The 61,049-nt window shown below is 31.7% G+C and overlaps 1 protein-coding gene and 2 long non-coding RNA genes across 5 annotated transcripts; all 3 read left to right on the top strand.

Moving 5' to 3' along the window:
• Window positions 1–1,037: 1,037 nt before the first annotated feature.
• LOC136275133 (CD209 antigen-like protein D) lies at window positions 1,038–9,913 on the top strand. 2 transcript variants are annotated; one of them, XM_066083460.1, is made up of 4 exons: window positions 1,038–1,351; window positions 4,809–5,084; window positions 6,266–6,457; window positions 9,507–9,913. In XM_066083460.1, exons 1-4 carry the CDS (start codon window positions 1,249–1,251, stop codon window positions 9,713–9,715), a joined length of 780 nt encoding a protein of 259 aa, XP_065939532.1. In that variant the 5' UTR covers window positions 1,038–1,248; the 3' UTR covers window positions 9,716–9,913. The 2 variants fall into 2 exon arrangements, with proteins under 2 accessions (XP_065939532.1, XP_065939533.1); XM_066083461.1 differs by lacking the exon at window positions 1,038–1,351 and adding an exon at window positions 4,110–4,438.
• Window positions 9,914–15,003: 5,090 nt separating this feature from the next.
• LOC136274279 (uncharacterized) lies at window positions 15,004–22,540 on the top strand. The gene is made up of 4 exons (XR_010712553.1): window positions 15,004–15,078; window positions 15,413–15,688; window positions 16,207–16,398; window positions 22,281–22,540. It is a non-coding gene; the product is annotated as an uncharacterized lncRNA (long non-coding RNA).
• A 23,911-nt stretch (window positions 22,541–46,451) lies between these two features.
• LOC105322447 (uncharacterized) lies at window positions 46,452–59,511 on the top strand. 2 transcript variants are annotated; one of them, XR_010713651.1, is made up of 4 exons: window positions 46,452–46,558; window positions 55,274–55,549; window positions 56,094–56,285; window positions 57,887–59,511. It is a non-coding gene; the product is annotated as an uncharacterized lncRNA (long non-coding RNA). The 2 variants fall into 2 exon arrangements; XR_010713650.1 differs by lacking the exon at window positions 46,452–46,558 and adding an exon at window positions 54,558–54,799 and having other exon boundaries at window positions 57,887–59,509.
• Window positions 59,512–61,049: the final 1,538 nt, after the last annotated feature.

The raw sequence follows: 61,049 nt of genomic DNA, 5'->3' as shown, positions 1-61,049 counted from the left end.
AAAATCTTGTTTATAAAAAAATGATAAATTTTCTCACTTATATTTTGAAAAAAAAGCAAAGTTCCTTAAGATGATATGTAACTTAATATAGAAGAAAATATTCTTCAATATTCTATAAAGTTTAATTTATAAAGTACATTTAACATATGTCAGATAAAACTATAGTTAAAGTATTATCCATATTTACCAGTACATGAAGATTATTATTCATTTGTCACTGCTTATACTACATGTATTATCATTAAAGTCATTGTTACTATTATAATTTGATAGATAAGATATTGTTTATAATAAAGGAATAAATAGAAAAAAAACAGGTCACTATAAACTCAAAAAAACATAACAGAAAAATATTTTTTTAAGTTGTAAACTCTCTGTTTTTTGTTTCCGTCCGGTGACGACCGATAGAAACAGCAGACATTTTTTTAAACCAGGTGCACAGGAAAAAAAAAAGCTTCCTTTAACATCCCTGAAAATTTCATCCCTTTATCTTTACTCGTGTTTTGAGATTGCGTTTTGTGCGCAGGAAATATTGACGTTTTAAAATAGTTTACGGACGATTACTTTCGATCGGAAGTTAAGATTAAAAAACCTGAAACGGCAATAACAACTCATCAACCTTGAAAATATGAAGTAAATCGAACGTGCCTTCGCCGAGAAATCGTCTAGATCAGAAAAAGAAGCGGCCCAGGAGCCACATCGCTCACCAAAATAACAATAGCCTTAACTCAAATTAGCATTACAGTATCAAAATCAAAATATCTTGACAACTAAGTACAGTAGATATCTTGCTAAAAAAAATTAAAATCTGCCAATTTTTTATTTGGTAAATACCAAGCCCCTTATGTTGTTGTACCTGTAAGAAGATTTTTCTAATATACCCCCTCCCCCCCCCCATTTTGTGGCCCCACTATAATCTAAACTTTAATCTGCACAACCTGTGCTTTCACACAAGTAACAGCTTTTTTGACTGAAAACTTTCCCAGAATATTTTTAAAGATGTTTTCTATATATTCCTTTGTAAAAATTCACCCCCTCTGTGGCCTAACCCTACTCCCGGGGACTATGAGAAGAACATTTTTGAAAAATACCAACACATTTTCAATAATTCTAAGTTATCTCCCCTTTAAAGAGGGCGTGGTGGCCCTTCATTTGAACAAACTTGAATCCCCTACAACCAGTGATGCTTTGTGGCAAGTTTGGTTAAAATCTGCCTTGTGGTTCTGGAGAAGAAGATGAAAATGTAAAATGTTTACAACACCAACGACAACGCCGCCAACGCCAAAGACAACGCCAACGCTAACACCAACGACGACAGACAACAGACAAAGCTCACTAGCTTTCAGCTCAGGTGAGCTAAAACATATATATTTAAAAGAAAAGTGAAAAAAAGATATAATAAAATAACAGATGAATCTTCTGCTGAAGACAGAAGACCCTAATAATAAGAAAATGAAAATGAAACAATAGAATGATAGAAGGGACTAACGCTAAAGACGGAATACCCTTTAAATTAGGGAAAAAGAAACAGAAAGAAACAATAAGGTCTTCTGTTGGAAACGGAATACTAACGGCTAGAAATTCTCGTTGCCGGCAACGAGTGGTCTTCTGTCCGATTTATGATAAGATGAGATGAGATAAATTCGTGTATCCAAGCTCATAACTGGAAGAAAAAATCAAAGTACTGAGAGTACTGAAATACGGGGTTTTGGAAGTTTGAATTTGTAATTGTCCTGGATTTCCTCGAATACTAGTATACTTCCAAAATTTATGCGTTTGAATTATTTAGTTGTTACAATCTATGTTAATTCGGCTTTTTTGCAATTGTCTGATACTTTGTCTAAATTTTACTCAATCCCGGCCTTTATAATTGTAGAAAATTGACACAACGGTATATTATGTAAAATAAGATCCCAAGGACATTTTTTTTAAAATTACTAACCGGGAAACTATATCAAAGTAGATAATTTTAATCATTAGATTTATTCAATTTTGTGATCCAAGGGAAAATCCACAAGTCGGACGTACGGTATCCGTAATAAAAGTTTTATGAAAACCCCGAAAACTCTAAAACTGCTGAATTAACAAACAAAGTGAACATTTGTATACCGATAACAAACACAGGCACCTGACGTTAGAAATATTTTTTTTAAAATAAGATTCCAAGAACTTTGACAATAAAAAGATTTGTCACGGTCACCATTTTGATTTTTAAGACCGACTTATCTGACACGATTTTTTTCATTTGCGATTCATGCAAAATTAATAGATAAAAATAAATCCGTTCGCCACTTACTAGTTTTTTGTGTAAACTCGCGCATCACCTACACGAATTACGATACAACCGTTCCTTTCATTAAAAATCATACTCCGAAAATCAGAGACACAAATAACAGAGATTGTCAACACCGCCATTAGCGTGTAAATGTTACGGGACCAACCTTACTTTGAGAACTACAAGTGCAACAGCAGTCTTGTATAAGTCATTAAATTTGAACCTGATAGTGAACATGAACATGAACCTGTAAATATCTTAAGCATGTTTTATTTATGAAATATTTACAAAAACTCTTTTAGTTTTTAAATGACTTTTTAAAACTAATTGACTTTTCACAAAGTATAGGTACTGCATTACTTTACTCATGTAATGGTAATGTAATGCATTACTTCAAGAAAATTAAGTAATGGTAATGGTAATTTAATGCGTTAATTTATGAAGTAATGGTAATGTAATGCATTATTTTACAATGTAATTCACCCCAAGCCTGATTCCAACTAAGCCGGAAAACATGAACATTAACATTTAACTTGGTTCTTCAATCGATAAGATTGTATATATTATATGTTACTATACTTTCATGCTAAATACTGAATTCTGATTGGTTTATCCGTTCTATTACCCTCAGCGTTAGCAACACACTTAGCAACGGGTAACACAACGAATTGTTACATGCGCGTAAATCATGCGCGTACGGTTCGGCGTAGAATTCAAGTCATTTCTATATAAAAGCAGTAAAAAAATTCTCTAAAATTAAGACATTCAGTATAATAAAATAAATAGTGCCTTTTTGGGAGGATAACAGTTGAAATTGACACCCCTCGCGTCGGTTGACAATGGTTTCCTCGGGGTGTCAATTTCAACTGTTACCCTCCCAAACAAGCACTATTTATATAATGTATAAGTCTTCCAAAATGTATAATCTATTATAGATTTTGCTTACAATGCATTGTTTAAGATTTAAATTCAGTTAAATCAACTAAAGAACCAACGAACGAGAAGGCAAATTCAGACTTGTTTTTATTTTCTTTGTACAACATTCCTTTAGAGACGAACAGCAGTCATACCGCAAGTAGACTGGAAGCCAATGAAACACCTATTTAATTTGTAAAACATATGTGTATAACCCGTCCCGATTTTAACTTCGGCTTGCGCATGAAGTTTGGTAGTATTAAGGTGAAAGATTGTCAAAATAAAATTCACAACTTTTCAAAAATGGCACATTGCGTTTGGGAACTTTAATTTCGATTCCACCATTAACCTCTTCTATTGATTAATGAGCTCGTACACAAACTGAATCGTCAACGACGCTCATTCTACATTTGAACCCGAGCAAGAATATTTTGATCAATAAAACTATTTGTTTATTTTCTAAATAGAATTTTGTTTATACACAGAGGACTTAAAAAGATTTAATGCGTGTTTTTATAATACATATTTACTGAAATGCATGAAACATTCTGCACTATTTTCTTACGCGTAGACTCAATTCATGTGTTCTACGCGTGCCTTCCGGTTTGAGAGTTCGGCTGACAGTAAACCAATAGACGGGGTCACGTGACCCCGTCTAAAAATTCTTCACTCGGGGATTGATCCAAAATCGCTCGGTCACATGTCTACGACTCTAACGAATGACCTAAGCAGACTCTCCTTTCGATACTTTGATGCCTAATATCTCAGGAATGCTTCGGTCGATTATAAAACAGATAGGGTATAAATTTCACTATCTACACTGTATTTCAATTTACATATGCTCAAAATATTGTATTTTAGCGTGTTAGAATATTCTTTTTATCTGGTTTACTGTAGTTAAAAAAACCGGAACCTTCTATGCTTGAATTAATCATCACATTGTCCTATGTTCCATTATAATTCCTTAAGATGAACTTAACATTTGGATTGCCGGTCTCCAGATAACTAAATAAACAGTTTTTGTTTGATTTCAAAGATAAAAATCAGGTTAGATTTACATAATTATATTGCTTGAAAAACTTTCGATCAGACGCATAATAAGCGCTTTAGGATGTGACGTATATGCAGCCTACTGGAATTGCATATTGAAATTTAAAACCACGACCTTTAGAGAAAGGATTATCGAATTATCATAGTTTTTCAAAATGTGCTGTTATGAAGTCGGAGGTGTTCTCTGTCGAGTTTTTGGTAAGTTTTGTAAATTTCACTAAAAATTAAAAAAAACAACAACATATATTTTCAGATGAATTATTCAAGTTTTTTCATCTTATTTGTGTTTTTCCATATCATGAATTTCAAGTAAGTGTTAAGTTTAAAATGTAAAAAGAAATGTATGTAGATGTTCTCATCTTTCCAGTTCAAAGCTACAAAATCAATCACAAATAATTTCAAAAACTGTTTTACGATGGTAACTATTCTTTTACCTGATTAGGATGCGCCAAAAGATTTAGGTATTTCGTAAGAAAATCAATCGCCACAACCACATTAAAAACTCGTGAACTGTATGCATCTATAGTTGTAAAAAACAAACTTGACTTTCCTCAATATTGTTTTACAGGGATGACCATCCTGTTGGCGGCGTCAGGTGCTCATGTTACCGAAAGATCATTCAAACAAGTTGAACACGCAGATTTGGAGGAACTGTATTCCAATGCACTCCAAAACGTTTCTGTACATTCTTTGGCAACCTGTTCAACTCTGTGTTCACAGAACGTGGATTGTAAGTCATATGCCTGGACGAAATACGCTTCCCAATGTTCCTTGCTTTCGAAGGACGTCAGAAGAAACTCCTTCAATCCTCTGATTTCCCCAGACATTGCAGTGTACACGACATGTAGGTATTGCTCAGACAATTTTAAAAAACATTATTTATCTATATTAATTAATTATTGTTAATTGACAATAAATTTCGTTATGTGCCAAATCATGCAACAATATTGTCATAAGCAAATCTTATTTAAAAAAGAAAAAGATTTCTTTGTTGTTTTATGCGAGATATCAAGGTACATGTAGCGACAATAAAAATAAATACAGTGCAAATATCCATAAAGTTTACAACTTAACCTATATCCTATCCTGTATTTAGCATCCAGTACATCATGCATTCATCACTGATAATCCTATCCATTCTCTCCTATCCATCATATACATGTACATACCGGTATTATACATTTCATAATATCAGATTAAAATTTAGGAATGATATGTTGAAAAAAGTGTTCAAAAATCTATTCAAACTTCTAAATACGGATTTGAAAAAAAATAATCTATTGCTTAATTTTAAAACATATATTTGCAAAAGTTGTTGTAAATAATTCATAGAAAATTTGAAAATTATGGTTAACATTAAACTTTCGTGTTGTGAAAAAGAATTCGAGAAAACCATTGATTTCATGCTCGATGTTGATTGCTTAATGGAAAGGATGGATAGATAGAGCTTTATTCTGTTATGTTCGGTATCATGCATCCTGCATTCTATAACCAGCATCCTATAGTATTCAGTGTATTTTAATGGATTGGGTACTGTAAACCGGGTAAGTTGTTTACTCGGAATTTTTTTTTGGCAGTGATCGCTACCTTCATAACCCGGATGAATCATTAACAAAGAAAGCATTTCATTGTTCATGTTTACACCTCCTTTTTAGAAATGAATTAATTGATTTTAAAAATGTAAGATACAGGAACTAATTTTTTAAATGTTCATCAGTATGTTATATACGAGAAATCACAAACTCGTCTAATTAAGAAGTTTGCATCTTATATCATCGTGATTGCATGCATTTCGTGCACTCCGTGATTTTTCTTAGATTCGACCGTTCGATAAACTGGTTGGAACTGGATCGTGTAGATACAGGTTTTGTCAGTTTCTATTATTTTTCTATGAATTACAATCACTGTTCATAAGAATTAGAGGGAATCATACATGTACGTAGCGAATGTAAATGTGATTAAATGAACAATAACAAAAATTTAATGCATTAAATTTTAATCTTTTTATTTTTCTTTAAACCACAGTTTACAGTGATTGCTCAGAGTTTGAATACGAAGCCATGGATGGTATAAGTGGACTTTGCTACAAAGCTTACACTGATTACCAATCGTATTCTGAAACACAGAGTATTTGTCAAAACGATGGCGGAAATCTTGTACGGATACGGACATTAATCAAACATGCAGCTATTTTACAGGTCATGAATCTTAAATCAAGTAAGTTGAGAGAAATTTCATTTTTCCACCATTTTTAAATTTGAATTTTTTAATTTTTTTTTCCTTTTAACATGTAGATATTTTTGCACAGCTGCGTCTGTTGATATTCTACTGATTCCGTAAAATTTAAGACGAAGACGTTTCCATTTCTTCAAAAGTTATTTTCATGAAAACCTTTTTCATTAAATTAATTCAGTTTAAAGTAATCTTTCTAGCAGCGCAATTTTCGAAAATAACGGCTGCCCAGTTCGTCATCTAAACATCAATTTTATATTTAAAATTACTATTGCATAAATTTTCATGAAGGAATACATGTAATATCTCAGTTAACTTATGTGGATATACATGTAATAATAAATTGGGAAAGCTTAGAGCCTTTTTTGTAAATAATTTTTCATTACAACCAATAGACTAACCAAGAGAAATCTGCTCTGATCAAACAATCGGTGTTATTCAGATTCAACATTTTGTTAATTACAGCTTTTGGTCAAAAGTGTCAACTTTGCGCTGCCTTTCAATATGACTGTACCAATTTTGATAAAAAAAAAGTATAAAAAGATGATGATATATGAATTTTAAGCTACTACATATATTTCTAATCAAAAATTTAAATTACATTAAATCAGATAATGTCAATGTTTGTACAGACCATTTCGAAAATTGCTTGCATTATTTCGTTTTACTGAATGATATGGGGAAAACGAAGGCAAATCCAAAAATCCGAAGACGTTTGCCCTAGCTGTTTTACTTGTTGCAATATCATTACTAAATGACATGGTTTAGCAACAGTTTTAAATAATTAAAGAAATGAGATAAATATAGTTATTTTTTCTAAGAAGTTTTTAAAATTTAAACCTTTAAAAACGAGGTCACGGTGCACGGTCAAAATGTGTGACTTGTTACATGTATGTCAAAAAATAACTGTATTATGTCAAAAGTTATATTTCTTTACATAATTAAGTATTGTCTTGATATTTTTTGTTCTGAATAATGACGGAATGTATTGTTTCGTTGAAAATAAATCAGAAACTAAAGACCGATAGTCCTCCTAAAAATTGACTGAAAACGTTGAAGTAGCTGGACAGTAACAAAAATGAAGACAATGAAGAACTAACTTTTGATTCTCGAAAAAAATGTGAGCAAATAAGATGGTGTAGCGCCGTTGTAAAGTGCAGGATGAAAGGCACACAATTACCTGATACCCTCGAACTTTGATATTTAAGAAGAAATTTTGAATTCATAATGTGTGAACATTCATTGACTATTCTAAAAGATGTCGAATTAAGATGCTGTTTAGTCATTATTTAGTCTTTATTTTCCTTCAACATTTCTTAGAAAGGGTAAGGCAAACTAAAAACCTTGAATTCCTGAAAGTCTATTCATGAATAATACGATAAATTCTAGACCGTATTTTACATAACTACACTTTTGAAATGCCATAGCACAATGTACTGATGAACGGGTGAATATTGTAAACATTTTTTTAACCAACTAATGTTTGAAAAACCCTTTTAAAAAAATGTGGTTTTAAATGGATATTGCAGGACGCATGTTTACCTTCGTCAATGAACAAATGTATTTGTTTCAATAATGGTCGATCGTTACCTGAAAACTTGCAGAAACCATCAAAAGAAGCATATACAATGCAACTTTTGTTTTTTACTTTATATCATGTTTTTCTAATAAAAAAATAAGCAAAAGTATTATAAATTCCTTATAACATTTATCAACATTATTTAATTGATTTTTTAGTAAAATATGACCCCGATTCTAAGTTTGTATTATGTAGTCCTATTCAGTATATGGGTTTTTAGTCGATATAATTATTTATGGTTTAAACGTATTTGCCAAGCTTTTAGTGATATTTTGCACCCGTTTTTTTATAATTATAAAAAATAACACATCACTTTAAAGACCATAGAATGTATCTTTAAAACATTCCATAGTCAAATGTAAAGTGAATCGTGAAATTGCTGACGGAAGTTTGCCTTTAAGCTATTGTATCATTCCCGTGCAAAAATAGTAGGTGCCCTTACATGTATGGTCCATTCTTATACGTATGCACCCTTTAACAGAGGTTTAAAGTAAAAATAACGTTAACACTACCTAACGTTATATTAAACATGTCAATGAAGGAGAACAATACATCATATTATAAAATGTGCATGTTTTTGTTTTTTCAATGAACGTTAATTTTATTTCTGATCTCGCAAATTCAGTTTTTCATTTGTTGGATTGAAATGAAAATATCAAAATGAACAAGTATCAGGATATTTGTTGAGCAAACTTTTTAAAGTCATTTAAATACATTTTTTCCGTTACCATGGTTATCAAATAATTGTTCACTAATAATTAATTCTTTTAGAGATATAAAATTTTAAACAAAATCTTAGCGACGGAGTAAGCCTCTTTTAAAAAATTGCAATATTCGAAGTTAGTTAACACTATATACGAGGATTTATAAAAAGGGAACGGTTTGAGTATTTTTCAAAACTTAATAGTTTCATAGGTAGTTTTACTTTGCATTGTATTCTTCATTTTAATTTTAAACTTTGAATTTTAAAAGAAAATTGTACATGTGGTTGATGTTTGCTTTTCTAGAACATGTTAAAAACAACATTCGCTAGTTTTTTTCTATTGCCATTTCTTCGACATCGGATTTTAATTAAGAACTTTAATTTTGCAAAATTCCTCACTGACCTTTCACATATCCATACTTCGTTTTGCAAATATGAGTATGTCTGTGAAAAAACCCTAATAAACATGTATGTATGGTGTATATATTTTAAAGGAATCAATGAGGAGTAAGAACATTACACATGTTGCATCTAATAAAAATAAACTATCTACATATTTCCACTTAGTTTTAAACGTGTTTTACTGTACAGAAACAATAACTACAAATACTAGGCATACTAGTTAAAATGATAATTAATATAATGATGAATAAAATATGATGATGATAATGATGATGATTATGATGAAGAGTTTTAAAATGTAGATGATATTATGATCTTGACTATGATTCTGTTTTTAATATTTTAAATAGGCAAGGAAATATACATTGATGGAACTAACATTCCTTACGGAAGTTGGCGTCTTTCTGATGGAAGCCCTATGTTTCTGAATTGGCGGTCAGGGGAACCAACAGGCGGTGGTGGCGAAAATTGTGTTATTATGTTTGATGACGGGACGTACAATGATGTGTTTTGCACTGCCTTGATTCCTTTCATATGCGAAAGACAACTTACTGTATAGGGTCCAAATATGAAAAGGCAAGGATGAAATCGATTCCTTGCAAAAGTAATCTTCTAAAATACAATTTCGTTGAATTTTACGAATAATATATAACAAGCTGATTACGTGCAATTTCAAAATAATCGATTACATTACTTTTATTTTCTTCATGTAATTATGATTACTTATGATTACTTTTAATTACACCATTTACTTTTGTTGTTTTCTTTCTTAAATGTTTAATGTTTTTCAAAAAATTGACGTGACATATGTAATATAAACTTTTAGATTTACTGGTTTCTTCATTACAATTTATTATAATCAGTATTATGGTCAGATAATACCTCTTACGGTTTCTCAATACACTGTGGCGCTTGATCTTCAGTAAACTCAAAAGCGATGCATGTGGATAGCTAACATGTTAATCCTAAGCGACCCTGTATTGATTTTTATAATTCAAGGCAGGCAAAAAAGCAACAATTTGAAATACTGGGAAATAACCCACAACTAAATAATCATATTCATTAGAGTGTAGACAGTTGTAAACCTTGTTATAAAGCTATAGTATTTAATCATTGGCTTTAACTGATTTAAACAGGTTTAAACTAGCCAGCAATTTTTTAGGAATCTACTTTATAATCATAATAATCAAAGTTTATTCTTACACCGGTCAATTGCGTTTTTATGCAAGTCAGGTAAAGGTACAATCTAAACAAACATCCTCTATTTGGTAGGAACTTTAGTGATGGCACAAGATTGAGTCTTTACTTTTCAGATAAAATTTGTTTTACAAAGTTTGCTTATTGTAATAGTAGTTTTCATTAGGTGTCTTTCAAAACAAACAGAAATATGATTTGATGTGTAAACGTCGATCATATAGAGATTGGATAATTATTTCCAGATTAACTCCAGCATACGACGTTCATATTTGGAAATATAAATCAATACGGCGGTATTGAATAGATTAAGGTTGGTTTAATAAAGTTTAGTTAGATGTTTTATCTTAAACTTATTTATTTATTTTATTTTAGCTGACATTCATAGAAAATAACTTCAGATTCTTTAAAGACAGTTATGAATATTAGTTTTCATACAAAGTTATGACTTAAAATATGAATTTAAAATAGAATTAAGTCGGCGCATTCATGGACTCTGACCCTTGGAAAATTTGTTTGTCTTAAGATTTGCCTTGTCTATAGCAAGGCACAAGCATTTCTTAATGTAATACTAGTATTTGCTTAATTAGTGCAATTTAGACAAGATGCCCATTTCAAGTTTTCCCGGTTTGCACCGATTCTTCACATGAGTGTAGTTAAGCATAGCACTTTCCGAATCTTGTATTTGTATTTTAATATTCTGTGAACGTTGAAATGATTAGAAAAGTCTGTTTGGTGTCAAAGGATAGTAGTACAAGTACTTTATAGATAAAATTACTGAATTTAGCAGTTTTGGTGGTAGTGGAAACCTGTACGGACGCCAGAGCAGCCTCCGGAAAACGCACCCTTGTCGAGTTCAAGGGGTATAATTCGACATTAGACCAATTGCCACAGGCAGTGCCAATAAAGTATTTACCACACAGTACAGGTTTATTTCTGGACTGAAATATAGAAATAGAATCTGTGTAATAAATGGTGGATACAGAAGCATATCGTAGGAGCACATCCATTCAAAGCATTTGCATTTTTTACCAAACTAAATTTGTCAGAAAATCAGTTTCAGACTTCGAAAAGTGTTTATATTATGACAGCCATAGGTGAATCTTCTCCATGTCTTGGTCATGACTTGGTCTGGACCAGGTCTTGCTCTTTCAGTTGTGTTAGACAAACAGAAAATTCTTCAGAATATTTGGGTTGCCGATATCCAAAATAAAGACATCATAGGTTTAGATTTATCGTCGTCTGAAAATAAAGTATAGCTACATAGATACATCAAGTCTAGAAAATAACAGTCTTTTAGTTCCTTTATCTTAAAAAAGAGAAAGGATGTAATTCAGAATGGTTTAAAGTCAAAGATGAATCTTTAGATAAAACAAATGTCAAATGCCTGATTACATGGCTCTAGTTTTGTTTTAGAGAAATGTCAAAAACATTCAAATAAACCTCAAATGAAAGAGATAAAAAGAGCCCGGTACGTTAGTTATAGCAAACCGGCCCTATTAAATGCTTCAAAAATAAAGTGAGATGATTTAAATAATTCATATATGGTTTTAAAGTTTATGATCCCAGGGACAAGTATGCGAAAATAGTAGATATGGGTTATCATCAATTTGTACCCAGGCTCATAACACAGAAACATTGATTGATAAGCAATTTATTTTGAAATGAATTTAATTGCTTTCAATATCAATACATTAACGATTTTCAATACTAAATGTATATTGAAACCTTTGTATGATATTTCAAAATTAAATCAATGAAAAAAAAATACTAAACCCAAGTGTGTATATAGCAGTGATCCACACAACAAAGTAAACAATGCATCATTCCGTACTTCTAAAGTCAATCCGGTTGTCTTTTTTATTCTTACTTTCAGATTCAAAATTTCAATTTAATTTAACCCATGCTGAGAGGATTGATCTAACATCACTTCGAACTCTTGATTTGTTTAAGTCTTTAAATAATGTATTTTTTCATACTTTTATAACAACTGAGGACGATTTTTTGTTTTGAGGTAAAATGAAAGACAGTAAAGAATATCAAGCATTCAGACACTAAGCTTTGCCTTTCTTTTATATTCTTAGTGTACTGCGTTTTTTCAAATTAACCAGTGATTCGTTACATCTTAGTACTGGAAACATGTTCATTTTGTATCTTGTAATGTTTTTACAAATCCCTCTACATGTGTTCGATATTGATTCAATGAGTCCTGTTTAATAAGCTTTTGTTCCTGCCGAGTAGCCGTTTGGGAAATAGCCAAGTTGTCATTAGAAGATTTATCTAAACAGTTTGTATGCTTACTTTCCCTTTCATTTCAACACATTGTCAAATACCATTTCTGTTTGATGTATTTATAGCTTACAAAAACAAATGTAAAGGTAATCTGATTTTTTTGTCTTTGTCAACCGAAAATACAAGCGTCAATATGGATCCGTTTGATGCTATCGGTTTTCACGTTGATCAGCTTCAAGATTCTTAAGCCGTTATAATAAGTGTTTCAGTTTGGATATCTTGGTTCTTCTTACAGTTACATTATTAACAATTGACACTGAGTCAAATGTTTGTCACCTATGCATAATCTAACGATGAAAATCATGATGAACACGAAACAGAATATCCACCCAGTAAACCCTAAAAATCTTCAGATACTAAAAATAAAAGAAGAAATTTTGAACCATAGCATGAACCATAGCATGACAAATGCATATTTATATACTTGTTACTATCATTTCATTTAAAATGTTATTGTACTTCTTTTTTCTTTATAAATTTCAATAAAGATAATTTTATCTGTAAAATAAAAAATAAAATAAATGATGTACATAACTGACGAAACGTTGTGTCCTTCTGCTGTTCAAGATTCAAGATGTACAGCTCGTCAATCAGCGGTGCCCAGACACAATTTCAGCCTCTCCCTTGAAGTGATATGATTTCAACTATAAGGGACAATGTAGCAAATACCAGTACCAATACAAACATGGGTGTATTTTGTGTACACTAAACTACCACTTTGGTAGGCACAATACATCCTAATGATCTTTTTTGAATTCTAGGTCTAGTGGTGGGATGACAACATGGCGACCTTAACTCCCCAGGAAGCCCTCAGCCCCAAGTGCAGCCAGTCGTGTCCCCTATACTGTACCCCGTCATTTAGATCTCATCACAATTGCTGCTAGCTATTCCAGTCATAGTTTCAAAATTACGGGAATATTTTGCTAATTTCCCACCGTTTGGTGGCATTAGAATCATTACAGGATTTTTCGTTTGGCTTTATGCTTTGCTGTGAGGGTCCACGAGTAGCCCTCAAATCCACGTCATGGTTAAAATAGGAAGCCTTTCAACTAGTATAACGGTAAATTTCATCAGGCAGCGTGAAAGTCCTTAATTTTAACAACCCCCTATGAAAAACCTCAGGTGTCACCAGTCGGCATTGTATCAAACATGGGAGGCTCTTATAAATTGTTACACCATCTTTCTCACCCCATCCCTGGAGCCAGTGTCAATGATTTTATGGACAAAAACTATTGCTTAGTTAGGTGCATGTACATGTATTTTTCCTTTGATGGGGCATTTAGCATGATCTCAAATCTATTTTCGGGGTGGCCATGGACAATAATGTTATTTTTATGTAATAATTATGTAACTGTTCATGTTGGAAAAACTGTTAGAGGATTATGGAATGTTTCTTCTCGGGTACATGAAAATTGATTATGGATTACTTCTGCTCTAACAATAGACGTAATCGAAAAATCTCGGAACATTAATAATTTCCTTTATGCAGTGCTTTGTTCATATGGATTTTGAATAGAACGAAATAATAGAATGTATACAAACAGGTTTAATATGTTCTAGCAAGTGGATTTGTCTTTTTTGTCTTTATCAATACAAGGAATTTTGGGTTATTTGTATCCTATACTATATTAAAAAAGGCTTAACAGCAAACAGAGGGACATATTAATTAACGAATTAATAGATAGATAAATAATTTGATAGATAGATAGATAGATAGATAGATAGATAGATAAATAGATAGATAGACAAACTGACAGAAAGATATATCATAGATAGATAGATAGATAGCTAGTTAGCTAGCTAGCTAAATAGCTAGATAGATAGATAGATAGGTAGATAGATAGATAGATAGATAGATAGATAGATAGATAGATAAATAGATAGATAGATAGATAGATAGATAGATAGATAGATACACAGATAGATACACAGATAGATAGACGGACAGATGATTCATAGATGAATGGATTAATGAATGGAAGACTAGATAGATACATGTAGATAGATAGATAGATAGATAGATAGATAGATAGATAGATAGATAGAATTTATTTTACCAGTTTTTTTTTATTTGTAAAGTTTTTGAATAATCATACTCTTAATGCTGTTTGACCGTGAAATAGTTTCCGGGTTATCTGTCCATGGTGTATAGTTATCGAAACTATTTATCCGCAGCATTCGACTTCCCTCGTGTTTAATCTCAGAACACCTGTGGTGTCATCCAAGTCGCTAAGTCTAACTATAATTCGTTGACAATCAAAAACATCAGCATCGCTCATACATTAAGTTTTCTTCGGTAATACAATGCAAACTCATATTGATTTTTCACGTTTAAAGACGGGGTTAATACCAGTTTAAAATAACAGTAAGGCCGAGATAGTTGCATAGCGTTAAATACGTTTCGAGGGAGTAAGATGTATTTTTATCCAGTTTTTGGTGAGTGATTAGAATTTCACTCAAAGTATTTATTTGTTTAAAAACTCAATTATTTTTTTAATTGAATGTTCTTTACAAAAGTTTTAGAGGTTATTGTTTTCATTATCAAAGCAAATGCAAAATGATGCAAAGTTAATTTAGAAAACTTCTAAACATAAAAGAACAATGCAGCTGATCTTGTTTTTATCATTTGAAAGAAGTGATTCAATTTTTTTTTCTTAAAACCGCAAGAATAAGAATTAGACTTAAATATGAGCTTTAAAGTGTTAATCAAGGATAATTTGTGATGAGTTTCGTATTTATAAAGAAATGATGATTAAATATTTTCCTCTAGGTATTTTCAGCTATATGGCACTCACGTATGCCAATGCTAACAATACAGAATTCACACGAATTGAAAATGGAATATTGGACGACCTCAATGTTCATTTACAACAATCTGTTTTGTTAAACAGCTTGGCATCATGCTCAGCTTATTGTTCTCAAAGTGTCGGTTGTAAGTCATATACTTGGAAGAATGCCACATCCAGCTGCATTTTGCTATCAATGGACATCGCAAGAAACTTTGTTGACCCTTCTATTCCTCAGGATATTGCAGTATACACTAAATGTAAGTATTCATTAGAATTAATGTAAAAAAAATTTCCAATAAGGTTAATTAAATTCATTTCATCCATGTTATGATATTTTGGTAAACAGCTTTACTAATCACCGACAGGAAACTAGATTGTGTCAAAATACTGTATATAAAGTTATTTTTGCAATTACTTTAACATCGCAAAAAAGTTTACACAGGAATTACATTTGGTATTGTTTTTTAAGAGAAAAACATTTTATTCCCAAAAATGACTGACGCAAGGAAAAACGTTACACATTATTTAATTTTTGCAAATTTTGTGATCTGCGAAAACCCCTAGATATTCTGTATCCCCTTTTTTTATATCACTTATACACATATTTTTTTAATAGTGTGATTTATAAATAACAATTTAATTTAAAATTTAGTTGTTTTGATTTAAAAACATAACAGGTACCAATCCAACTATACTTCGAGATCTTGACCTTTAAGCATATCATGATATAAACAATGACATTTATTGTGTAAATCAATTAATATTTTGAATACAGATTATCGCAGCTGCTCTGAGTTTGAATACGACAAAATCAGTGGTATTAGTGGATATTGTTTCAAATATTACGCGGTACGAAACCTATACTCTGAAGCACAAAACACATGTCAGAACGATGGAGGACATCTTGTACGAATATCAACATCGACCAAACATGGATACATTAAAGCGTTCATGAATCTGAAATCAAGTAAGTATTAACATAGTTTTGTCATTGTTTTAAAGGGACTTGGACACGATTTGAGATCAACAATATTATTTGTATTTTCTATGTATAAAATAGTTTACTGGTGCATTTTAAATGATTGACCAACATATTGAATGTTAAAGTCAAGTTATAAGCGAGATACAAAGGTAAGAATCGGTTGTTATGTAAACAAAGCTCGAGTCTTGTAGTTGTTTACAAAATATGTAATGCAAAGATTTACCATTTCTAAGACAAAATGGCATGTAAAAAACAATTTAAAATAACTCAATATCTTTATAATTACTAGTATCAATAAAAGGAAGAAACATTTGATTAACACTTACACCAGTACAACACATATGTACAAAATTACAATATTCGAGCTTTGTTTAAAAAACAAAGAATTATGAACTCTGTATCTTGCTTAAAACTTGATTTTTGACTTTCAAATTTTGACATAGAATTAAAAACGTCTATATTAATCAGTATAAACGTTGAAAATGAAAAATAAAATTTGAAAATTTTAAGTCAAATCATGTCCAAGTCCTCTTAAGCATGAAACTGTTTTTCCACTCATCGTAAGGTATATGGATACATGTACCTATTTTTTTATCAATGAATAAAGTCCTCCATCTTTGTGACTGAATTTCACGATTTAGATCGTGCAATTTCTAGTTTAAGCAAATATGTAACGCAGTAACTAAGGCTTATATAGACTTATGATAATCAACTACGTATTTTTCAACTACAGCAACAAATCATAGGATTCTAGCAGCACTTTTCAAGTATTTTAGGTCATATGGTTTTGATATTTGCCAAAGTCATCTGCCATAATATTCGGAGTAGTGTTACACTTTTGCCTTTTTTTGTACACACTGACAGAGGAAAGGCCGGTCAAGTCTAAATGTCTATCTGATTACCTTATCACACTCGCTGGTAAAACAAAATATCCATGCCTGTATTATCCTGATTATATCGTAACTGAAAATCACCTAAATCTTTGATAATTGCAATAACAAGTCTTATTTCTGCATTGTTTACACTGCATTCCGATGTTTTGTCTACCGACATTGGTCTTCTGTATTGAACATGTTTGTGACGTCATCAATGTTTATTATACGTAATACAAAGAAATTAAAAATATATTCATTTGGGAGAGTTTCTAGTTACATTTTACGTCTGCAATGTTTATAATTTGGACTAGAGATAAAGTTAAAATTGACATATTTCAGAGTAAAATATGACATGCTGCATATTGTGACGTCATATCGATCAGAGGAGTTTTTTCTCAATCGATCGCGGAGAGTTGCCTGATCATACCTGCAAAAATATTCCATTTATTTGGCGGATGTAATTTTGGTGAATACAATTCTCTTCATTAAAATTTTACTTTCCTTTTTTATTGTTAATAGTTGAGATGTTAATGTAGTTTATAAAAATCCCTGTCATAATTGCATATACAAGGTAGTAAATAGTTGATGTCCGATTCCGGCTTAACACACTTCAATACAATCAACAATCAAAGTACTGAGAGTACTGAAAGACGGGGTCTTGAAAGTTTGAATTTGTGATTGTCCTGAATTTCCTCGAATACGCTTTCAAAATTTTTGAGGTTGAATTAGTTGTTACAATCTATGTTCATTCGGCTTTTTTGCTATTGTTTGACACTTTGTCTAAATTTCACTCAATCCAGGCCTTCATAATTACAACGGTATATTATGTAAAATAAGACCCCAAGGAAAAATTGAAAAAATTACTACTAACCGGGAAAATCAAACAACTATATCAAAGTATATGATTTTAATCATTAGATTTATTCAATTTTGTGATCCAAGGGAAAATCCACAAGTCGGACAGTATCCGTAATAAAAGTTTTATGAAAACCCCGTAAACTCTAATTAAACCTGCTGAATTAACAAACAAAGTGAACATTTGTATACCGATAACAAACACAGGCACCTGACATTAGAAATATTTTTTTTTACAATAAGATTCCAAGAACTTTGACAATAAAAAGATTTGTCACGGTCGCCATTTTGATTTTTAAGTCCGACTTATCTGACACGATTTTCTTCATTTACGATTCATGCAAAATTAATAGGTAAAAATAAATTCGTTCGCCACTTACTACTTTTTTGTGTAAACTCGTGCATCACCTACACGAATTACGATACAACCGTTCCTTTCATTAAAAATCATACTCCGAAAATCAGAGACATAAATAACAACGATTGTCAACACCGCTATTAGCGTGTAAATGTTACGGGACCAACCTTACTTTGAGAACTACAAGCAATCTTGTATTAGTCATTAAATTTGAACCTGATAATGAACATGATCCTGTAAATATTTTAAGCATGTTTTATTTATGAAATATTTACAAAAACTCTTTATTTAGTTTTAAAATTACTTTTTTTTAAACTTATTGACTTTTCACAAAGTAATGGTAATGCATTACTTTACTCATGTAATGGTAATGTGATGCATAATTTCAAGAAAATTAAGTAATGGTAATGGTCATTGAATGCCCTTAGTCAGGAAGTAATGGTAATGTAATGCATTATTTTACAATGTAATTCACCCCAAGCCTGATTCCAACTAGGCCGAAAAACATGAACATGAACATTTAACTAGGTTCTTGAATCGATAAGATCGTATATATTATATGATGTATAAGTCTTCCAAAATGTATAATCTATTATAGATTTTGCTTACAATGCATTGTTTCAAATTTAAATTCAGTTTAATCAACTAAAGAGCCAACGAACGAGAAGGCAAATTCAGACTTGTTTTTATTTTCTTTGTACAAAATTCCTTTAGAGACGAACAGCAGTAATACCGCAAGTAGACTGGAAGCCAATGAAACACCCATTTAATTTGTAAAACATCTGTGTATAACCCGTCCCGATTTTAACTTCGGCTTGCGCATGAAGTTTGGTAGTATTATGGTGAAAGATTGTCAAAATAAAATCACAACTTTTCAAAAATGGCCCATTGCGTTTGGGAACTTTAATTTCGATTCCACCATCAACCTCTTCTATTGATTAATGAGCTCGTAACCAACCGAATCGTTAACGGCGCCGTGCATTCAGTTACGTAACTCATTCCACATTTGCATCCGAGCAAGCATATTTTGATCAATAAAACTATTTGTTTATTTTCTAAATAGAATTTTGTTATACACAGATGACTTAAAACGATTTAATGCGTCTTTTCATAATACATATTTACTGAAATGCATGAAAACTTTCTGCACTATTTTCCTACGCGTAGACTCAATTTATGTGTTCTACGCGTGCCTTCCGGTTTGAAACTTCGGCAGACAGTAAACCAATAGACGGGGTCACGTGACCCCGTCAAAAAATCACTAAATAGTGCTAGATAAAAGAATTAAAAAAATGTATTCCTTAATTATTTACAATTAATTTTAATTTCATTTCCCATAGTGAAGAGACCATTAACCAGAAATTTATCTGCACCCGAATCTCCTAAAACAACACAAGCTAACACCCATGTCACTAGAGTTAATTGTACAATTGAACTAGATAATGTGATATGGTGATTATTGAACAATTAACTTCTCATTTATAGCAACGTTTTCATTTATTTTCATGAATTTAGGTTTATATTGATCATGAGTAAATTTACATCTGTATCAGTAAAACTGTGTGCATGGAACAATTGTCCTTATTCATCAAGCTCACCGAAGTAAAGATTTAAAAAAATAAAAATCAACAAAATATACAAAAAGTGCTTAGATTCGGTGATTTTAGATTTGGTAAATTTTTAAGAAATCGCCGAAAGAGGCCAAAATTATATTCTGTACAAAATGACCAGCTATAAGGTATTTCAATAGGTAAGACTATGAGTATGCTTGACATATTTTCGTATTTAGAAAAAAAAGAAATAATAAACTAAAACCCTTAAGGTTTCAAACGGAAATTGGCTTATACACATTTTTTAAATTAGAAAACAAAAGTTTTTGCCAAGATGAACAAGCATATACAATAAAAGTAGAATAATTTTTAGTACATATTTCATTAAAATGTTCTCGTTTTGAAACACCTCTGCCTGTACAACTTTATAATTTAGTTATGGTAAATGAGAAATCACATATACTTAAATATATATTTACAGTAAATTGAGCAAACAATTAAAGCAGTGTATATAGTAGTGCTATAATTATTTTATTTTTGTGCACGTGTTTCTATCATGATACGAAAACAGCGATAAAACCTGTTTTGTTCTCTTAACAACGTTTAGCATAAACTAGTTTTCTAGATATCAATACATGTATATAGTTTAATAGTTGTTAAATCTGTTCACTGTGAAAAGATGAAAAAATCAATTACATCAAAGAGGTAAAAACAATCGACAACTAAATCAGAGAAGTAATTTTCTCTACTTCAGTTTTATCAAATGAATATCCGTTGAAAACCAATTTTCCTGGATTTCGTAGTTAAGTTGATCTACAAAATTTAATGTTCATTGAAGTACAATCTCTATTAACATTTTATTGATATGATTATTGACAACGAATTTATGCATCCTCGAAACTGTGATTTTCACTTTATCCACGAAAATTGATACCTTTGAATAATGATGAAACCACAGTATCCAATAGATATCGTTTTGTTAACAATTACAATCCTGTGTATATTTTGTAAGAATTTAAACGAATGACTCGACTCATTTATATAAACAACGTTTAGGCTAAGCCTGAAATAAAGTTTTAGCTATTTTTTAAATCAATAATGTACAGCCATCGACACTACTCAGCATTATAAATCGATACCCTTTAAGTTTTTTAATCTTTCTACTTTTCTGGTATTATCGGAGTTCCCACATTAAGTTAAAAGGACATGATCATAAATAAATTAGGTCTCAAATATTCAATATTATTTTTTCATCTTTGATGATAGTATTCGAATAAAATGCCATTGTGTAGTTTTAAAAATTAATCAAAATATAAGTTTCAGACGTCGAGTTAAAATCGGGATAAAGAGCTGCCAACAAAAGTTCAAACCATTTTATTGTTGACATGAAAATATCTGGATTTTTAAAGACATCATAATGGTATTTTGAGCTGTTTAAGGTTTCTTTTGACATGTGTTAAATACAAAAATAAATTTCAAAACATTACTGATCGTTTAATGCATAAAATATTCTCTGTTAAAGTACATGAAAAAAGAGAAAATTTTGAATAAGAGAAATACATACAATCCGCCCCTACATTGGAAAGGGAACTGTAATAGACGAAACTCAATGGATTTAAAAGTATTTTCTTTAATTCGGCTTTCCTTCGCCATCTATAAAATTAATCAACCCGATATATTTCTGTAGTCAGTCAGAAACAAGACTGATACATATTGTAGTGTCTTAATGTGTACTATGTATTTTCATATTGTAAAAAAAAAATGAAAATTAACAATTTCAAATAAAACATGATGAAAAAGGACAAGACAATTTGACAAAATTGACTAAAATAACAATTGCAAAAATCGAATATATATTCTTTAACCATACACCTATTAGCATCAATTAGCCATAATTGAAAACATCTAAGCACTTTATGGCTAGAGGAAATTTCCGTGCTTTTGAAAGGCGTCATTACACTAAAACACAAATGCAGTTTTCAAGAAAAAAATATTTACACGTAATTATTTTCATTGAAATCAAATTTGCGAAAATATGCAGTGCCTTAAATGAATATATGCTCGATACCATTGAAACACCATAATCTGGACAAACCCACTGAACAAGCATAATTATTCGAACACTTATGATATTCAACATTAAGCAATTGAAAAAAAAAATGACTTGATTTGCTTTTATTTATGTATCAGAGCTTTTCATAAAACTAAATGATGTATCTGTTTAAACAGTATCGGGGATGTACGTTGACGGTACTGATATTCCTGATGGAACATGGCGTCTTTCTGATGGGAGATCAATGTTTCTGAATTGGCGGCCGGATGAGCCATCCGGAAACGAACACTGTGTCATGATGTATGATGACGGGACAAACAACGATATACCGTGTACTTCGACGATGTACTTTATTTGTGAAAGACAACTCAATATATAGTTTGTAATTCAACAAACGTAAACGGCGTAAAACTATTTGTTTATTAATATACTTGTTTCTTATAGTAGTAATATTTTTCTAGAGAGATACAACAAATTATTATATAATTTGTTCCCACATATGATTAAATTAGTCTGTTCAAAAGGATGCAGTTAAACAGCGACAGTTCAGTGTTTCTAAACACTTTACAAGAAGTATACATCTTGTAGTGTTATTTGAAGAAGTAACCTCATTTTTTTTACTGATGCTAGGGGAATTGTTGTAACACTGTTTTGCAGAACAGCACAATTTTTATGCAAAGTTTAGCATGCGTACATACTTACGTGTACACGTGGCGATTTCTATCAGTTTTATGTAACTTTAAATTATGAAATATTTTAGAAATGTTCATTAATCAAGGTAAATTTATATTGTTATAGGTCCGACATGTAGTACATGTATTTACATTTATTTGTAAAAGATAAATTCATTTAATTGTTTAATGTGTTCATAACTTTTATTAAATAATGACTTTTAGAAAATATTCTGTAAACACAGCAATAATTCAGTGTGTAAAGACAACGCACAAGTATTCGTTTTGGTGCACGTATTTATCAGCATCGTTATTTGAATGTTGTTTAGCTGTGTGTGATTTCAAGTGATTACCTAATTTGTACTTAAGAGTGAGTGTTGTTACAATTTTTTATTCAACACAGCATGTTACACTTATCTGATGTTCGGTTTTTTTTATAGCATTGTTTCATTTTCACACGAGCCGAATCAGGTCGATTTTAAATAACTGTAAATTATGTATGCCTTTAACAACTATTTTTAGATTAAAATTTTTTGAAGATATCTTTTTGTTTAATGCTGCATTGATTCATTACTTTCCAATTAGTTCATTTCTTTATAGGAACAGAAATACATGAATAGGTTTATGAGAGAAAGATGATATTCCATTAACCTAAAATAGTCTGTTCAATCGGCTGAAAGTAGTCGTAATACACTTTCATTTCAAGTTTAGGCTTTATTGAATAAACTGTAAATTATGATTGCACATTTTGATATTTTGTAATTGCCTATTGAAACTAAGAAAACCTGTTTGATTTTAATTATGTACACTGTATGGGCCATAGCTAAAGAGTTTTTTTTCCGTTTTAGAGGGTAAATTAGGTAGTAAAATTTATATGTTTTAACACTGTTTGCAATTGAGCGTTTGAAACACCTAATATATTTTAAAATGAAATATAAACAGTTACCTTAAAAAAGAATTTTAAGATTTCTTGAAATAATTTATGCATTTTGAAATGTTTTCTTTTAGGTTCGCGATAGTTATCTTTCCTGCGGTATTGTCAAAGCAACACATCATCTTCGTATATGGACACAAAATTATCGTCGCAGGATGTAACCTATTTAACTGTTTCGTGGTAAAAAAATGGGAGCGTCATTTCAAGAGCTTAAGATCTGACTTTCTTTCGAATACTATGTAATTTATACTTAAAAGCCATATCTAATTCAACATAAGTATTGTCCTGCTTATTGTAAAACTCTTGCAGATATGCATGCAGACAGCAGCACGTCCATGGACGCACAAAAAAACCCTAAAAGGCACTATGACGAGGGAGCTACCTCTAACCCCTTTAAAAATCGCAGGTGGTCACCAGTAGACACGGTACCAAAAATGGGAGCCAGTGTCAATGATTTTATGGACAAAAAAAATTGCTTGGTTCGGTATTCTTCTTTTGATGAGGCATTAAGAATGATATCTGATCTATTTTCTGGATGGCCATGGACAACACATTTTTTTTATGTACGATTATATAATTGTTCGTCTTGGGAAAAAATGTTAAAAGATTATGAAATGTTTCCTCTCGTGGACATGGTAAATGATTATGGATTATTTCTGTTCTAAGCGTTACACAATAAACGTTATCAAAATATCTCGGAGCATTAATAATTTTCTTTATGAAGTGCTTTGTTTAACGAGACCGAGTCTAATTTGTTCTGCCCTAGATTTTTAATGATATTTTTTACATGAATTTTTAATAAAATAATTATTATCTTCAGATGAAAAACTCAGACATTTACCTCATCGTTTGTTAAGGGGGTCATCTCAAAGTTGATTAATTTTTTACATAGGAAACTAAGATATTTTGCTTGAAATGTATCAATTTTGCCCAATTTTCACTTTTTTAAAACTTCTGCCCTAAGGATTTCTTTTTTTCTATCTTACATATGACAGTAATTGCTTAAAGGGATCATATGGTCAAAAAAAAATCTATTACCTCCTGGTTTGTGTCTTGGGTCTTAACAAACTTGTTTGCCAAATTTTCCAGATTTGTCACATAATGGCTATATTATTTTATTTGACAAAAGCAGAAATGGTGAACTTTATAGTATTATTAAAACATTAAGACATATTCAAGCAATAAACAAAAATAAAACATCACATATAAAGGGTCATTAATATAAAATACATGTCTCGAATTACATGTATTAATCTATATTTAGGCGGGGTAAGAAAACGTGACAGAGAGCTAGACTTGCTGAACACTTTTCACGATAGTTATCGAAACTATTCACTCGCAACTTCGATTTTTCTTGTTTTTAATCTCAGAACACATTTCTTGTCATCCAAGTCATTAAGTCTTACTATAATTGGTTTACAATTAAAAAAATCTCCATCTCCGTGTTTTCTTCGGTAATATAAATTAAGTATCATATTGACTTGTAATGTTTAAAGACGGATTTTTAACAGTTAAAAATAACATTAAGGCCGATATAGTTGCAGAAGCTTCCATTGCGTTTCTAGGAACAACTATGTATTTCTATCATGTTTTCGGTGAGTGATTTTTCACTCAAAATATTTTTTTGTTTAAAAGCGCAATTAATCTAATGTTCTCAATAGAACATTTTAGCGGCTATGTTTTATTATTCAGAGTTTTCACTTTATCAAAGCAAATGCATAAAATGCAAAGACAATTTAGAAAACTTCTAAACATAAAAGGACAATGCAGGTTTATGTTGTGTGAAACGTGATTGATAAAACAGATTCTTTTTCTTGTCAACGTAAAAATTAAAATTTTTTATCTGAAAAATTCAAGATTAAATTAGACTTATTCATTAGCTTTAAGGATATAATCAATTATTAATTTATTAATAGAAATGGTGTGTTAAGTATTTTTATTGAAATGATGATACCATATTATCCTTCTAGGAGTTTTCAGCTATATGGCACTCACACATGCCCATGCTACCAATACAGAATTCACACGGATTGAAAATGGAATATTGGACGACCTCTATGTTCATTCACAGCAAACCGTTTTGCTGAACAGCTTGGCATTATGCTCAGCTCATTGTTTTCAAAGCGTCGGTTGTAAGTCATATACGTGGAAGAATGCCACATCCAGCTGCGTGGTTACAATAACTTTTAGATCGCAAAAATGCTTTACACAGGAATTATATTCGGTATTGTTTTCTTCGAGAAAAAAATTTTAATCACAAAAAGTACTGACGCAAGTAAAAACGTTACTCATTACTTAATTTTTGCAAATTTTGTGATCTGCGAAAACCCCGAGATATACGATACCCCATTAATTATATAACTTGCAACACGTATTGATCTGCGAAAACCCCTAGATATACAATACCCAACTGTGTATATAACTTATAACACGCATTTTATAATCATGCAATCTATAAATAATGGTTTAATTAATACTTTAGTTGTTTTGATTAAAAAAAAACTTAACAGGTACCAATCTAACTATATATCGAGATCTAGACCTTTAAACAGATCATGATGTGAACAATTACTTTTACTGGGTAAATCTACTATTTTTTTAAATACAGATTATCGCCGCTGCTCTGAGTTTGAATACGAGCAAATCAATGGTATTAGTGGATATTGTTTCAAATATTATGCGGTAGGAAAAACATACTCTGAAGCACAAAACACATGTCAAAACGATGGAGGATATCTTGTAAGAATATCAACATCGACCAAACATGGATACATTAAAGCGTTCATGAATCAGAAATCAAGTATGTACTAACATAGTTTTGTCATTGTTTTAAGCATGAAACAGTTTGTCTACTCATTGGTAGATCTCTGGATACCTTTTTAATCAGTGGATAACGTCCTCAATCTTTGTTACTGAATTTCACGATTTATATTGTGCAATTTCTTGTTTACACAAATATGTAACGCAGTAGCTAAGGTTTATTAACTTCTGATAATCACTTTTTGATTGTATGCTTCTTATCAATTTTTTATTAAAGAGTTTTTGATCTTTACTCACATAAATGTATACCGTATGGTCGATGTTTTTTGCGGGACACAAATGTGGCGGATTTTGGCCTACAAAGCATGCAATTAATTTTACAGATTTAATTTGATGAATTTAATTCCCTTCATAAAGATTTTACTACCATTTTTTAATAGTTGAGAAGTTAATGTAGTTGATAAAATCCGAAATCCACCATTACATGCACAATGTAGTAAAAGTTGTCCGATCCTGCCTTCACACACTTCTCGTTTTTTTACAAAAATTAAAATTACTAAATAAAAAGTATTAAAAAAAAGGAATACCTTATTTACAATCATTATAAATTTCATTTCTCGTTAGTGAAGAAACCATAAATCCAAGAATTATCTGCACCAAAGTCGTTAATAGATTTCGTGTCTTGTAAAAACGACACATGCTCACATCCCTGTCACAAGGGTTAATATATTTTAATTGCACAATTGAACAAGAGAAAGTGATATTAAACAATTAACTGATAATTCATAAAAATGTTTAGATCTTATTTATTTTTATAAAGTTAGGTTTGTATTGATTATGAGTAAATTTACATCTGTAACACTGTTTGCATGTCACAGTGCACCGAATTTAAAAAAAAAATAAGAAATAACGAAATATACAAAAAGTACTTCAATTTGGTGATTTTGATTTTGGTAAATTTTAAAAATCGCCGAAATAGGTCAAATTATATCCCCCCCAAAAATGATTAACTATATGGTATTTCAACTGGTAAGAATATGTGTATGATTGACAAGTTTTCGTATTTAGAAAAAAAGAAAGCAAAAAATAAAAACAAACTCTCAATTTTCAAAATGCAAATTGGCTCATTTTTTTCTTAATTGGAAAACAAAATATTTTTCCAAGAGGAACAATAATATAGAATTATAAAAGTTTTTTGTAAGAAAAAATTTAATTACATATTTCATTGAACTGATTTTGTTCTGAAACACCTCTCCCTATACAACCATTCCACTTAATTTTGATAAATGAATGAGAAATCGTACTTTCTAAAAAAGATATCGACAGTAAATGAAGCAAACAATTAAAGCAGTGTATATAGTAGAGCTAATATTGTTTGTGCATGGTTTTCTTTAATGATACGAATACAGCGAATAAATCTGTTTTGTTTTCTTAACAACGTTTAGCGTAAAATAGATTTGTAGATATTATTATATGGTCAATAGTTAATAAATCTATTCATTATGAAAAAAAGATAACTAATCGATATAAGATATAATTATATTATAAGATAATTATTACTGATTATTAATCAGTAAAATCAAAGAGGTAAAAGCAATCCTCAACTAAATTAAAATAAAAATAAAATAATTTTCTCTATTTAATAGATATGGTTTTTTTAACGATTATTCTCCTGTGTATTTTTTTATACTGATGTAAAAATATAAACAAATTATTTACTTCCTTCATATAAACAATGTTTAGGCTAAGCGAAATGAAGTTTTAGCTACTTATTTATCTATATTAAACAGCCACCAAAACTACTCAGCAGTATCAATCGATAGCCTTTCAGTTTAATCTTTTTACTGTTCCGGTATTATTGGAGTTCCCACATAAGGTTAAAAGGACATAACCACAAGTTAAGCCCCAAAAATTCAATTTGATTTTTTTAACTTTGATGATAGTATCATAATAATATACCAATGGGTGTTTCTAAAAATTAACCAAAACTTCAATTCCAGACGTCGATTTAAAATCGGAATGCAGAGATCAGAACAAAAGTTAAGACCATTTCATTTTTGACAATAAAATAGCCTTACTGATATGATGATGGTATTTTGAGCTGTTTAAGGTTTTTTTGGGCATGTGGTAATTATATAACCAATTTTCAAAGCTATACTAACCGTTGAATGCATGGAATTTTCTCCGTTCAAATATATAAAAAAGAGAAAATCATGGATAAGATAAATACACGCAATGTGCTTGTACACTGGAAATGGAACTTTAATTTGTTAAAAGACAAAACTCAATGGATTTAAAGTTATTTTCTTAATTTCTTTAATTAAGAAACACAATTGCATATGTCTGTACAATGAACACATAAATATAAGTTAACGAACTGATTTTGAAGTTTAAATGTATAAATGTTTTGCAATTATTTTTGCTTATTTTGATACTCAATTGAATTGTTTAAAATACTTTTTGTTTTCTCTCGGACTGAAATGTCACACTTTCACTGGATTAAACATAGCACGTGACAGCCAGATATATCTCTATGTCTGTTTGTTAAGAATTAATATCCGGCAATAAGGCCGTTTTTGGTTGTCGCTTATAGCAGAAACAAATGGCAGCGTTTAGATTTGCTCAAATCTCTTTGGAGAAAAAGAAGAACACGTTTGAAATTGAATATCAATAAAATATAAGAAAACATGGGTGAAGCGAATATTTTGAAAAGGGTATTTGAACAGTGAGAATGATAATTTTGAACAGTTTTTTTTTTATTAAAATTGGACGAAATGTTAAATAACTTGCACAGTGGTTTACGTAGATTATCGCTTTTTGTAAATAAATGAATCACTTGATAGTTTTTTTTTGAAAGCAGAAAATTGATAAAGTTTGTTATTGACTAACCACAAAAATATATCGGGTTAACTTTATTTTTCTCGCCATCTCTAAAATTGATCAACCCGATATATTTATGTAGTCAGTCAGAAACAAGCCGAATAAGTATTTGTAGTGTCCTAATGTGTACAATGTATTTTCATTGTAAAAAAAAAAAGTAATAAAAATTAACATTGTCAAATAAAACATATATTTTAAAACTAATTTCCCATACACTCCTACAGTGAATTTTTAAACACCCCCAGAGACCCTAGTTTTTTTTTTTTAGTTTTGTTTGATTTGCTTGTTTGTTTTTGTGGGGTTTTATTATTTTTGTGTGTGTCTGGGGGGGGGGTATGCTTTGGACATCCTTGAATCCAAATTTGATATAACAAAGTGCATGCACTGTTTTATCACACCACGTATTATTGCCATTCTCGAGAATATGTTCCATATATATTATTTTATATACTATTAGCTTTGAATCCAATTTGAGGTCTCAAAATTATCCAGAGCTATTAGTTGGAAAATTACGAGGGTCAATCAAAGAAGACAATGTGGCTGTCTATCATACAGTTATCTTTAAAGCCATAACTAACATGTTAATTTATGCAACAATACGTATTTTATTGATAAACGAAGTTTCATTCCATTTAATGGAATGGTAGTTTTGTCACCAAGGCGCACGGTAACGTTGAAACATAACGTCAAGATGACGCACGCACACTTAATTGAAATATCCAATCAGTATACATTGTACACATGCATGTAACATCACGAGTCTTTTGTGCTTTTTACCTCATGTCTCTTCGGTTACAGATAGACAATCCCTGAATGTCAAGTGACGTTGTTTGTTTTTAATCAAATATTTACAGAGATTGTACTATCTATTGTATTGTTTGATGTTCAAAATTCATTTACCACAACCCCAAAAATGTGATAAAGTTAAACACAAATGTGGAAATAATTTGTGACATATTTTCTCCACCACTGAGCATTTTCACAGTTTTTATCGGCGTTAAAAAATCCCCGAGTTAGATCCATTCTGTTTATACTTTTGGTTGCACAAGACGTACGGCGACGTCGATGTTTTAAGTATTTTTAAAGAGGACTATGTGTCTTTAGTTATTGATATCTATTCAACAAATCTATATATCCCGTCGTTGTTTTTATGTTTAAATATTAGTTGGTTTTTGATTACTTTTTCAAATGAAATATTTTAAGATTGTTAAATGAGTTTTCCCAAACAAATCATATGTAAAAGTTTTACACACACGGGATCCAGGGATCATGACTTGGTTAAAAATAGATCTAGTACTTAGTTAATCGGTGGGAGATTCCACATAATTTTCAATTTTCCTCAATTAGAGGGTTTTAAAAGATTGTTCATCTATATCATTCAATCAACTATTGTTAATTTAGCAGACGAAACCCTATTTTGTTGAATGTAATTTCAACAGAAATCATATCTACACTTACTGAGGATATTCTATTTAAAACATATTTAGGAAGATATTAAAATATTGTTTTTCTATAAAGTCCCATGTATTAATTACATAATTAGAAAATCAACTCACTATCGGAAGATGCAGTCACAAATAACAAAATTTTTCCAACCTAATGGTTTTGAAAAAGATGATTTTGAAGACCTTTTTTGAAATTTTATAATTCCTTCCTCCATCTTTAGTGACCCTACTCTTCGCACGGCAAACATGATTTAAACAATTTGAATATACATTTAGTTACCTTAATGCCTTCACGCAAGATTCAATATTAATTGCTTGATGTGTTATGGGAAAACCATTTTATTTTAAATGCAAACATTTTTTTAATAGATGTTCAATCTTTTCCCTTTTGAAGGGAAAAGGTTTTATCCGAAATTATTGGAGGGTTCATTTCAAATCATACAGTGTGTGACGTAATTGAATCATGTCCTTATATCTATTATCCAGCTTTTTATCAGTCATTCAGAGGAAAAAATACTTTATGTTCCTTTGTAATTAAGAGACAAGACGACTGCACAAGATTTTTTGATGAAAATAGAAACACATAACATAGTTGAAGATGAAAATAAGCCATTTATTCAAAAAAATGACAAAGATCTAAAAAACAGTAAATATTGAGGGGGTCAGACGGGACTAGAAAAACACCGCTGATGCATTTTCAAAATATTTGGCAACATATAATATAGCATCTGACCCCCTACATAAAAAACATAGAAAAGTATGGCCCTGATACGCCAATCATCAAAAAAGGGTAATATTTAGACAGGTCAATTTTATTTTACATAATAAAAATATTAGATGTTTACTTTAATGACTAATATTTGTGAAGATGAATTTCATTCAGGTTTCAGTTACACATCACTGCGATAACAATAACGCGACGATGTATCACGCAAATGATTAAAAAAAAAACCATCATGGGATCGCGGAAAAATACCGGATCTGCGTTGGCCATAGTGTATATTAAAAATACTAAATGTTTATTCTTATATTTTTGAGATTTTTAAATGAGTCATCACACTAAAAACACACAAATACAGTTTTAAAAACAACATGTAATGTATTTTCATCGAAATCGAATATACAAACATAAGCAATACCTTTAATGCAGCGACGTTTGATGCCATTGAAACAACATAATCTGGACAAACCCACTCAACAAGCATAATTATTCTAACACTAATCATATGACTTGATTTGTTTATATTTATGTATTTATGCATTTCAAAAAATAAAATGATGTATTTGTTGAAACAGAATTGGGGATCGTAGTTGACGGTACTGTTCTTATTAATGGAACTTGGTGTCTCTCTGATGGGGGATCAATGTTTCTAAATTGGCGGCAGGATGAGCCATCCGGTAACGAACACTGTGTCATGATGTATGTTGACGGGACAAACAACGATATACCGTGTACTTCTCCAATGAATTTTATTTGTGAAAGACACCTCAACATATAAAATGTTATTCAACAAACGAAAAAGGTGAACATTTCTTTGTTTATTATAAAGGCTCTTACAATTGCATATGCATTTAACAAAAAAAAAAAAAAAAGAGATGAGAACATTTGATTATCCATTTGTTTCCCTTATATGATTAATTTTGTCTGTATGAAAAGATAAAGTAGAACAGAGACAATTAAGTGTGTATAAAAAAAAATAGTAGAAGTTTACATCTTGTTACATGTATTTTGCTATAACGTAATTTTATTCAATTAAGTATAATTTGAAGTGGTAACCTTAGTTTTTTACTAATGTTTAAGGGATTGTTGTAACATTGTTTCTTTTTTAACATAGCATGATATTTTTATTTGAATTTAAGCAAGTGCTTATACTTGCATAACAATTTGTGTCAATTTTAAATTACTGTAAATTATTAAATATTGTAGAAATGTTCATTTATTTAGGTATATATAATATAAGAGTACAGATATTTAGATTTATTTTAGAGATACATTCATTTAATCATTCTATATGTTAACAACTTTTATAAAAAAATGTCTGTTGAAAAGTATATAGTAAAAGCAGCAATAATTTAGTGTAAAGACAACGCAGAAGTATTCGTTTTGGTGCACGTATTTTTCTACATCGTAATTTGAATATTATTTAGCTGAGTGTACTTTTAGGTGATTAACTCGTTTGTACTTAGGAGTTAGTGTTGTTACATTCTTCTTTATCACAGCATGATACATTTATCTTATGTTACTCAATCATTGATTTTAGCATTGTCTTCACATTGACACAAGGCGAATCGGATTGATTTTAAATTACTGTAAATCATGTATGCCTATGTCAACAAATTTTAGAATAAAATGCTTTGAAAATATCTTTTTGTCGAAAGCTGCTTTAATTTAAATTAGATTCATCACCTTCAAAGTAGTTTATTACCCTATAAGAATAGACAGAAAAAATAGGTTTATGGCAAAAACATGATTTTCCATTAACCTTAAATAGTTTTTTCAATCGTCTGAAAGTAGTCGTAAAACACGTAGATGTCACGTTGAGGAAGTATTGATTGACTACCCTCCGAAATGTTTCATACAAGGGTGTACAGACTTGAAGCAAACATTACCTTTAAGAATACATTTTCGAATTTGCTGCTGTGCATAAATTCATTAGAGAGACGCACAGATTCAAGTGGTAATATATGTCGTTTAATATGGGATTTATAAAGTCCTTTTATATTGTTTTCATTAACATTATTTCATTATTTCATGCTTGTGAATGAAATGAACACAGTTTCGCATGTTATATGACATTAAGATAAAAATATTCAAAGCCTTTCCGTCATTTTCAAGCAATTATAAAAAAAAGACTCCAAAAAATTAGAAAAATAGACGCAAAGCAAACTATATACACCGCATATGCCCTAGTGTTTTCATATTCTATGGTAGTCTCTCAAAAGTTCCTATTTTGGACTCGTCCACTAAAACTGCGTAACAATCATTGAATGAGACATTCTGGCGCGAAGTCTTGTATTACGTACCTTTCGTATTAATGAGATTTCCATTGGTTAAAATGGATTCTTTCATGGGGGTCAGGATAAGTATAAAAACCAATTAAATCGTTCAAAGTTTTGAATTGTTAACAACGTTATATCAGATCGAATGTTTTTGAACGATTTATAATTCCAAAATACAGTCTTTTTAATCCGTTGACGTGTGAGCATGGGTATTTAGTTGGCGGCATTCTTACACCACTTTATTAATTAAAAACGAATGAAATCGTCTAAAAGATAGAGAAAACCAAACTCCCTGGCATTTTAGTTCTTCCTGTTAACTTTCTAGACTGCATATTAAACTAAACTTATGATTTTGTTTATTTATAATAATTCAACATCAATTATTAATTTAAAATATACACTCTACCACGCTAATACACAATCTTGTTGCGATGACACTCCCCCCCCCCCCCCCAAGCTGGAACTTAACTGTTAACCATCAGTTACCAATATCATTTCCATAGAGGAATGCATAATCTGCGCATAATAACTGCTTGATACAATATTTCTTTTTTCCAACATGCTTTTTGTCTATGATAATAAGAAAATAGCTTGACTTCATATAGGAAATTACTAATTTTTTATTCCCCAATTCAATAAAGAAAACAAACCAACCAACATAATTGATCCAGATAAATATAATTATCAAAAATAAACCCCTAAAGCAAACTACACAGCCATTCATCCTTCACTCAAAATATTGCCTTTTCAATAATTGTCTTCGTTGTAAATTCAGTTGATTCATTATTTTACTTTTATCATGAGTAGAAAATAATAACGGTATATTTTGTATAATTTCTCAATTAATGCTGAAACTTCAATACACACATTTATACGCAAGGCTTATGCACATTTAGTCTCTCCTGACAACTTGTCGGCTGTCTTGTTTGAACATTTTGAATTCATCACGAGAGAGAGAAAGAAAGAGAGTTAGAGAGATCGTCCTTTTTACATTGATATCATAGTATCGATAACTCTGTGTACAAAATCGTATACATTATTGGTAGAGAATACTAAAAAGAAAAAAAAAATACCCCCAAAAGAAAGAAGTAATCTCTAAAGACCCCTGTAACAATCTATTAAGTAGGTGCTTGAATGATATAGCACCCCATTCTGATCAGCGTTTTCATTAAAGCATTTAGAAAAAAACATATTTTGATTGTTTCTTGAATTTCTTTTGATCTTAAAAAGTTATTCCCATGTCTCTCTTTATTCTTGTTTGTTAGCAGTTAAATAAATCTTAGTTTATTGTGCATATCTTTTTGTAATTAAAAAAAGAGAGAGGTAAATCTTTGTTCCATGCAACGTTTCGGATAAAGCAATGAAAAGTAGTATCTTGAACAAATGATTAGACCCTGAAATTGTAAAATGCTAACACTGAAAATTGTAACCGATTTCTTGCTTTTTTAAGGGAAAATCTCATTGAGGTAAAACAATGAATCTTTGAGACAAAAAAAACCCTGACATAATCATTAAGAGTTTGACAATCTCTAGCTGCCGATCTGTAGCTCCTAGTCTGAATAAAATCGGATGGACGACCTAGGACCCAGATCGTCCATCCTAATTTCTTGAGTATTGCCATTTCTGTCATATGCGGACGCTTGTTAACCGACTACTCACTGAGACTAAATAGTTCATATTCTAAGTTTTAAATGCGTTAAAAGTTAATATTATATTGGCATTCCGATAACTTTGAAAATGATTAATTAAATAAATATGATTAAAATTACCGTAAACTTACCGGTATCGTTTTTCCCCTCTAGAAGGGAAGGGGGGAGGGCTCCCCACCACCCTCCGTAAAATTCAAATTTATTTAAATTACATGCACATTATAAAACTACGAAAATATGTCTAATTTATCCCATGACAAGCTCAAATTACCGTCATATCCTCAACCCACCTCCCCCCGGGGAAAATTTTCTGATCTGCGCATGCTACCCCTCCTCGGAAAGCAAAATTTATCCTCATATACTCTTTATACTCCCTGTAAAATTTCTAGGACTCTGCATATAACGCTTTCTTTTAAAGCATAACAAAATGAAAATTTACAATAAAGATAACATCATCATGGAGGTGATTTTAAAAAGTTTTTCTAATATTCGTGTACGGTAATATTGAATCCAAAGCCGCTTATTTTAAGTTATGGTTATTAGGGATATTAATTATGATTTGCCCTGCATTTCGCATTTTTTATTTGCAAAACATCTACAAACGAAAATACCGAACAACCTACATTAGCAATTTAATTTTTTTTAGCACATACACAATTTTAAAGAGGTAATTTAATAAATTGTGAGTTATCGATGTACTCGCTAATTTCAGTGGAAAAAAATGCATTTAAAAAATGTTGTTCAATGTTCAGCAAATGCATTGTAGCCTGAGCAATCGAAATTAAATAACAAACTGTTTATTGATATATTTACACATTAACAAACGTTCAGACTTGCAATGTGTTTTATAAAAATTCCTTAAAATGTAGACTCGATGACTGAATTCTTTACCATCTTTAATTCGTTTTGGGTATTTTGAATCACGCGCGTGCACTATCCACAGTGTACATATAAATAGCCATATAAATGATCACTTTAAATGTTGAATTCTTAAAAGATTTTGTTTACGTGCAAAGCAATGCAATGCTAGGGCTATTAAATTCGAGCAATGTAGACGGTGAGGGTTCTGCTTGTTCTACACATAGCGAATGTAAGACGAAATATATTATATTATTTTGTCTGAACTGAATTCATTGACAGCTTTAATTGTGCTGCGTTACATTGTTCTTGTTTAATATAGCATGATGTTTTTTATTTAAATTTAAGCATGCTCTTATACTTACATGGCAATTTGTATCAATTTTAAATTACTGTAAATTATAAAATATTGTAGAAACGTTCATTAATTTAGGAATATATGTTATGATACTACACATATTTACATTAATTTAGAGATAAATTTATTTAATTGTTCTTTATGTTCACAACTTTTATTAAATAATGTGTGTTGGAAAGTATATAGTAAAAGCAGCAATAATTTAGTGTGAAAAGACAGTATTCGTCTTTGTGCAGGTATTTTTCTACATCGTAATTTGAATATTATTTAGGTGAGTGTGATTTTAAGTGATTACCTCGTTTGTACTTAAGAGTGAGTGTTGTTACAATTTTTCTTCATAACAGCATGTTACATTTATCTTATGATACTTAATCATTGTTTTTAGCATTATTTTCACATTCACACGAGGTGAATCGGATCGATTTTAAATTACTGTAAATTATGTATGTCTATGTTACGAAAGCCGAGAAGGATCATTCGAGATTCGAGATTCGAAATACGAGATTCGAAATACGAGATTCGAGATTCGAAATTCGAGATTCAATATCTAAATTAACCAATCAAATCAAGGATCTGAAAATATGTATCCTAGCGACATCAAACTGTTCTAAATAAAAATCATACGTACATGCTCTTATATACAAATAAATGCTTTGTTCACTTCTCCCTACCTAACTAAATCAGTATCTGTATTTACTTTTACACAGAATATCTAAGTAGACTAGTAATAATGCAGTGTGCTTCGCTGATCTAAGTGATTTTGTTTGCCCTGGTGCATTTCCACCTGATGCGTTTGAACCCTAAAGTATTTCACCACCAGTAATAGTTTAAAACCCGGGTTTATTCACCCCTTTTGAGTAAAAATGTGGTTATGGTAGAGAACGTCATAAGCGTAGCTAATTTTTTCTGTAGGGGGTCCTAGGCCAATTTAAAAAAATTTTACTATGTAAATTTAATAAGCTCCAATTTTCCCGAGGAGGGGGTCCAGATCCCCTGACCCCCTCCGTTCTAGATCCCCGCATGAAGATTAGAACATGTATCTAAATAATCTAAATATAAATAATCTGTCCTGTTTCACTAATAAATATAAGCATTACTTATCGTTTTTATGTATGCATACAGTGATACACTTGTACTATGATTATAAACAAATCATTGAGATATTATCACATCATACGGAATTATTAATAAATACAATTTGTTTCCTTTTCCTCAGTAAACAACTTATCATGAGTCTTACTTTTGGAATTGTTTTCAATATAGAAGGATACCTACTCTCTACAATTAAAGGTAGGGATGATTGGGTGCCAATTTGTTCACATTGCCGATTTCTTGTGCAGAGAACAGTAAAACCCTTTATTTGATTGTGCATGAATATTTCAAAATTAATTGTTGTACATATATTTTGTTATAATTCATTCATTGATATATCAACAAGAAAGAATAAAAGCATATGTTTCACAGCCAAGTTAAGTTTCTCTGTAGTTTCCTACCCCCCTACCCCCCACCGCACCAAAATTGACAATAATTATATATAAGTCATATAAGTCATACAAATGTTTACTTTTTTTGTAAGTAAATCTCTAAAGATGTAAATAAGCACTGCAAACAAAGATGTGTGTATTTAATATACTACTACATTACACTTAGCCAGATAAAATGTAATCAGGATGAAGCTACAAGGGGTGAGTGGTGCAAATTTACCAATTTGTCGCCATACACACAGAACACCAAATAAAGAAACTGTGAGTGGTGTGTGGAATGCATAAAAGATGGCGGCAAATTATCTCAAATAATCAGTGCAAAAACCCACAAATAGGCTGGTATTTGTTACATATCCTGCAAAAACATTGATAAAAAATGTTTTCGTCCCATAACATAGCCGATTAAGATAATGTGTACATATGGTCAACGTACATGTAATTCTAATATACAAGAAGGCGGACGTATCAGGCGGGGATCCAGAAAATTAAATTTCAAAAATGATCGGTTGAATTACATTAAATGCTTTGAAAATTGTTTTAAACTATCGCACGGGTCAAAATGCGTGATAGAAGCTATGTACAGTGTAATTGGAAACTTTCCTCTTATATCAATATGTAGTATTACCTATTATAACAAATGAGAGTATAGCACAACTGCCACAAGCAATACATGTCCTTTACCGGCACCACCTCCCTCCCCATAAAAAATTAAACAATTGTCGTTTTATTTGCTAAAATGTGTGAGGTTCACGATTTTTCTAAAGGACATACCCGATTAGAATTGAAAAAAAGAGTCGTACGTTTAAAACTAATTTTGTCAAAACTTTTAGATATTTGGTTATATTTTGGTCCATTTGGGTAAATATATGCACCAGCTGCTAATTTATATATAATCAGGCCATAAATTCAAAATATTTTCAAAAATTAATAGCTTTAAATCCAGTGGATGAAAGAAAAAGAAAGCAAGTCGAACTCGATGAGTGCTAATACCTGTGTTGAATGAATGGTACAGTAGGATATGCGCAAAAAAGTCCCGTCTACTCTTTCCTACCCTATAATTATTGGAATATTAAATCCGATTATAAGAGTCAAATTAAAAATCAAGTACGGATATGTACCTGTTTATCAAAGGTAAAACTACTCATAATTTATCTACAGTGCATCGTTATGGAGCTACACAGAATGTCTTATATTAATTTGCCGAGCCAAATTAAAAAAAACCTGGAAAACGAAGAGAAAACAAAGTGGGGACAGAATAACTGACAAATTAATTAGGACTATATAGCCGCCCCCCCCCCCTCTTAAAATGTATATACTGAAAACAGGTTATTGGCGTATAACATCCGCACACAATTTAAAGAAAATTTCATGTTTTTTTTTATCATTTTCGCTAGCTAATGTAAGACATCACCAATACCCCAAGCCCCCTCACGGAAAAGGAAATGCTAGGTGATGAGAGAGTGAGAGAGAGAGAGAGAGAGAGAGAGAGAGAGAGAGAGTCGATGTAAATCATGCACAGGTGCGCTAACACCGTTAGAATTAAAGCTTGCTAGTTGGTCTGCCCTACCCTAGCTACCTCCTCTCTTTTCTCGTTTTAGAGGCTTAATTATTGTCTATATATGCTTGTAACAAATCAAATCAATTTCAAATTCTAAATCAAACTGAATTTGACACTACAAAACTCTCTCTGTGTCTGTCTGTCTGTCTCTCTCTCTCTTTCTCTCTCTCTCTCTCTCTCTCTCTCTCTCTCTCTCTCTCTCTCTCTCATATCGACAATGGCATTGCCATACCCTACAATACACTATTCTTATCTGGATTTTTGTCTTTGAGGTTGTAAATCATTATTTCTTCTATTGTTTAAAACTTTATCATAACCTATATTTTGACATGTCGATTATTTTTTTGAGTTTCGTTTCATAGCTAAAACATTTAGATTAAACAGATCTTTCTTCGCGAGCCGATTTTTACACAGTTGGGGCGAATACACTTCGGGTTAAAATTGTTCGGGGGGAAATACATACAGGGCAAACAAAACCACTTAGATTCGCAAAGCCAACAGTGTTATTTCTAATTTAATTGTTTATGCTGTGTGGGGTTAATTCATCAATGTTAATTTAACCATTTTATAACCACTATATAAGAGCTATTAAGACATTTATTTGTAGGAAAGAGCATGTACGAATGATCTTTATTTAGAACAGTTTGATGTTGCTAGGATACAGGTTTCAGATCCATGATTTGATTGGTTAATTTAGATATTGAATCTCGAATTTCGAATCTCGAATCTCGTATTTCGAATCTCGTATTTCGAATCTCGAATCTCGAATGATCCTTCTCGGCTTTCGTACTATGTCAACAATTTTTAGATTAAAATGCTTTGAATATATCTTTTTATGGAAAGCTGTATTGAATTTAAATTAGATTCATCACTTTCAAAGTAGTTTATTACTATATAAGAGCAGACAGAAAAAATAGGTTTATGACAGAAACATGTTTTTTCATTAACCTGAAATAGTTTCTTCATTCGTCTGAAAGTAGTCGTAATACACTTAGATGTCACGCTGAGGAAGTATTGAATGAACAGTAAATTATAATTGAACATTTTGATGTTCTTTTACATGTATTGCCCATTGGGATTTCAAACCTCTTTATTTTTAATTATATATGGGCCGTGACGAAAGAGCTAATTTCCGTTTTAGGGGGGTAAATGAGGCAGTAAAATGTATATATTGTTACGCTTTTTGCAACTGAGTGTATCAAACATCCGTGTATTCTATAAATGGAATGAACACAATTAAATAAAGATAAATATGCAAATGAATTACTGACACTGTAAATGTATTGTAGACGTCATATGCAAGTTCGTCTGTCTTCTCGAAACAATGCACAAGTAAGTATATTTTTATTTAAAGCTAGCATGACTAAACAGAGTATTTCATCAGAAGCATTATTAGTTACCTTAGCTTCATATATGTACTTCTCGGCCTGGAAAAAATTCAGATTGACTACCATCCGAAATTTACCATACAAGGGCTACAGACTTGAAGCTAACATTACCTTTAAAAATTCATTTTAGAATTAATTTGCCACTGTTCATAAATTCAATAGCGAGACGCGCAGATTCAAGTGGTAATATATGTCGTCTAATGTGGGATTTATCAAGTCCATTTATATTGTTTTCATTAAAGTTATTATATTATTTCAAGCTTTTGGATTGACTAAAATCAGCTTCACATGTTATATGACCTAAACATAACAATATTTAAGGCCTTTCCGTCATTTTCAAGCAATTATAAAACGGACTCTCGAAATAAGAAAATGAAGTAAACTGCATACACGGTACATGTATGCCCTACTGTATTCCCATTGTATGATAATCTCTCAAAAGTTCCTATTTTGGACTCGTCCACTAAAACTGCGTAAAAATTATTGAATGAGACATTGTGGCGCTAAGTCATGTATAACCTTTCGTTTCAATGACATTTCAATTGGTTAGAATGGATTCTTCCGTGGAGGTCGGGTTAGGTATGAAAACCAAATAAATCGTTCAAAGTTGTGAATTGTTAACAACTTTATATCAGATCGAATGTTTAAGAATGATTTATAATTCCAAAATACAGTCATGTTTAATCGCTTGACGTCTGAGCATTTGTACATGTATTCAGTAGGCGGGCATCCTTGCACCCTATTAATTAAATACAAATGAAATCGTCTAGCAGCTAGAGAAAACCAAATTCCCTAGCATTTTCGTTCTTCCTGTTAACTTTCCAGACTGCATGTTAAACTAATATTATGATTTTGTTTATTCATAATAATTTAACATCAATTATTGATTCAAAATGTACACTCTTCCACTCTACCTCTACCTCTACTCTCAAATAACAGCTAGAATTCTGCTACCCCTCCTTACTAAAATATGGGAGACAGACGAACTGCCACAAGACTGGAAAAAAGGATATATTATTAAACTTCCAAAAAAAGGGGATTTGAGCCAGTGCAAAAACTACCGAGGCATTATGTTACTCTCTGTACCAGGAAAGATCTTAAACAGAATAATCCTAGATCGAATTAAAACAACAGTGGACAAGAACCTACGAGACCAACAAGCAGGGTTCAGAAGAGAAAGGTCATGCATTGACCAAATAGCCACATTGCGCATGATAATAGAACAGTCAATTGAATGGAACAGCTCCCTCTATGTCAACTTTATCGACTTTGAAAAAGCATTTGACAGTCTAGATAGAGAAATTTTATGGAAACTACTTGACCACTATGGCATACCAACCAAACTTATAACTTTAATAAAAAATATGTATAGTGGCATGAAATGCCAGGTCATACATGGAGGAGATACAAGTGCAGAATTTGAAATCAAAACAGGTGTACGACAAGGTTGCTTGCTCTCCCCCTTTTTGTTCATTTTAGCCATTGACTGGATTATGAGAGAAACAACAGCAGGGAAAAGAAATGGAATCCAGTGGAACCTTATGAACCAACTTGAAGACCTAGATTTTGCCGATGACTTGGCTCTTTTATCCCATACGTACGACCAAATGCAAGAGAAAACATCAATCTTAGTCAATAATGCATCAAAGACTGGGCTCCGAATCAACAAGGAAAAAACAAAGCTAATGAGAATAAACACAAACAACATCAAAAGCATAGAAATTGATAACACTCAATTGGGAAATGTTACATCATTCACATATCTAGGAAGTGTTGTTAACCATAGTGGAGGAACAGAGAAAGATGTAAAATCACGCCTAGCAAAGGCATATACTGCATTTGGTATGCTAAGAAAAGTATGGAAGTCCAAGTACATAACAATCAAGACCAAACTCAGGATATTTAATAGCAACGTAAAATCGGTGCTACTTTACGGGTCGGAAACATGGAGCCTCACAATGGCGAACAGGAAAAAACTCCAATCCGTTGTAAACAGATGTCTGAGAAACATCCTTCAGATATGGTGGCCGATCAAAATAACTAATGAAGACCTTTGGAGAAGAACTAACTAAATCCCTATTCCACAAGAAATCAAAAAGAGAAAATGGAAATGGATTGGTCATACACTAAGGAAAGGCAGATCTAACATCACCTGTCAAGCCCTCCAATGGACACCACAAGGGAAGAGGAAAAGGGGAAGGCCAAGACTAACGTGGAGAAGAGTCCTTGAAAAAGAAATGGCCGAAAAAGGACACAACTGGAACACCATCCACCAACTAGCAAAGGACAGAGAGAAGTGGAGAAGAATTGCCTGTGGCCTATGCTCCACAAGGGAGTGAGAAAGGCTTAAGTCAAGTCACACTCTACCACGCTAGTACACAATCTTGTTGCGATGACCCCACCCCGGCCATGATACCGTATTTTACATCAGGATCGATTACACATGTGTTTGCATGTGGAAAAAGACAAGGTGGAATTTAACTGTTAACTATCAGTTACCAATATCATCGCTGTATTTCTCCTTAAGTGGGTACGTGTATTAACTGATAATTGTGAAAACCATAGAGGAATGCATGATCGGCGCATAATAACTGCTTGATACAGTATTTCTTTTTTCGATCATGCTTTTTGTCTATGATAATAAGAAAATAGCTTGTCTTCAGATAGGAAATTACTCATTTTCTGTATTCCCCTTTCCAATAAACAAAACAAACCAACAAACAAAATTTATCCAGATAAATATAATATCAACAATTAACCTCGAAAACAAACTACACAGTCTTTCATTCTTCACCCACAATATTGACTTTTCGATATTTGTCTTCGTTGTAGATTTAGTTGATTCATAATTTTACTTTTATCATGGTAAGAATAATAACGTATATTTTGTATATACTTTATATATATTTTGATAATCTCTAGCTGCCAATCAGTAGCTCCTAGTCTGAAAAAGAATCGGATGGACGACCTAGGACCCATATCGTCCATCCTATTTTCTTGAATATTGCCATTTCTTTCGTTTGCGGACGCATGTTAACCAAATACTCACCGAGACTAAATAGTTCGTATTCTAAAGTTTTAACTGCGTTGAAAGGTAATATTATAATGGCATTCCGATAATTTTGAAAACGTTTCTCTTTGTGTAACTATTTGGTAAAGCGGAAGCTTTACCTTGACGCTGTTTGGTTTTTTGTTTACTTTTGAAGTTGTGCTATTTATAGTAACATTGGCGATTTGCCTGCCTATAGCCAGGACTCTGCTTTCAGCAGAGCCCGGCTAAAAATTAAAATCGTAAATGGGGCGTATTCCAATTTTGGCCAATTAGTTGCAAACGTAGATAAGGTGACCCCAAAGATAACGTAAATTCCTTTCTATGAATGAGAGTAACCTCACCTTAGCACCAATGTCAAAAGCTAAGACCATTATTCTGGTGTGGACAAATGCATTTCTAATTTACGCCTCCATATAGGTATCAGCACATCCTGCAGGCGCAATTGTGCAAATACATACACGCAATTAAACTTTGGGGAAGTCAAGTTAAGACAAAACGACTGCTTTATTACGATATGCAAGAAAAAGAAGGCTAGCACCTTCATACCATTTGCCTTTGTTAATCAAAAGCTATGGCTTTCGTACTTGAACAGCACGCCAATCACTGCATGATGCCCATATACCATTTCAGCAGAACTCTCTCAAGAAGTGCTATGATTCAAACTAAGGGGACGATGTAGCAAACACCAATGCCAATAAAAATATGAATTTTTTTGTGTTCACCAACTTAATCTTACTTTAGGCACAAAACATACACAGCGTTTAGTTTGAATTTTAGGTCTAATAATGCGCAGACAACATGGCGATCTTAGCTCCCCGAGAAGCCCTGAGCTCCAAGTGCAGCCGGTCGTGCCCTTATTCTCAGTCATTTATACCAACCAGTAACAATGCTGCTAGCCTGCCCAGTCAGAGTTTCAAAATAACGGGAATATTCTGCTAATTTTTCACTGTTTGGGCGCCTTAAAATAATTACAGGATTTTTCGTGTGGCCTTTTACTTTGCTATGAGGGTCCACAAGTAGCCCTCAAATCCATGTCATGGTCACAATATGAAGCCGTACAATAAGTATTACGGGATGTTTTATTAGGCAGAGTAGAAGGCCCCTAATTTGAACAACCCCCTTTGAAAAACCTCAGGTTGTCACCAGTGGGCATGGTACCAAAAATGGGGGGCTCTTATAGATTGATGCATCATCTCTCCACCTCCCTCCCATCCCTGGAGCCAGTGTCAATGATTTCATGTACAAAATAGTATTGCTTAGTTAGGCGCACTTACATGTAGACTTCTTTTGATGAGGCATTAGGTATGATCTCTAATCTATTTTCGGGATGGCCATGGACAATAATGTTATTTTTAAATAACAACTATGTAATTGTTCTTGGAAAAATGTTTTACTTTTATGGAAATTTTTTTTTCAGGGATATGATAAATTAGCATGGATTACTTCTGCTCAGACAGAAAAAAATATTGAAGGAATAGATAGACAGATAGATGATAGATAGATAGATATATAGATGGATAGATAGATAGATAGGTAGATAGATAGATAGAAAAGTATCTAAGATAGAAAGGTATATAAGATAGATAGAGAGAGATATAGATAGATAGATAGATAGATAGATAGATAGATAGATAGATAGATAGATAGATAGATAGATAGATAGATAGATAGATAGATAAATTTTGTTGTACATCTGTAAATATTTTCTATGTAAACCACTGAAGGAACATGGTTTTTTGTCTAACCATGAAATAGTTTCCGCGCATTCTGCCCATGGTGGATAGTCGTCGGAACTATTTACCTGCAGCATATGATTTCCCTCGTTTTTAACTGAGAACACATCTGTTACCACCCAAGTCGCTAAGTAAAACAATAAGATGTGATAATTATAAGTTGTTAACCATCGAGAACATCTGCATCGCCGATAAATAAGGTTATCTTTGGTTATGCAAATAAAAACTCATATTAATTTTTAAGGTAAAAGGACGGATTTTCAACAGTTTATGAAATAACAGTAAGGCAAAGATAGTTGCAGAAGCTGCCATTGCATCTCGAGGAACTAAGATGTATTTTTATCATGTTTCCGGTGAGTTATTAGAATTTCACTCAACGTGTAACTATTTGTTGAAAAGCTCAGTAAGTTTAATCCTTTTTTTTTTACAAAACATTTTAGAGGTTATTTAATCTTTTAATTTAATAAAATGATGCAAATACAAGAAAACTTCTAAATATAAAAGAACATTGTAGTTTTATTTTATTATTATTTTATTTCAAAGAAGTGTTTTGTGTTGCATTCGTGTTTAAATTCTTTTTCAGTTGTGATAGAGTTTTTAAAGTCTGTGAAATATGATTGGTAAACAAAGAATTATAATCTGGTTAACAAATTCTGAAGGACAATTGTGTTTCCTCTGAAAAACGTAAGAATGAATTAGTTTTAGACTTTAAGTTTAAAATGGTTATCAATTATATTTTATTTTATAGTAGAAGTGATGTGTGTAGTATTTATAATGAAAGAATGATTAAATATTTTCCTTAGGAGTTTTCAGCTGTATGGCACTGACAGATCCCAAAGTAGAAATATGACTTCTGATCATATCTCAATAGATCTTTTGTCAATTATGCAAGGTGTAATTTTTTTTAATAACATTTTGTACCTGTTTATAAAACTTTTTAGACCCCAAATTATATTTTGATTTTAATAGATAATTCGACAACTAAATAAGGGGGGGGGGCAACATTGTTTGGGGGTGGGGGTTCCAAGTCATATATTTGACAATTTTTTAATGTAATTTAACGTAAGACTAAGCCATCCTACAGGCATGAACATGAAAAGTATAGACCAAAACACATATATACATAGGAAGTATTACAAAACATAGATTATTGATCTATATCTGGGTTCTTAAATTGAATCATATCTCATATACATACTAGTATATATTATTGTTTCTTTGTTCAAGGCATTTCAGCTGGTATGTAGGTCATAATCCCAAGTGCCCTTCCTGAAATTATCAAATATTATAAAAACCATTGAGATCCCCACCTTATTAATCCAAAGATATTATTCCTAAGGTCATGGCACATCAGATCATTATGGCATGTTAGTCATGACCCTAAGGGGTCATCCTGACCCCCTTAATATCAGAAATTGTCAATTATCCTTAAATTATTGATGTTTGTTGATCCTAACTCTATTTAATCTTTATTATTAAGTCACCCGAATGAAATTTGGAGACTTATTGTTTTTGTATGGCTTTATTACATGTATTATTATTCTTCGTCTTCTTCTTTTTCTTCTTTCCCGCTCTGAACTTGTTTCTCAGAGATGGCTGAACAGAATTGTACAAAACTCTAGGATACGATAGGCCTACATGTCTAGTTGTGCACCCTGGTTTGATTTTTCTCATTTTGGGTTAGACAATCACTTTTCTGGGAAGGGGGGTCAAAAAGGTGTGGGGTCTAACATTGAACCTTGTAGGAAGAATCGGAGACTCTATTGTAAATGGTACATATGTAACTTGAAAACAGACAAAGATAATAATATAGGGTTTTCATTATCATATATTGACTATTACTGGCAATATATAGGGTTTATTAGAACTGACCCCTGGGGTCATCCCTACCCCCCCCCCCCCTAAGAATTGGAAATTACTATATATCTCAGAAACTGTTATAATCATGACCCCTAAACCATATATATTCTTGTTTTTGATGTAAAGGGGCATCAAATGTTATGTCGGTCATTGGCCATGTTGGTGGTCCTGACCCCCCTCGAACAACAAGTTCCTTAATATCTTCAAAACAGTTGAGATCCCCATCCTTAAACCATATATATTCTTGTTCCTTGTGTCAAGGGGCATCAAACTGTATGTAGGTAATGGGCCCCAGGGATGGTCGTGACCCCCCCTTCAAACAGGAAGTGCACGAATATCTCGAAAACGGGATCCCCACCCCTTAACCATATATATTCTTGATCCTTAAAGAGCATCAAACGGTTTGTAGGTAATGGGCCTCAGGGTTTAATTTAATTTTTCACCCGAAATGCACATCTATAGAACAGTCCCTATCATATCCCAAGATATGATGTGTCTATCCATTAAATCATAAGGGGAGTTCTAGGATCTATGGTTTTTTTAGTGATAAACGTCAATTTTCTGCTACTATTTCACTCCCTGGATGAAATTTAGATTTTTAAAACCTCACTGCACATCAATAGAACAGTCCCTATCATATCCCAAGATATGATGTGTCTATCCATTAAATCATAAGAGGAGTTCTTGGATCCATGTTTTTCTTTTTAGTGATAAACGTCAATTTTCTGCCTCTATTTTACTCCCTGAATGAAATTTAAATTTTTAAAACCTTATTGCACATCTATAGGACAGCCCCAATTATATCCCAAATGATGACATAGCTACTCCAAAAGTTGTAAGAGGAGTTCTGCGAACCATACTTTTTTTTTTTGCAAAAAACGTCATTTTTTGTTGTCTACTGATTTCCATTATAAAAAAAAATGTGGAACCTAATCACACTTCAATATGACACCCCAGTCATATTCTACAAGATCATTTGGCTACTGCAAAAAAACAGAAATTTTTGAAACCATTTTTTGGTAAAAAAAAAAAAAAACCACGTCATTTTCAGCCATTAAATGACCCCCAGGACAAAACTAAAATTTCCGAAACCATATTGTGCATCTATAGAATACCCTACGACATATTCCAAGAGATGATTTGTCTACTGTTGAAAATGTAGGAGGAGCTCGAGGAAGAATGTTTTTGTGAAAAAACGTCAATTTTTACCAATTATTTGACTCCAAAGACTACCAGAGAATTTTTGAAACCTTTTAACAAACAACATAACACCAAAAATCAAACTCTAAGAGTTCAGTTTGCTGGTTTACAACATGTAAGAGCAGTTTGAGAAAGTAAAACGTGACGGACGGACGGAACAGGGTAACAACAATATACCCGAACTTTCTTTAGAAAGTGCGGGTATAATCACGAGTTATGACTCTTGTACTTGTACAGCACGCCAATTACTGCATGATGCCCACATACAATTTCAGCAGACCTCTCTTATGAAGTGCCATAATTTCGACTATATGGGACAATGCAGCCCCAAATGCAGCCAGTCCTGCCCTTTATTTCAAGTCATTTAGAGCAATCTGTAACATTGGTACCAACACTGGGAGGCTCTTAAAGATGCTGACCATTTATCCCACCCAAAGCCCCCTGGAGCCAGTGTCAATGATTTCATGGACAAAAGCTATTGCTTAGTTAGGTACATATACATATATTCTTCTTTTGATGAGACATTAAGAATGATCTCTAATCTATTTTCGGGATGGCCATGGACAATAACATTGTTTTTATGTAACAACTATGTATTTATTCTTCTTTGAAAAAAATGTTAAAAGATTATGGAATGTTTCTTTTCGGGGACATAATGAATGACTATTGATTAATTCTCCTCTATGACACAATAAACGTTATCAAAAGATCTCGGAACATTAATAATTTTCTTTATGCAGTGCGTTGTTCATAGGGAAAATCAATGGAACAAAAAAAAAATTATAGATAGATTGATACACTTCGGCCAACGCGGATCCGGTATGTTCCCGCGACACCGTGCACGTGATGGTGCTTTAATCCCATCGCGGTAGTGTCATCGCGGTTTTTGCGGGGCCATGATTTACCACGATGGTGTAAGACGCCGTAACAGGTGTGTGTTCTGTATCAGTGATTAAACCAAGAAGAAGAAAAAAGCCCTGTTTTATTTATTGTTAGTATTTAAATATAGATATTATTAGAAAAAAAATCATTATTTTCTTTAAATAATTATTGTTTTTAACAAGCATTTCTAGAAAACTATTGCTACATGCATTTTTTAAGATTGTTCAAAAGCCCCCAACATAGCAATGTATAACGCAAATCATGCATATACATTAGAGAATTAGAGACATTAATATTTTTTATTTATGTCTCTGATATACATGTAATTGAAAATTGTTAATATTTAAAGCATTGATTTTTTTTGCATATGATGACTTGGATATATGCCACAGATTTTAAAACAAATATTATGCAATGTACTAATTTTTGTCGCTAACTTGGGCATCAACTCAACTTGCTTTTGCTTGTTTCCCCCCTCAATCTGACTCTTATTTAACTCATTAACTACTTTCCGGTCTCTCTCTCTCTCTCTCTCTCTCTCTCTCTCTCTCTCTCGTGTAATAAAAAAATAAGATTTTATGTACATTTATGCAAATTACCTCGAAACGGTCAGTGTTAATTATATCTTATGCAACGGAGTGGTCAATCATGAAACAATTATCACCTTGCAGGATAAGTGTCACCTGAATGAACATACTGTTACACGGATCCCGTGTCTACATGTAATGCCTTGAGCCATTTAGATGATCAAGAAGGTGTTAAAATTAGGAAACGCTTGCATATACACAGCCAAGTCGAGGTATCGAGAGTACAAAACAATACATTTCGAGGGATCAAGGGTTTCGAGAGATCAAGAGAGTAATATACAGAGTTATTATATACTGGGAAATAATGGACCGGGGATTCACTGCGAGCGATCAAAGTTCGAGCCATACGAGTTGCCTGTTAAGTATTTATGCAAGAAGCCGTTTTCAGGAAAAAGAAAAAAAAAAACATTAAAGGAGTTTGATAAATGCAATAACGCATTATCATATAAAGGTGACAATAATATCGTATGCGCTTTAGGTAGACCGTCTATGTTCGAACACAAAATCATGCATCATTCAGACAGCTACATTGAATATCAGTCATCCCTGTGTTTACTGGTGTGTAATTATTTTATAACACTTCCTGTCTGTGACAGCACCCGGGCTCTGATCACGTGCTGTGAGAATTCTTATCGAATATGGAGACACCTCTCTCTCTCGCTCCCTCTCTCATTTCAAATAGTTAATATTTTATGTGAACTAATAGAGTAGTACATGTAGCCATAACGGCATTCTTGGTTGAGCTGCAGATCTCTACAAAAGCGCACATGTTGTCGCAATGAGCGTTTCCATAAATATTTTATACTAGATGATACCCGGCGCAAACGCGGGAATTAACACTTTACACATTATTATGATATAATGCTTAGTATGTTGAACCCATATTTTTTTTTGTACATATTTTGTAAAAAAAAAAAATTCCTTATCTTAATCCTTTAAAATTGAAATAAAAAAACCGCATTGATGGATATTAAGAGGAACGGACAGGGCTGAAAATCTAAACTGAAATGGATAATATACACATGTACATGGCCTTAATCCGGTTTGTTGCAGCTGACTTAAAACAACCTTTTTATTCTACATGTATTTATTTCAAACCAATGAACGGGTACTTAGTGTATCTCTCCCTAAATTTGATTCTTCAGGCCAGTTTTCAATATAATTTTTATAACTGTCGCACATGAGAATTTGAGATAAAAGAAAAAACAATCTGGAGGAGTGGGGGCATCCTCATTAAACTTTCCCGTTTTATGCATTCATCATTTATCCATACAGTATAGCAATCACTTGACAGTGTAAAGACGTAGAATACATTTATCTGTTCATTAATGTTTAAGGTGTACAACCATGGTATGAAAATGTATAAATTCAAATTAAAACACGCTAGGTTATGCATTGTTATCCATTTGCATGCATATTTTAATCCAAAGTTGTCAGATTTAGAGCAGATTGTTAACTCGCCGTACACTTTCCGACATGATGTCAATTAGTCAACCCGTTTCTATAGGCACCCTGTTTTGGAAAGTTCTTTTCATTGATACTTAAATTGTATTAGGTCCATTTTATTTATTTACTTTTTATTTTAATCGAAGTCCGATCCAAGGTATCTGCCTGAGATGCATGATGAACTCGTCCTACACTTTTCGTTAATAAGTCAATCCGCGTTCTTGGTTACCCCGTTCTGGATAGTTCTATCCCATTCTCTCACCAGAGGTCGTGCTTTGCAAGCGAATGAGTATCAAAACTAAAATCGCTCAGTAAAGAAACTAATTGACTTATCTTATTTATTCTACATTTGTCAAATCTTAACTTTTATATATTCTCTAAATACGCTCACAGTAAATATATTCACTCTATACGTAATCATTCGATTCTATTTTATTGTAAGTATATATTTTGATCGAGACTATCCCTGACTTGAATCTGCCAAAGCGTGTCCATCACCTAACTCTCATTTTTGCTACTTCGGGTTTGTTTATCGAAAACGAAAGTAGGTTTTTGATTAATTTAACAATAATAACTTATCAGATAAAATTCAGTTTATACCTTACGGACATCATATCACATGTGTTGAAATACCAATAGTGTAAGCAAGTAGTCTGGTGTAGGAATTTTGTAGTTTATTTGCAAGATGCCTTAATTTTTAAGTATAAATATATATCATACCAGGGACGTATACATTTAAGTCCCTGATCATAAGCTTCTATCTTTACCGCATAAAGATAAAATAATACATTATTCAGACAAGTATATAGAAAATCACAAGAACAGCACAATTTATAGAAAAGCTATCCCTGTGTATTATAATAACTATTACATAACACTTCCTGTCTGTGACAGCATCCGTTCTCTTGTCATGTGCTGTAAGAAATCGTGTCGAATGTTGAAACACCTCTCTCTCTCTCTCTCTCTCTCTCTCTCTCTCTCTCTCTCTCTCTCTCTCTCTCCTTGTTTATATGATGCCTATAATGATTTATAGTTTACATCCATTCAAACAATCACATTTTTAACCATTTTGAAAAGAACAAATCCTTGATGTATATATAAAATTTACTGTAGCTGTGTTCTCAATTCCTGATTAACCCTGGTTATAGTCTGTTTCTAAACTGTATTTTCATCGAGTGTAAAGTATATCATTAAGAGGTTATTTAATAGATGCATTTTGTAAACATTGTTATAAATACGCAGAGGAAATTTCTTTAAACTTAAATTGAAAAACAAACTTTCATTCATTTGAAACTAAATTATTCTATCAAGAAAATGTCACTGTTTGTAAGAACATACTATATACACTATTTATCGAAGCCTAAGTCACACTAATTGCTACAGGGCACCCACCCCGACGGCAACCACCCAAATTCTGTATACACATACTCTACATATAATGTTACGCATTTCTCCTTCCTTGGTTGGTCAACTGACACTGCAAAATTTTAACATGTGATTGATTCCCAAGAAATATATGATCAATCATATTTTTAAATCCCCGGTTTTGAATGACCAACATAAATATGTGGCAACCCACTGAATATCATAGTTTTGCCAAATCGGATAGGAAAGTCAGTTCTTAAATACACATATGATTTTAACATTAAAATTTTCTTATACTGACTGAACCTTATTGATTTTACAACGTTTGATAAAACAAGTTCTTCAACGTATATTTATATCTTTCGTTGGCATAAATGCTAGTGCGAGGGGGTCATTGATGTAGGAGGAACCTAGAGTGCCCGGAAAAAACCTCCACCATACCCATTTACATACAACCACTGTCCATCTTGGGGATCGAACTCGGGTTGTAGTGGGGATAAGCGAATGCATTTTAAAATTATTTTACATCAATGTACATGTCATTTGTTATTCATTTAACGAATTCTTTAAACGTATTAAGGAATATAGTATTCCCTTTCCCGAAGCTAAATAAGCTATTTTGGTGAAATCTTTGTTAATAAATCAAATTAATTGATAACCGATAATTGTCAGCGTTGAACGAGTATACAAAATGGTATACAAATTTTTGTACTAGCATAATTACACGTTGCTTTTATTTCCCTCACATTTTAAAAATATCAATAAATTGTAACATTCAACTTCATTATAAAATAAAGGATTATTCATTCATATTAATTAATTTCCTCAATCACATTTCCCATATTAGAAGAAATTAGGGGAGGTAATTCGCGTTAAAAAAGAACACTTTTCACCTGAGACTTGTTTCACGATACCGCATCTGTGTGGATAAGATGAGAAGCTGTATCGCAAGGATGCGTGGTTTTACCTGAGTTACCTGTGCGAAACTGCTTTCAATTTCACACCACGAGGACTCGCGGTAAATACGCAGACCGCGTTGCCCAAAGTGTAAATAGATAGATAAATAGATAGATAGATAGATAGATAGATAGATAAATAGATAGATAGATAGATAGATAGATAGATAGATAGATAGATAGATAATAGATAATAGATATTTAGAGATAGATAGATAGATAGATAGATTTTGATGTACGTCTGTAAATATCTTCTATGTAAAACATTGAAGGAACATGCTTTTTTGTCTAACCGTGAAATAGTTTACATGCTATCTGCCCATGGTGAATAGTCGTCAGAACTATTTACCTGCAGCATTTGATCTCCCTCGTTTTTAATCTCAGAACACATCTGTTGCCATCCAAGTCGCTAAGTAAAACAATAAGATGTGATAATTCTAAGTTGTTAACCATCAAGAACATCTGCATCACCGATAAATAAGGTTATCTTTGGTAATGCAAATTCAAGCTCATATTGATTTTTAAGGTCAAAGAACGGTTTTTTAACTGTTTAAAAGAACAGGCTGAGATAGTTGGAGAAGCCTTACTTGAGTTTCGAGGGACTAAGATGTATTTTTATCATGTTTTCGGTGAGTTAGTAGAATTTCACTCAAAGTATTTATTTGTTGAATAGCACAATTTAAATTGCTCATTTAATGTATTTTTTACAAAACATTTTAGAGATTTAAATATCTGGAGATTTCATTATCAAACCAAGGGCTAAATGATGCAAAGACAAATAAGAAAACTTTCAAACAAAATAGAACAATGTAGTTTTATCTTATTATTTTTTTTTCTTCAAAGAAGTGATCTGTGCTGCAATCATGTTGCAATTCTTGATCATCTCTTTTAGGGTTTTTTGAAGTCTGTGGAATCTGATTGATAAAACAAAGAATTATTTTTTGGTCAACAAATTTTAGAAAACAATTTTCCCCCTGAAAAACTCAAGATTAAATTAGATTTAGACTTAAAGTTTAAAATGATTATCAATTATAATTTATTTCATAGTAAATTTGATGTATGTAGTATTTATAATGAAAGGATGATTATATATTTCCCTTTAGGAGTTTTCAGCTGTGTGGCACTGACATATGCCAATGCTAACAATTCAGAATTCACACGAATTGAACATGGAATATTAGACGACCTCTATGTTCATTTACAACAAACCGTTTTGTTGAACAGCTTGGCATCATGCTCAGCTCATTGTTCTCAAAGCGTCGCTTGTAAGTCATATACTTGGAAGAACGCCACATCCAGCTGCGTGTTGTTGTCATCAGACATCACAAGGAACTGTGTGGGCCCTTCTATTCCTAAGGATATTGCAGTATACACCAAATGTAAGTATTCTTTAGAAATGATGTCAAAATCAATTTCCAATTTGGTTAATACATTCATTTTATCCTTTTTATGATATTTATGATACAGCTTTCACAAGCGTATTTATTTATCACCGACGTGAAACAAGATTGTATCAAATTACTGTTACAGAATATCAAGTTATTTTTGTGTTAACTTTTACATCGATAAATACTTTACACAGGAATTGCATTCGTTTTTTTTTCTCAGTAAGAGCAAAACATTTTAATCGCAAAAAGGACTGACGCAAGTAAAAAAGGTTACACATTATCAAAGTTCTTGTTACGTGCGAGAAATCCCGGATGTAAGGCATCCTTACTGTTTGTATAATTAAAACTCATGTTTTTTATAATCATGGGAGGATCGATGAAGAACGATTTAATTTTTTTTATATTTCGGTTATTTGGGTCATTTAAAACAAATTCGAATCCAATCATACTCTGAGATCATGACATTTTGAACATACAGCATCATAATAAAAAATGACTTTATTGTTGTGTTAATCATCTTTTATTCTGAATACAGATTATCGCAGTTGCTCTGAGTTTGGATACAAACACATTGATGGCATAAATGGATATTGTTTCAAAGATTATAGTTTAAAGAAAGCATACTCTGAAGCACAGAACATGTGCCAAAACAATGGAGGACATCTTGTACGAATATCAACATCGACCAAACATGGACACATTCGATCGTTCATGAAACTGAAATCAAGTATGTATTAACATAGTGTTGTCATTGTTTAAAGCATGAGACTGTTTTCCCACTCGTCGTAAGATCACTGGGTACCTTTTTGTCAATGGATAACGTCCTCAATCTTTGTGATTGAATTTAACGATCATTTAAATTGTGCAATTTCTTGGTTATGCAAATATGTAACGCAGTACCTAAAGCTTATCGACTTATCATAATCATATTTTGATTATAATGCCCCGAATTGTCAAAATGAGTATATTCCTTATCAATTGTTTATTATAGATTTTTTGCGCTTCACTCATGATCACATCAATGTATACAGTATAGCAGGTTTTGTCTTTTTGGCGGGACACCAATGGCAGATTTGGGCTTACAAAGTATGCCATTTATTTGGCGGATGTAATTTTTGTGAATCCAATTTCCTTCATAAAAGTTTTACTATCATTTTTTTTAATAATTGAGAGGTTAATGTAGTTGATAAAAAAAACAAAAAACGAAAGCCATGATCATGATCATGACTTGGTCAAACAAATCTACTAATCGGAGGGAACTTCCACATAATTTTAAACTTTTCTGGTCAAATAGTTTTTGAGAGGGTTTTTAAAGATTTTCCCTATGTATCATTCAATCAACTACTGTTAATTAAGCAGCAGAAACTCTATCTTGTTGAATGCAGTTTCAACAAAAATCAAATCTTCATTTACTGAGGATGTTTTCCACTCAAAAAATATTTTCTTTCTAATATTTTTTTAGAAGAAGATATTAGAATATTGTATTTCTATCTATTTCCATGTGAAATTCAACTCACTATTGGAAGATGCAGTAACACAGAACTAAATTTTCCAACATAAAATAATTGTTTTTTAGGAAAGATGTTTTTTGAATTTTTTTCTTTGAAATTATTTCCTCTTCTTTAGTGGCCCTATCCTTCGCCCGGCAATCATGATATAAAATCATACCTCAGAGCGTTCACGCAAGATATGATATTTCTTGGTAGATGTGTTATTGGAAAAACATATATATCAAGAAGATTATATTCAGGGTTTTGTAAAATATCACCGCGGTAATAATACCGCGACGATGCATCACGGAAATGATTAAAAAACCATCACGGAATAGCGGGAAAAATACGGATCAGCGTTGGCCATAGTGTATATAAAAATAATAAATGAATTGTATATTCTCATATTTTTCGAGAAGAATTACCAACTTCCATTTCCACATGTATTAAGCATTATTTTTTTGTATGTGATTCACAAAGCACAGTGCTATATGATATCGGAGATTTAATGCATTACATTCAAATTGATGTGCAAGGCATGTATCTTGTACCAAGATCTGATGTAATTAATGCTCGCTTTATTTATAAATTGGTCATTACACTAAAAAACACACAAATGCGGTTTTATAAAAGATGTGTAGTTTATTTTTAATGAAATCAAATTGGAAAAGTACGAAAGGCCTTTGATGCATAGAATCTGGATGCCATTGAAACATCATAATATGAACAAACCTACTCAACAAGCATAATTATTCTAATACTAATCATATGACTTGATTACTTAATATTTATCTATCATTGCATTTCAAAAGACTAAATCATGTATTTGTTTACACAGTATGGCGGATCTTCATTGACGGTACTAATCATACTGATGGAACATGGCGTCATTCTGATGGAAGTTCAATGTTTCTGAACTGGCAGCCAGGGGAACCAAATAAAGATTTTGAACATTGTGTCATCATGTTTGATGACGGGAAATATAACAATATACCTTGTGATTTGACGATGTATTTTATTTGTGAGAGACAGCTCAACATATAGAGTGTAATTCAACAACCGCAAAAGAAGTGAATGTCTTTGTTTATCAAATAGGCTCTAATAATGGCATATGCATTTAAAAAAAAGAGATGTCACCATTGATTACCATTTTTTTCTCCCTGATATAATTAATTTTGTTTGTCAGAAAAGATAGAGTAAAAATTGACAATTAAGTGTGTATAAAAAAATTAGAAGTTCACATCTTGTTACATGTATTTTGCTATATCGTAATTTTATTCAAATAGGTGTAATTTGAAATAGTAACCTTAGTTTTTTTTATTAAGATTTTAAAAAAAAAGAGATGTCACCATTGATTACCATTTTTTTCTCCCTGATATAATTAATTTTGTTTGTCAGAAAAGATAGAGTAAAAATTGACAATTAAGTGTGTATAAAAAAATTAGAAGTTCACATCTTGTTACATGTATTTTGCTATATCGTAATTTTATTCAAATAGGTGTAATTTGAAATAGTAACCTTAGTTTTTTTTATTAAGATTTTAAAAAAAAAGAGATGTCACCATTGATTACCATTTTTTTCTCCCTGATATAATTAATTTTGTTTGTCAGAAAAGATAGAGTAAAAATTGACAATTAAGTGTGTATAAAAAAATTAGAAGTTCACATCTTGTTACATGTATTTTGCTATATCGTAATTTTATTCAAATAGGTGTAATTTGAAATAGTAACCTTAGTTTTTTTTATTAATGTTTAAGGGATTGTTGTAACATTGTTTTTTTTTTAATATAGCATGATATTTTTATTTCAATTTAAGCATGCTCTCATACTTGCATGGAAATTTGTGTCAATTTTAAATTACTGTAAATTATAAAATATTGTAGAAATGTTCATTAATTTAGGAATATACATTATGATTGTACACATATTTGCATTTATTTTAGAGATAAATTCATTTAATTGTTTTATATATTCACAACTTTTATTAAATAATGTGTTTTAGAAAGTATATAGAAAAAGCAGCAAAAGTTACAATTTCTCTTCATCACAGCATGCTACATTTATTTTATATTACTTAATCATTGTTTTAGCATTGTTTTCACATCCACACGAATCAGAACGGATCGATTTTAAATAACTGTAAATTATGTATGCCTATGTCAACAATTTTTAAGATTAAAATGCTTTGAAAATATCTTTTTGTGGAAAGCTGCATTGAATATAACTTAGATTATCACCTTCAAATTAGTTCATTTCAATAGGAACATTCAGAAATAAATAGTAATGACAGAAACATGATTTTCCATTAACCTGAAATAGTTTCTTTAATCGTCTGAAAGTAGTCGTAATACACTTAAATGTCACGTTGAGGAAGTATTGAATAAACAGTAAATTATATTGAACATTTTGATATTCTGTTACATGTATTGCCCTTTGGGAATTAAAAACCTGTCTAGTTTTAATTATTCATGGGCCATGGCAAAAGAGCTAATTTCCGTTTTAGGGGGTAAATTAGGCACTAAAATGTATATATTCGAACGTTGTTTACAATTGAGTGTATCAAACACCCCTTTATTTTATAAATCAAATGAACACAATTAAATAAAGATAACTATGCAAATGAATTACTGATGCCGTAAATGTATTGTAGACGTCATACGCAAGTTCGTCTGTCTTCTCAAAACAATGCACAATGTAATATGCATTTTAAGATACGCTTCAAAAATCTGTATTTCGACATTTTATTTTTTAAGATATTGCTTCTTGAGTATATTGTGCTGTAAAATAAGATTGCTAAAGCATCAATAAGATAAATAAAAATATCCCATGACAGGATATATTTTTGATGTGTGGGGATTGGTAAAATCTCTAATAGAATGTGCATGCAGACAGCAATACGTCCATAGACACACATGTAATTTCTGGCGTATTGATGCACTTTTAAGGTCTTCCGCTTCCGAGCGGAAAACCATACAATTATTCGGAAATATTTTCAGATTTCTTCTTCCTTTTTTTTCTTCTAGACGCCAACTTTGATCATTAATATCTCATTCGTTTGTTAACTGATTGTTTTGAAATTTTCAGGTATGATAACATGCCGCGCGGTTTTCTCGTTTCATATTTTACATGACGAAAATTCCTATCCGGTTTTGAATTTTTCCCCTTCTTGTATTATTAAACGACTTTTTTTAGTCGGATGGGTTTAGCTTTAACGATGACTGGCAGAGTCTCAAAGATGGGCTGGTTTGAAAGCTGATAGACTGAAATGGTGCAAGACATATTTCATTTGTTATTTAAAGGCAAGTAAAAGGAGTGGTATAGGTGGTGAACCAAAGGTTAGAAAAAATGCAAAAAAAAAAATGCAAAAAAAAAAAATCACGTACTTTCCGTTTTAGTTTTCCACCTGATAATAATTTGTTATAAGGTGTATTTTAAAAGTTGTAGGTCTTACCAAGACCTTTCATTCGGTATACAGATAAAGGGACTGGTCCCTATAATTAGGGAGTTAGAGATTTCCAAAGTGTTTTGACAATAACTTGTAAAGGAATAAAAATGTCTGATGCATTATTGAAGTAAAGTTGTAAAGAAATTAATTCCATTTCCTTCTGTAGTATTTAATTTGATGCTTTCGTAATTTATAGTCAGTATTTGCCGAAACAATTTTTGTCAGTTTGGTCCATTTTCGTGGGGGTGTGCACGTTTAAGAAGTAATATAATGAAAGAGGTTTTTGTAATGAACAGATACATGCAGCGCGTAAAGATGATTCCACATTAAATTCCCAAGTGTTTTTATTCATATGTACATATTCATTTAATTAAGACGAACTTCTTTGACCTTATCTCTGATGTTTGTTTCAAAACTCTGCCTCTCTCTATATTAAGATACATGTACATTACATGAGTCAGGTAACCGATCGATAACAGAACCGCTAGCTGTATTCAGGCCGTCGCCCAGACAACAGTGCATGTTCTTGTAGAGCTGGATGTACACATGTTTAACAC

Source organism: Magallana gigas, chromosome 4, assembly GCF_963853765.1.
Source record: "Magallana gigas chromosome 4, xbMagGiga1.1, whole genome shotgun sequence".
Lineage (NCBI taxonomy): Eukaryota > Metazoa > Mollusca > Bivalvia > Ostreida > Ostreidae > Magallana > Magallana gigas.
The sequence above is the reverse complement of the archived record's forward strand: the minus strand, read 5'-3'. Positions and strand labels throughout refer to the sequence as shown.

Excerpts from the sequence above, each read along its gene's own strand:
- LOC136275133 (XM_066083460.1), top strand. The coding sequence starts at position 1,249 with ATGTTTACAACACCAACGACAACGCCGCCAACGCCAAAGACAACGCCA. Across the intron at positions 5,085-6,265 it reads CATTGCAGTGTACACGACAT|TTTACAGTGATTGCTCAGAG; the intron begins GTAGGTATTGCT and ends TTTAAACCACAG. Across the intron at positions 6,458-9,506 it reads GGTCATGAATCTTAAATCAA|GCAAGGAAATATACATTGAT; the intron begins GTAAGTTGAGAG and ends TATTTTAAATAG.